The sequence below is a fragment of the Haliotis asinina genome, chromosome 8 (genome assembly GCF_037392515.1).
Source record: "Haliotis asinina isolate JCU_RB_2024 chromosome 8, JCU_Hal_asi_v2, whole genome shotgun sequence".
NCBI lineage: Eukaryota > Metazoa > Mollusca > Gastropoda > Lepetellida > Haliotidae > Haliotis > Haliotis asinina.
Genome location: NC_090287.1, coordinates 6,956,734 through 7,028,822, shown reverse-complemented (window position 1 = coordinate 7,028,822; position 72,089 = coordinate 6,956,734). Strand labels below are relative to the sequence as shown.

Genomic DNA, 72,089 nt, shown 5'->3' with positions numbered 1-72,089 from the left:
GCATATAAAAGTACATTAACCTGAAAGCATTTCGCTCAACCATTAGACATGAAAGTTACACTGTTTTTCGTTATTGTCAGCTCTGTTGTTGGTGAGTATATTGGTGAAATTGGTTAATTTGTACATTAGCTAAGATTTGAGGTTTTGGGTCAACATTATGTTTCCATGGCGTTGTTCTGCAACGAGTGGCTTGAGAGCATGAATGGATCATTCACTGAACCATGTTCTCAAGTTGACCTCAGCATCACGCAGCCAGATGGTACTGGTGGAAAGTTTGACTCTTTGGTGTGGGTTACGGGATTGTGTCTTGGGAGACATGAGGAGACGATCATTGGCCATTCTCAAACTGTCAGGGTTTTTACTTTCCCAGTGACCAGGAAGCCAATCGTGTACCTATCTGACTCTTCTGGGAACTCAATCATGTACCCACCTCACTCTTATTGCAAACCCAATCATGTACTCAACTCATTCTTACAGGAACCCAATCACGTACCCATCTCTTTCAAATGGAACCCAATCATGAACCCACCTCATTCAATGTACCCATCTCACTTTTACGGAAACCCTCATGTGTACCCACGTCACTCTCAGAACCCAGCCATGTACCCATCTCACTCACACGAGAACCCAGCCATGTACCTACCTCACTCGCACGAGAACCCAGTCATGTACCCACCTCATTCTCACGAGAACCCAGCCATGCAGGGAACAGTGCCTAAACTGAGTGAACCGAGGCATATTTTGAACAAAGGCACTTGTCGAGTGAAAAACTCCATTTTTCGTGAGGTTTGTGGAACAGGAACAAAATACCCTCTCCAGTCCAACCTGCCAAACAAGCTCATCCGTAGTACACAACACAATTTTGGTAAAAGGTGTGACTCACGTGCTCCACAGAAGATCACGTGGCACATATGGTTATATGTTGCTTCTTTGCATCAGCTGTGATCTACAGCGAGACCTGCAGCGATGACAGTCACTGTGCCCACGTGACCTGTAGCAGTGGCTCGACACTTGCCTGCTCTCGTGGACAATGCACCTGTCTGGTTGCGGCCAATGCTGGTACCTGCCTTTCGGGTATGTGAATTAACACATTACTGTTGAATGTATCATGTACATGAAAGATTGTCCTATATCAGAAAGGGCAAAGGAGTAACAACACGCATACACAATGCCTTATAGAAAGCTGTCAAAGTTAACGTGATATAGAGTGGATTCCACATTCTACGTAAAGTACAAAATTCCGGTACCGTTTTGTGAGGCATCAAACTCTTGCACAAAAAGAGCGATCTTACCAAGTCACTAGGTCTAGTGACTGTCCAAAAAACGGTCACTCCTCCAGGTCACTAACGTCCAATCTGGTGCTTCAGTAGCTTGATGAGATGAGTGTGGTTTGGGTGATTGTACGGATTCATTGGCCCAGCATAGGACATATATCACATGCCCTAGAACTATACTGAACATCATTGAAAACGCACCACCCCTAAATTTGTGGATTTCTAAGAGCAGAAGTGAGCAATCTATGTAAACTTTACATATTTAAGTAGACCAATGTTTGATAAAGAAAAGAAGCAAAAAACAATCAAGCAAAACAGTGAAGATTTAATGCAGCTGACAATGAAATAAAGATGGGGTCAAAATGGAAAGTCAGTAGCGTGTATGACCCCCGTTAGCAGCAACACAAGATGTGCAACGTCTCCTCATTGAACGGATAAGTCTCTGAATAAAGTCCTGAGGCACTGCATTCCACTCTTGCTGCAAGGCATTGTCGAGTTCCCCAAGGTTGTTGATCTGCGGACGACGTGCGAGGCGTTGGCCGATGTAATCCCACAAGTGTTCGATGGGTGACAAATCTGGTGACAATGCAGGCCAATGAAGTAGAGGAATGTTGTTGTTAACCAGATACTGTATCGAAACACGTGCAGTGTGGGCTCGTGCATTGTCATGTTGAAATGTGTGCAGATCTTGATGCTGGTGAAAGAAGGGAACGACGTTGTTCTGAAGAATGTTGTCACGGTAGTAAACGGCATTCACTCTGCCACGACAAACAATCAGAGCGGTTCTGTGGTGATAACTTATCCCTCCCCACACCATTATGCTGCCTCTACCCCACCGATCGGTTTTCACAACACAATCCTGATGATAACGTTCACCCCGTCGACGCCATACCCGTAGACGCCCGTCAGCATTTCGCAAGTGAAAACGCGACTCGTCGGAGAACACCACACCATGCCAACGTCGTAACAACCACACACGATGCTGTTCAGCCCATTGTCGGCGTTCACGGCGATGCCTGTCAGTCAGGATGGGTCCAACGTAAGGGCGTCGACAACGTAACCCTGCCGCACGGAGACGGCGTCGGACGGTGGAAGCGCTGATCAAACCACGTCGACCCTGGACAGCGTTGGCGGTTCTGGCAGCGGGCAAGGTTCGATCCCGAATATGGCGCCGTACAATGTCTCGATCTTGACGAGGGGTGGTAACACGTGCCTGACCTGGGCGTTGCCGGTCCCTGCTGGTTCCTGTTTGTTGGTATCTGTTAGCAAGCCTCAGAATGGTCGAATGATGACACCCAAATCGTCGTGCAATGTTTCTGCTTGAAGCGCCGACCTGCAACATACCCAAGGCCTGTTCTCGTTCCTCTGGTGACAATCTTGGCATGGTGAAAAAACTTTACTTACGAAAGTACTGCGAAAATGAGAACGGTTTTGTGCCGAAAGTCATTTATACCCCTGAACAGCATGCTTTCTGCATGCAATTTGTGCCCTTCGTGTGTGCTGTGCATGAATTTTGTTGTTTTCATGTGATGTGTTCGATGATGTGTTCGAACGATCCGTTTTTTACTGTAGAGCGTTATTTACGATCTAGTGTGTTATTATCAAAATTCCCACCATTAATTTTCCATTTCCAAAAGATTCTATTGCCTTATTTCAAAATTTACAGGTGGTGCGTTTTCAATGATGTTCAGTATATATTTGTACTGTGGTGATCAAGTGCGACGCTCATATTTCAGCCAGATGTTCCGACCGCTCGGAATGCATTAGCTGTCAGTGTAGAGACACTCATGCTGGCGGCCATGGAGAAAAACACTGCTTCGACGGCCACTGCCTATGTGGGCATGCTGCAGTAGGACCTGGTGGACCAGGAGTGTAAGTAACTATAGTCAGAACCAATGCTGACGGATCACCTGTCTGTGGAAGGTGTGGAACATGAATGTATCCTAACAAGCGTCATTACGATGAATACATGAAGCCAATTATATTGGGGTTACAGTTTCTGAGATAAATACAGATTCTAGTACTTGAGATTCGTGTTAGAGGGATTCGAACTCACACTCTTAGAACCAGGCACCTAATCGACAGCACATAAGGTCAGCCATCTAACCCGCTCAGACACCTAGGCTTATACAATGTGATCTGAATCGATGTCGCGATTATCACAATAGATGTAAAGGTAATATAAATAGATCACTAAAATCAGAGCTGTCACATGGAGTTTGTGGCTCTGTCGCTTATGAAGACGACCAGTGTCAAGCCTTGCCAGTGCTCAGTAAATAACACAACGGTTGATTCAAAATTGGATATGACTTTGTCAGCGTGAAAAGTTCATCAACCGCCGTCTTATAGCTGGAAAACACGTTCACCGTGACTTCCACTACACAAATGTGAGAATGGACAAGGTCAACGTGATTTTATGGAACAAGTCCATGCTGCAGGTTTTATAAAATGTTCAACTTCTCATTAAACAGGTTTGGACATGTCCACTGATCATTTACCTGTTTACTTTCAGAGGTAAATAGAGATGGAGAACGCCCATGGATATTATTCATACAAACTTGTACACTTAAAATATACCTATTCGTACGATTGGTTTGCTTGTTTTACTTTCTCCTATGCTTCTACGTATGGAAATATTGCGTATAGTGCATACACTTATGGAAGAAATTAATGCAAGGGTGGATCAGACAATCCAGTGGTCGACAGCATGATCACCGATCTACATGATCTATCTGGCTCAGGATTCACCATTTAAACTACATGTAATGTAGTGACAGTTGTGTCCATAAAGGACCAAATAAATTCATGGTCCATCCCAATTAATCAGTTGACCACGCTTGTTTCGTTTTGATTTGGAATGACGAAGCTTAGTCGCTTTTTAAAATTCTAAAAATTAAATGATCTTTATAAACTTGTCATTATTTGGTTTCTTGTTGTTGTTTTGTCTTTCTCAATCACCCGTGAAGGTCCGGGATAGAATAGGCCTTCAGCAACCCATTCTTGCCATAAAAGGCGACTATGCTTTCCGTAAGAGGCAACTAACGGGATCGGATGGTCAGTTAATCCTGTTGCACAAAGAAGCACATGTGATACATGTGGACTCACCTTAGGCAAGTGTGTTTGTTCAAAATTGTCTCTGCAGAAAATGGGTATCCGGCGGGATAAGATACGTGACTATAGCCTTCTCGCGCCTAACGGGCAGTTTGGTTTATCCGGTGTATAATGATGAGGTGTTTGTGCACGCTTTGAGCATGCCTATTTGTGGTGCGGAGTCCATTATCATTTTGTATTTGTTATTACCTAATGGTGAAACTAAACCTGCAGTTAATAAAATTAAATTAAATTAATTAATTTGCTAATTTGCTCGTGTGCTGAAATTACTTTCGAAATCCACAGAGTTGTGAGAGTAAGAATTGAAACTCTGGTGTAAAATGAAGTGTGCACACCCTTTTCTCAATAGTGTGCAAATGTCATTTGGAATTGTTTAAATTTTGGTCTGGCACCTTTGGTTTATAGAATATTATTTAACTTGAATTTTGTTTTGTTTGCCCAAAAGGCGGTGGCTCATGGGCCAATCTTGGGGTGCATATCTATAATGCTACTGCTTAAGTAAACTCAGCAAAAATAAAAACTTGACACTCATTATTTTTCAAATAGTGCTTTGAAACTTTTTTTGGAAGAGTTCTTGTTGTGATTATGGTTAAATGCATTGTCAAGGGTATTACGTCACACACTCATTCTACTGGTAGCAAGGGGGAGAGCACTACACGCTAAAATCATGTTTCCAAGTCACGTGACCTATTGATACACGTGCAATTGATCTCATGGTAGCAGAGTAGAGTGTCATCTCAGAAAAACACGGTTTTATGGTTAATTATCCGTTAATTTGCAATGCCACAACTGTCAAACATTCAGCGTGAACGTGCCATTGGCATGCCGAATGCGTAAATCATTTTCGTAATCAGTTTCTCACTGCCTCGTCCACTGGGAATGTCTTGTTTTGGAGGTTGAGTGATTGCCCAAAACATTCGAAATCGCCTGCGCTCTGCTCGTCTTCATGCACGGCGACCATATCGTGGACCAATACTAACCCGTTTCCATCGACGCCAACGTCTGGCAAGACGGCACCTGAGATGGACCCAGCGATATTGGAATAGGGTTGTGTTTAGTGATGAATCAAGGTTCACATTAACCTTTGCTGAAAGAAGGGGTGATGTTTGGGGTGCTATCAACGGTCATGCTCGATCTTGACTCATTGTCATCCAGGGAAACCTTAATGCGGCAGTATACAGTGATCAGGTGCTCCTTCCAGAGCTTTTGCCATTCATGGCAGCTCATGCCCCAGGTCTGACTTTCCAACAGGATAACGCCAGACCTCATATGGCCAATTTAAGAATGAATTTCCTAAGGAACGCTGGCATCAATATCATGGAGTGGCCCTCAAGATCTCCCGACCTCAACCACATAGAGCATGTGTGGCATGTGTTAGGCAGGCGGCTCCGTCTAGTGTGGAACCCTCCACAGAACATGCAGGAGCTTGGTGCCATGTTGGTATAAATATGGCGGCGCATTCCCCAAGCTGTGCTCAGACGCATCGTCCAATCCATGAGGAGACGTTGTATTGACACACCCGATATTGACATGATTTCATTAAGTTGTGACTCACAGTTTTTGATCATGGGCATTGTAGTCGCATTTCCCGTGGAACCGATTCCATGACAAACATGATCTGTATGCTATAGCATAAAACAAGCGAACTGAATACAATCGTTATTGTCCAAAATGTTCAAATCATTGACTTTGAAACGAGTGTAAAGCTGTTATTTGTGTTGAGTTTATATCCTCTTGGTATCCTTGGTGCCGCCTGTCCGAGGCCCACAGGCATTAGCCATCGTCATGTTGACACTCAATAGTAGGTGGGGAGCCAGGGTGTTGAAACACAAATCTATTACCATGGCAAATCACAACCCCAAAAAGCAAAAACGTTGTCACATTGATGATACTGAAAAGGATGAGTCATTACCAGACTCTGAACGTACCACATGGCCTGGATTCATTGTCGAAAAAAGATAACTTCCTGTTCCAGCTTTCTACTAGAAAAAGCAATTCAAGGAATTGCTGGGACTGTCAAGAATGTTACCAAAACTATATCGGGTTCAGTTCTCATAGAATGTCTAAAGACAGAGGCAAAGTCATTCGCAAATGTCTCTGCAAAATGCTATGCTCACAAGTCTTTACATTTTAGCAAAGGAATCATCCGAGGCCGAGATAAGAGTCTTGCTGACCTGTCAGCCGATGACAGTGTTAGTCCGTTATGTATGCAAGGAGTGGTCGAGGCTAAGTGGTTCACCTTTAAGAAGGATGGAATATATTCACCCTCGAAAACTTACTTGCTTTCGTTTGGTGTACCCAGGTTACCTCACTTAATTAAAGTAGGATGCTTGTCTGTGAAAATTGACATGAATGTTCCAAATCCACTGAGATGTTTTCACTGTCAGAAGTTTGGCCATGGGCAGAACACTGGTAAAATTCATGCTTCTTGTTCTCGCTGTGCTGTCAAAGATCACGACAGCAGCACATATTCATCGGAAATCAAATGTATACATTGTTCTGCCTCTCACATGTCGTCTTCTAAAGAGTGTAAGAGTGTTTGTAATTAGTGTCCAACGCATTAAAAGTGAAAAGCTTTTCAGAAGCAAGGAAGTTAGCACCTTCAGGTCCACTCTCTGGTAACACTTTATTGAGAGGTTAGTCAACACATGCAGAGGTGATGAGACCTTCCACTAAATATATCTGTTGACTGCCAAACAGACTTGACCTGGCTGACAGCTCAGACACCTGTGCCATGGTCCCTAGTGTGGTGATCTACCTTCAGTTGTTGGCAACCTATAGCCTATTTTTATACTGTCTTGTCTTCTATAGTTGAACTGTTGTAGATCTAAATACTGTTTTTACATTCTCTGTTATATTCTAGTTGGTTTTACTGTCATTCGTTAACAGGTTTTTGTAACGTGCCATTAATTAATATGTAGTTTTGTAATTAATCGTACTTGTCACGATATGGCTGGAATATGGCTGATGTGACCATAAATTTTAACTCACTCACTCACTCAGACACCTTTAAGTATTGGGGATCTTCCTTTTGTTTCTTCCCCACCAAATACATCACAATCCTCTAAAACTCAAACAGCACCTACACCGGTTATAAAAAAGAATGTAAAAAAGCAAAATACGAGTGACCGTCTTCCTGAAGGACGAAGAGGCCCTGTGCCCCTTTTAAACACATTCGATATTTTAGATGATGTGGAGTGAGTGAGTGAGTTAATATTTATCGTCACATCGGCAATATTGCAGCCATATCGTGACGAGAACAAGTAATAATGAGAAGTAATTATAGAATGAATGACTATAAGAAACTAAAAACATGTTGACGAAGAACCTTAAAACCACTAGTATAGATCACAGATATCCATTTAAGACTAGTAATTAAATATAAAACAGTTTAACTATAGAAGACAATACAATATAAAAATGGGCTATAGATTGTCAACAACTGAAGGTAGATCACCATACGAGGGACCATGGGGACTTACAGTACCTTTGCTACCTGCATGGACCCTAGTTGGATTTGCATCATCCCTTCAGCTGTGAGCAATTTAGACAAATCTAGCCACAAATTAAAAACACACATATGCTACGATTACGAACTGTGGAAAGTTTAAATTTAATGTTTTTGGATTTACGTACCCTCTCAAGAGGACAATAATTTTACAGTACTTTAATCCCCCTCGAGGAGACAGCCACTAACAATCTGAGTTACTAATTCGAACTTCCGATAATAAAATATTTATCTATTTACAAATCCGTTAGCAAATCGAATTCTTTCAAAAGTAAAATAACTAAATGATGACTATTATCGTTAAAAAGATCCTTCAAAGTTCGTGAGTTAAATTACTTATCCCTTGTGATGGAATATTCAACACAGTCAAGCAGGACATGCATTCTTTCATCACAAGGGATACAAAACCTTTCAATAGATATTCATGAGTATATCTTGTATGGCCAATGCAACATCGTCGTATAATGACCTCTTCAAATCTGGACTGACAACCCGAGTAAATATAACCGATATAGGGTTTTATTGCATGTAAGGCAAGAAAGAGAGTCTGAATAGATTATACATTGCTTATGTTTAGGATGTCTTTGATTATATTTAAGAGCTGTTAATATGGCGTTATATATAATTGATTATATTCTTGTTTATATAGCAGTTCATTAGTTTCTGAACTTTTAAATGTAGTTGATGTTAGGTTAACTTGTGGTCTAACCACCTGTAAAGGGGGAAGAAGAAAGAAGACGGGAAGGAGCTATGTTTACAGCTCAATACCGGCAGCAGAAATAAATGGTTTAATTCTGCCCCCTAGAGGCGGAACACGAGAAGATTTCTTAATGTATAAATCCTCATGAAGGGGATTGAACACACAATTATAGGCAGGGTTTAATTCATTAGCGTATAATTTGGTAGTATATTGTAAAGACAATTTTATACGGCGTTGTGTGAGAGACGGTTCGTCGGCTGTCAACAGCTGAGGTTCTGAAAGACCCAAGACAAAGTCTTACACCTTGGTAGTGGATAGTATCAAGAATTGTAAGATCGCTATTACAGACTCCACCATATACGATAATCGAGTTTGGAACGGACCAATTATCGATATAGGTGTAAGAGGGTAGTTTGATCCCCTCCCCACTTTGACTTGGAAACAACTTTCAACAAATCTAGTACCTTCAGGCATTTAGCTTTAAGGGATTTAATGTGCGGTAAGAAGGTTAAATGGGAATCGAACATTAAACCCAAGGATTTGGCCTCCTTGACAACTTTGATGGGAGTGCCATTTAAAGATAGTTCAGGGTCCTTATTGCGACTTCTTATTTTCTACAAAAATGAATACAATTAGTTTTGGACTTCCATATTTGATCAAATACATCTAAAAGTGCCATCAGACATGGTTCAGGCATGTGTTTCAGTAGCTGATAATGTTTGTTGTCATCACCCGCTGCAGTGTCATGAGCTCATGTAATGAAAACACTTTATTATAATCTTCGCCGTTATTTGAATCGAAATTAAGTTGTGTTTTTGTCCTGCTGTTTCTGATACCTCTGAAACTCGGGAACATAATTTGCTGATGATGAGTTTTTGTGCAAGAGTTACACCAATGTTATCTGCAATATTAGATGTGTCAGTTATTAACTTATCACCATCTTTAAGATGGTGAACGGCCGATTTGAACCTTTGCCTTTTATTCTCTGAATCATGTTCCACACCTTAGATATAGGCGTGCGTGAATTTATTTTGGAAATATAGTTCCTCCAAGATTGCCGTTTGTTTGGGTTGAAGATACGACGTGCCTTCGTATTTAATATTTTAAATGTATTTACGTTGTGGACAGCTGGGTGATGACGGAAATATTTCTCTGCCTTTTTCCTCGCTTTTCTAGCACGTTACAGTCTGCATTAAACCATGGCTTCCGTACATGTGGAGCTGTCGAGGACCTTAATATGCACTCATCAGCAATTTCAGCTAAAACTTCAGAAAACACGTGAATAGGATCAGCCATATCCAAAAAACATTCATGTCGTAGTTTTAATATGCATAAAGTTTGAAATAAGGAAAAATCTGATTTGGAAAAATTTCATCTTGTGTAAGATGGCGAATCAGGTGGAAATATTTCCAGATTAGTATCGTTGGCAAGTGATCACTTCCACAAAGGTCATTGTGGACTGACCATTCAAACTCATTGAACGCAGTAGAGTCTGCAAGAGATAAATCCAGAGAAGAGTAGGTACCGGTTGCAGGATGCAGAGAAGTGCGCGAACCATTATCGTATATACACAAATCATTATTGGACATATAATCTTCCAGCGTTTTACCCATAGTGTTAGTATTTGTACCACTCCAGAGTGGATTATGGCCATTAAGATCACCCATTATAATGCAGGGTTTCGGAAGCTGATCACAGAGAGCTTGAAGATCAGACAGATGAAGTGTGAAAGAAGGTGGATATACAGCGAACATGTTGTAAATTCAATGTGATAAGTGAGTCTCACTGCAACGGCTTTAAGATTAGTTTTTGTTTAACAAGATCCGCCAGTGGCCCTGTCACCTGTAGGTTCGAAAGAATGATCTCGAATTGACGTAAATTAAAATTATCTGTCTGTTTCAAATGAGTTTCCTGCAGACAAAATACTGATGGTGCCAGGTCTTGAACTAAAAGATGTAACTCATTAAATGTGCCTTTAATCCTCTACAGTTCTACAGTACTATATTTCTGGAATACATTATCGTTTGGGTGGGTTGATTGGGGATCTACCCCGCGCTTTCTTTGAGGGCGACAAGCTATGTGCCCTGGATGGATGTGATCCGATACATCCATTTCCTTAAGTGATCCAAACTTGTTAAACAGTTTGATTTTATTATATGACCCCATGTGCTCGATTTGATTTCGAAGTTTCTGGCCTTGTCTTGAATTTCCATGTTGTAGTTTGTTTATCGACTGTGAAGGAGTTGCAGTCGAAGGAGATACGATCTCTTACGTAGACTGAGCTGTATCTGTCTGAGTACACTATTCTGAGGTAGACTGTGGAACATCAGGAGAGACAGACTTAGGAATATCTGAATTCACCCATGTCAGGTCAGTCTGACATGAGCTTGACGAAGTTAGTACTGGCGTAGTTGTTCCTTTTTTCCTTTTGATAAGGTTTCAGATGTTTTTCGTGACAGAGGCGTACGTTTCAGTGTGCTCAGTTGATTGTAAATATTGTAAATCTTTCTTGCTTCAGCAAAACTGACGTTCCTGGAAAATTTGATTTTCTTAATTTCCATTTGCCTTTTCCGAATGGGACATTCTTTAGAAAAGGATGAATGATTTCCCGGACAGTTTGCATATTTTTTGTTATTGCTGTCACAATAACACTGTGTCAGCACAGTGAGCACATGTAACTGACAATGTGCAAGTATTAACACCATGTCCGTACTTTTATCACTTAAAGCAGCGCAGAATATTTGGAATATATAAGTCAACATTCAGATTGCAGTAACCTGCTTTGATTGACTTTGGGGGGAGTTGGAGCTGAAAATGCAAACAGATATGTATTGCTTTGGACAGTCTCATTATTTTTCCGTGTTGTGAAACGTTTGACGAAAGATACTCCTTGATCTTTCACATCGGACACTATATCGAGCCCAGTCATGTCTGTTAGAAGACGCTCGCCGTCTCGAACTATACCTTTGCTTGTATTCAGTGTTCTGTGAGCAGAAACCTATACTGGGCTCCGACAAACATATCAGTTGAGAACAGGTTGGTGGCTTGTTTTCTGCTACATTCAATCCGCAGCGATCCTGATCGCAAACGTTTGATATCTTTCACCTCACCTGCAATGATACCTTTTGAAATTGCACAGGGATTTAATTTTAAAGGAGTCTTGTCAAGGGTCTCGACAACCAAAAAGCGTGGCCAGTGATCAATTTGTATAGAGGGTCGTTGCAGATCATCATTTTCCAGTTGACGTTTGTTTTATTTGTTGGGGGTTTAGTAATCCATGATTATTGGTATGTTGGTTCGTCATCCAAGCTCCCCACCCACCGCGGAGTATCACGAGGACAATGCTAAAGCACCAAGGATACCCGGATACCCGGATATGATAAACTCCAGCAGAAGAATTGAAAGATTAATAATTCAACCAGATTGGCCCATGAGTCACCCCCTTCTGGGCATAGGACTCTAGGCAAAGTTCAGAACAACTTAATTCAAAATAAAAAATGTTTTAGACAATAAAGCCAAGACCAAAATTACACAATTCTAAATGATATTTGTGCAATGAAATCCATGCCAAGGGCTTGGCATGACCAGCCGATTGGTTGAACCGGGCCCATTCAAACTCCCGTCTAGGCGAAGTCAGGGCCAAAGTGGTGTATTGAGCAACAGGAACACAGTTACAGGCCCCTATTGCCCTCAACCACCAGGATCCCTCTCTTCGCCGACACAGGGCCGCAACCCACGGCAAACGGGTTGGTGGACCAAATATCCCCCGGGTCCACTACGGGGGTGAACGGCTCTCAGCGTTACCCAGCACCCACCACGAAGAGGTGGCCGTTCACGGGTGCCTAGATGACATGGAGGTGTCACTGCATCTGACAACCCACTCTCGGAGCCATTTTCCTAAGACAAATAGTCGGGAACTTTCACCAACAATACACCCTAAATGACTGATACACTAATATAGTGGAATTGCAGAGGACTTACGAAGAATTATATTAAGATTCTTTTATTGTTACAGGACTTTAAACCATACGCATTGCGTCTCCAGGAGACGTATCTTAAAAATACTGATGTTTGCAACTTACGACAATGCAATTGTTACCATTCGTTTCCTCCCCTGGTACGACAGGACATGATTCATAGTGCCGTTCCTCTGAATACTAATCTTCAAGCTGTTGCTATCCGACTTACCTTGCACATTGCTCTAACTTTGTGCTCTTTGTATGTACCATCTTCATCAGTTCTTTGTCAAACTGACCATCAAAGTTTGTATGATCAACTCCCAAAGCCCTGCATCATCATGGGCGACCTAAATGGGTACAACCCTCTATGGGGTAGTACAAATACAAACAGAAAAGGGAAAGTTATTGAAGATTTTATTTCCGATAATAATTTATGTGTTTTTAATGATGGTTCCAACACTTATTTGCATCCAGCCACTGAAACGTATTCTGCACTTGATCTAGCACTCACAGAGTAAAACATTCTCAATGAATTTGAATGGTCTGATGACGTTTGTGGAAGCGATCACTTCCCTACTCTTCTGAAGTCTATAAAATAGGTGACAATCCACCTTCATCACTATGGAATTTCACGAAGGTAAATTGGCCTGTATATGAAGAATTTTGTGTTGAAAAATTAACACCTGATCACTCCAGTAATGTACCAGATCCCATCAAGATGTTCTCAACACAACTGATGAAATTGCTGATCAAACCATTCGTAAGTCCTCTGCAACTCCTCACATTCGTAAACCATGGTTTACTGACGAATGCAAACACGGAAGAACACGTAGGAAGAAAGTTCATAACTTCAACAATGTTAACATTACTAGTGCTAAGGCATGACATACGTATAGGCAAAACAAGCGCCAATCTTGGAGGAACTATGCTTCAAAAATTAATTCACGTACACCCATGTCTAAGGTGTGGAACATGGGTCAGCGAATAAAAGGTAAAGGATCAAAATCTGCTGTTCACCATCTTAAAGATGGTGACAAATTAGTAACTAACAAAGCTGATATTGCAAATAAAATTGGCGAAAATCTTGCCAAAACTTCTTCCTCGGCAAATTATGTCCCTAAATTTCAGAGATACCAGCAACAACAGGAAAAGACAATTTAATTTCGATTCCAATAATGGTGAAGACTAATATAATGAAGTGTTTTTATTACATGAACCCAACACTGCTCTTGATCAAGCTCATGATACTGCAGCGGGTGATGACAATATTCATTACCAGCTATGGAAAGGCCTGAACCATGTCTGGTCACACTTTTAGATATATTTGACAAAATATGGATGTCTGGAATTTTTCCTCCTTCGTGGCGTAATTCCATTGTAGTGTCAATACCAAAACATGGCCGGGATCACACGGATCCATCAAATTACAGACCGATTTCTTTAACCAGCTGCGTCTGTAAAACCATGGAACGAATGGTAAATAACAGATTAATTTGGTATCTTGAAACCAATAACCTCATTACAAATATTCAATATGGTTTTTTCGGAAGAATAGAAGTACTACTGAGATCATTTAGTACCTTTAGAATCCGTTGTAAAAAATGCTATTATCACCAAACAACAGTATCTATATTTTTTTATCTTGAGAAAGTATACGACAGTACTTGAATGCATGGCATTTTAAAGGATTTACATGATTTTGTATTGCGAGGTCGTGGGTTTAACCATGTCTTCTCATTGTTTTCAGGATCAGGGTGTTCCACAAGGCAGTATTTTGTCGGTAACGCTATTTAGTATTAAAATAAATAGTCTTTCAAAGGTTGTAAGTGGTTCATAGTGCCGTAGTGATTCATAGACCGTTTTAATATTTCTTGCCGTGGTAAAAATATGCGAACTATTGAGAGACAGTTACAAATTTGTCTAACTAAAATTCAGAAATGGTGTCTGGGAAACGGGTTTAAATTTTCTAAAACTAAAACTGTTGAAAAGATGCAAATCCCATATAGATCCCGAATTATCATTAAATGGCAGATCCATCAAAGTTGTGAAGAAAGCTAAATTTTTTGGTTTCATCTTTGACTCGCAGCTAACCTTTTTGCCACATATCAAGTATCTCAAAGCCAAATGCCTTAAGGCACTCGATTTGTTAAAACTACCCTCCTTCACTTATATAGATCTCTGGTTCGATCGAAACTTGATTACGGTTCCATCGTGTATGGGGGAGCCTGCAAAAGCAACCTAAAGCTATTAGATTCTGTGCATCACCAAGATCTGAGGCTATGTCTTGGATCTTTCAGAATATCTGAGGCCGATGAGCCATCTTTGAAACTTCCCCGTATCAATTTGTCTTTACAATATAGTTCAAAGTTATATTCAAATGAATCCAATTCTGCTCACAACTGCGTTTTAATCCTCTTTGTGAGGATTTGTATAATAATAAAACTTCACTCATAATATAAACAAAAACATAATCAATTAAAAAGTACATAGTAACATAGTACTTACAAATCCTTACTTACATATAATTACTGATGGGTCCAAAGATGGTTGCATGTGCCACTGTCATTGGATCCAAAACACTATCTTCTAGAGTACTGGATAACAGCTCTATTTTTTCAGCAGAAGCAAACGCAATACTAACAGCTCTCAAATACATTCAAAGACATCCTACACATAAACAATATATAATCTTTTCTGACTCTTTTTCATGTCTTAAAGATATTAAAAAAATATCTTGTAAACAACCACTTTTAATTGAAATTATTGAGTTATATAATGATCGTGCTACTGGCCAATGTGACATCGTCTTTTGTTGGGTACCCAGTCACATAGGAATCTCTGGGAACACAATGGCCGATCTTGCTGCTAAGGCAGCACTCAACAAGTCTGTGACGCCTCTTCTGATTCCATATTCAGATTATAAAGCTACAATTAGATCTTATATCCGTGATCTGATGCAGAAGAAGTGGGACACCCAAGCAGGTAAAACCCTATATTGGTTACACCTACTTGGGTTGTCAGTCCAGATTTGAAGAGGTCGTTATGCGACGATGTCGCATTGGCCATACTAGACACACTCACGAATATTTACTTAAAGGTGAGCATCGTCCGTTTTGTATCCTTTGTGATGAAGGAAAGACGGTCAAACATGTCTTGCTGGATTGTGTTGATTTTGCAATCACAAGGGAGAAATATTTTAAGTGAGTGAGTTAATATTTACCGTCACATCGGCCATATTGCAGCCATATCGTGACGAGAACATACGTGACATAAAAACGAAATATATATGCATATTATGAAAAACATGTCGACAAAGGAAAGTAAAACCACTAGGCTATCACAGTTAGTATTTAAAACTAGCGTGGAAACTTAAAATATAATAGTATCACTATTTGGACAGGACAATATAAAGACAGGCCATAGATCGCCAATAACTGAAAGTAGATCACCATACTAGAGGCCATGGGGACTTACGGTACTTCTGCTACCTGCATGGTCCCTAGCTGGATTTACACCATCCCCTCAGCTGCTGGTGAATGTATGCAAGATTAGCCACAAATTAAAATGACGGAAATACTACGGCTAAAAAGAAGGAAGATTAAATTTGACTTCAAATGTTTTGGGACTTACGTACCCTCTCGGGAGGACAATGATTTTACGGTACTTCAACCCCCCTCGAGGATACAGCCACTAACAATCTCAGTTACTAATTTAACTTCCAATCATAAAATACTTATTTATTTACAAGTCACTCAATAAATCTAATTCTTTTAAAAAAGCAATAACAAAATGAGAACTTACGTTACTACAAAAGTCCTTCATAGTTCGTGATTTGAAATAATTATACCATGTAATTGAATATTCGACACAGTCAAGCAAGACATGCTTCACCGTGATTATTTCATCACAAGGGATGCAGAACGGAGGATCCTCACCTTCCAATAAGTATTCATGATTATATCTCGTATGGCCAATACATCGCCGCATGATGACCTCTTCAAATCTGTATTGACAGCCGAAGTAGGTGTAACCAATATACGGTTTTATTACATATAATTTATTTATACCTACTTGGGTGTCCCACTTCTTCTGCATCGGATCACGGGTGTAAGTTCTAATGTTAGCTTTGCATTCAGAGTATGGAATAAGAAGTGGTGTCACAGATTTATTGATTACTGGCCACGGTTTCTAGTTATTAAGACTATTGATGAAACGCCTTTGAAATTAAATCCTTTTGCGGTTTCTAAAGGCATTCAAGGCATTGCAGGAGACGTGAAAAACATTAGACGCTTACGTTTAGGTGCTTTGTTAATTGAATGTAGCAAACGGCAGGAAGCATCCAACCTCCTTTCCATTGAATCATTTGTTGGTACATCTGTGTCCGTTTCTGCACACCGAACCCTTAACACAAGTAAAGGTGTTGTAAGAGATCGGGATCGATTGTTCTCTGACATGACTGAACTGGAAATAGTCACCGAAATAAAAGACCAAGGTGTTACATTTGTCAAACGATTTGGCACCCGTACAAACTCAGAAATCCATCAAACAAATACCTATATCTTTTCGTTTTCTTCTCCAACTGCAATATCAGGGTTGAAACATACATTCCCAACCCTCTCAGACGTTTCAAATGTCAGAAGTTTGACCACGGTATGAACACCTGTACACTGTCTGTCACATGAGCTCACTGCATTGAGAAGACGCATGTGACGGAAGATTGTGACTGCAACTTCAAAAAGTGTGCCAACTGCTTTGGAGCACACTCGTCATTCTCCAAGGAGTGCCCGATGTGGAAAAAACAGATGGAGATTAACAAAATTACATTTACTAGAAACATCAGTTTTGCAGACGCTAAAAGACTTGCACAATCTCCAGAACTAACTGAAACGTATGCATCAGTAACTAGACCGCTATCAGACACAACCCTAAAACAGTCCAAAGTCAAAACTACATCAATAACTTGTCAAACAGACTTGACATGGGTGAAAACAAATACTCCTGAGAGGTTTTCACCAGAACAATCCACCCAAACAACAGTTTCAGCCCAAATCTCACTCAAATGCAAATGTCAAACAGGTCGTTAAAAGTAAACCCAAACCAAGGCCAGATCTTTCTAGAAAAATCAAAGTGGCACAGTATCTAAAGGATCAGAAAATCGAGCTCAACTTTATAATAAATATGGTTCGCTTGAGGACACTGAAGTGTCCGAACACACCCATCAAAAGGCACATAGCTTGTCGCCCACCAGAAAAGTGCGGGGTAGATCACCAGTCAACACCCCTAAAAGATAGTCCATTCGAAAACTATAGTACAGTGGAATTGTAGAGGGTCAAGGACCAATTTCAATGAGTTACAGCTACCAATCCAGGATTTTGTGCCATTAACCTTCTGTCTGCAGGAAACCTATTTGAAGCAGACAGATACTCTTGATTTACGTCAGTTCGTTTCATATAATTATTTTTCACCTCCGGGTGAGAGGGCCGCTGTAGGGTCTTCAATCCTTATAAAGCAGGATGTTATCCATAGTCATGTAACACTCACAACAAATCTCCAAGCTGTTGCAGTGAAACTTACTCTTCACGTTACACTATGCTCTCTGTATATTCCGCCTTCTACAACACTCCAGCAGTCTGATCTTCAAGCTCTCTATGATCAAAGTCCTAAACCTTGTACCATAATAGGTGATCTCAATAGCCATAACCCGATTTGGGGTGGTACTAACACTAAAGGTAAAATACTGGAAGATTTTATAGCTAATAATTACTTGTGTAGTACAATGATGATTCAAGCACCTATCTGCATCCTGCAACCGGCACCTACTCTTGTCTAGATGTGTCTCTTGCACACTCTAATCTAGTTAATGAATTTGATTGGTCAGTCCACAATGACCTCTGTGGAAGCGGCCACTTTCCAACTATCTTATCAGAAAATACTCCTTCTGACTCTCCATCATATACCAGATGGAATTTTGCCAAGGCTGACTGGTCCTTATTTCGAACTCTATGTGCATCTAAATTAAGACCCGGATGTTTCAGTGATATAACCGATCCCATTCAATGTTTTTCTGACGTTTTAAAAGAAATTGCTGATGAGTGTATACCAAAGTCCTCTACAACTCCAGATGTACGGAAACCATGGTTTAATACAGATTGTAGACAAGCCAGGAAAGCGAGGACAAAAGGCAGAAAAATATTTCCGCCATCACCCAACTGTCCATAATTTAAATAAATCTAAAATACTAAATTTTACGTCGTACTTTCAAAAAAAATAAACGGCAGTCTTGGAGAAACTGTTTCCAAAATTAACTCACGTACGCCAGTGTCTAAGCATACGTATGGAACATGGTTCAAAGAATTAAAGGCAAAGATTCAAAAGCTGCTGTTCACCATCTTAAAGGTGGTGACAATTTAATTACTGACATACCTAAAATTGCAAATAAACTTGGCGAAACACTTGCCAAAAATTCATCATCGATAAATTATGTTCCTGAATTTCAGATATATCAGAAACAACAGGAAAAGACAAAACTTAATTTCGATTCAAATAATGGTGAAGACTACAATGAAGTGTTTTCATTACATGAGTTACATACTGCTCTTGAGTAAGCTCAATACACTGCAACTGGCGACGATAATATACATTATCAGCTACTGAAACACTTACCTGAACCATATCAATGGCACTTTTAGATATATGCGATCAAATATGGACGTCTGGGGAATTTCCCCCTTCACGGCGTAATGCCATTGTAGTCCCAATACCCAAACCTGGCAGGAATCATACAGATCCGTCGAAATACAGACCGACATCTCTAACCAGCTGTGTCTGTAAAACCATGGAACGTATGGTAAATAATAGATTAACTTGGTATCTTCAAACCAATAACCTTCTCACAAATATTCAGTGTGGTTTCAGGAAAAATCGTAGTACCATTGATCATTTGGTACGTTTAGAATCCTTCGTTAAAAATGCTATAGTAAATAAACAACATGCTGTATCGATTTTCTTTGATCTCGAGAAAGCTTATGATACGACCTGGAAGCGTGGTATTTTGAAGGATTTACATAATTGTGAGTTGAGAGGCCGTTTGCCTCTTTTCATATCAGAGTTTTTAAAAGACAGGCAATTTCAAGTTCGAGTGGGTTCAACCCTGTCTGATCATTACAGTCAGGACCAGGGTGTCCCTCAAGGCAGTATTTTGTCTGTCACTCTATTTAGTATTAAGATCAACAGTTTATCCAAGGTTTTAAATTATAAATGATTCAATTGATGGATCACTTTTTGTGGATGATTTTAACATTTCCTGTCGCGGTAAAAATATGCATACTATTGAACAGCAATTACAGTTGTGTTTAAATAAAATAAATAAATGGTGTCTTGAAAACGGTTTTAAATTTTCTAAATCCAAAAGAAATTGTATACATTTTTGTAGACAATATAAGCCACATAGGGACCCTGAACTATGTTTAAATGACACTTCCATTAAAGTTTCTGTGTTTTTGTTTTTATTATTTGCACATTTGTTCAGGGTACAGGTCACATGTTATATGTTGTTATCGACAAAACGGAAGAGTATACAGGGCTGGATTCAAATATTGCTATCCTGCTTGCACCCGGCGGGTGTAGCCTATGACAAGATCTCAGCCGCACCATCCAAATTTCAAAACTGTATGCTTATAATGTTCGACTTAATACTGATGTATTTCTCAAAGATTGACTTGCACCTTGTGCAGGTTAGATTCATAAGTAGGTTCATCAGGTAAAATTAGTGCCAGTGCAAGCAACAAAGCATTAAATCCAGCCCACAGGTATATGTGATGGTGTTAATGTCATAAACATACAAGTATATTGCTCTACAGTCTTTGCTTAAGTTCAGTGTTAGATATGGACTATATCCAAGCAGGTAGTGCATTACTAGGCAAATACAATATGTAGTGATGGCCAAAATTTTGTAAACTTATCATTTGAACAAGCTGTAAATGCTATACATTTTGAAACATAATAGTACTGGCAGCAGATTCTAAAGATGTTCTTTTGGTCTGGTATTATTCCATATTTTCGGTTGCGAAAGATTGTTTGTTTAGTAAGAAGCAAAATTATATTCAAAGGATCATTTCGATTTTCATTTAATCCAAATAGTATGGTTTGTGGGGTAAGTTTAATTCTTATTCCAGCATCAGACATGAGCCACTCTTCAATTTTCTTCCAAAGTGTATTTATCACATTGCAGTCCAAAAAAAGGTGTAAAATAGTTTCATTGGAAATTTTACAATAGCTACACAGGGGTGAGTCACTGGCTTTTATTTTATGTTGATAATAGTCCGTGCCTAAGATATTGTTAATAATTTTCATTTGGAACCATCTTAATTCTGTACTTTGTGTACATCTAAATGGAATAATGTTGTAAGTTCTCCAATCTGATTCATCAATGTTAGATTCCAGTATGGTTTCCCATTTTAAATTTGAGGCTGATTTCTTGAATTTTGACGGGAGAAGAGTGATATAAAACAACTTGCTTCCCTCAGACTATAGCAGTTTATGAATGTAGTAAGGTGCTATAGGCAGTTCTAATGTTATGTGGTCTGAATTAAGGGTAGGAGGATTGTAATAGTTTTGCAGGTGTTTAACACAACTGATCATACTTTGATAAGATAAGAAATTGGCACTGCAATGAAATTTAGTTACAAATTCAGTAAAATCTAAATATTTTCCATCTTTATCCAGTAGATCTTTGACTGACCTTACTCCTTTCTTGTACCAATCTGGGAAGAAAGGTGTTTGATTACCAATCATTAGTTTGTTGATGAACAAAGGAAATGTCAGAAATTCCTCAACACATGGTGATTGTTCCAATAAGGTTTCAGTGTAATCTGCCCAAGCCAAAAGTACATCACTCCAAAATGGATTGTTGATGTTATCTGCATATTCTCTTAATTTGCTTGGACCGATTTCAAAGAAACTTACAGGTAGTGAGCAGAGATTTATGGAGAAAAGATTTTGCAGGTTTGAGTCTTTTAACAAGATTCTTTTTATCCAAGAAAGTTTTTGTGATTGGATTGTTCTAAAGATATGCGGTACTTTAATTCCTCCATCTTTATGTGTACAATAGATTTTTTTTCTCTCTTTATTTTGTCAGTCTTTCCACCCCAAATAAATTGAAAACATTTCCTTTGCAGTTCATCAACCACCCTCAGAGTTGGATTAGGTAGTGTTGAGAAGAGATGATACAGTTTAGGCAAGAGAAGTGATTTCAGTATTGTATTTCTTCCTAGTGGAGTTAATGTCCTGAGTGACCAGATTTTCATTAAATTTGATATGTTTGTACTTCATTATTATAGTTTTCTTCTACCATTACATCCAAGTCTACATCAAAGTCTATTCCTAGCGAATTAAAACTCTCTACCCATTCAAGGTTCTATTTATTACATAGTTTATGTTTTGATCTCTTTTTAGATCCGATCTATATAATTTTACTTTTTTCAATGTTAACTTTCAATCCCGAGAACCTAACAAAGAAAGTTAATTCATAAATTGTTGCATATAAGGATTTCTCAGTTCCATCGAGAGTAATAGTTGTATCATCTGCAAATTGTGAGAGAATATACTCAATATGTCCAGTTTTTACACCTTTAATATTTTTGTTATTTCTCAGCATAATGGCGAGGATTTCTACACACAATTTAAAAATGTATGGTGATAATGGGTCGCCTTGACGATAGCCACGAGATATTGGAAAGAAAGGTGTAGCTAATCCATTCACAAGAATACAAGATTTTATATCTTTGTAGAGTATATTTATCAATTTTTGTCTTACTGGGCCAAAATTGAAAAAACTTAGAACTTTGTCTCTATATTTCCAGTCAACTGTATCAAACGCTTTTTCAAAGTCTACTTGAAGAAGCAGTTCTGGGATTTGATAGGTTTCAGTGTAATGCATGATGTCATAAATAAGCGGGATGGCTTCGCCAATATAGCGACCTGACATAAATCCTTTTTGATCTTCATTGATCAAATGTGGCAAGACAGATTTTATTCTTTGAGCAATGACACCTGAAGCTAGCTTATAGGAAACATTAAGAAGTGAGACTGGTCTCCAGTTTTTAATAAATTGTTTAGGTCTATTTCCCTTTATATAAGTTATAAGTCCTTGTTTTTGAGTAATAGATAATTCGCCTGTATCAAAAGAGTAATTAATAGCATTTAAAAGGTATTTGTTGAGATCTTTCCAGAAAAATTTGTAAAATTCAGAAGTGAAACCATCAGTCCCAGGGCTCTTCTCATTTTGTGTTCATTTTAGGGCTTCTAGTAATTCTGTCATAGAGATTTCTTTCTAATAGTGATACTGGGTCATCATTTAAGATTGGAACAGTGATATCTTTAAAAACTTGGTTTAAGTCAACATCTGATATTTCCTGCTATTGATAAAGTTTATAATAGAACATTCTCACTTCTTCTTCAATTAATTTTCGATCTTTTATCATGTTTCCAGAGGTATCTTGGATTTCTGTGAAGCTTTTATTAAGGAAAATTCTTGATTCCAAATTCAGAAAATATTTTGTGGGTTTACTCCTTTTTTTCAACCCATCTTGCTTTAGCCCTTATGAGAATACCTTTAGTTTTTTCCCTACTTATATCATCAAGTTGTTGGTTTATTATTAAAATGTCTTCTGACAGTTTTTTCTTTAGTTCAATGTCTTTAGTCTCATCCAGTTTTACTTGAACAGATGCTTCTTCTAATAACAGGCCCTTCTCTAGTGTGTCTGTATTTCTCTTTTTCCTTGATGAGTACTGAATGGTTTCACCCCGTATTTCTAGAAAAAGAGTTTCCCAAAGGAGGCTGTCATCAACTGTATAATCATCTTGGTTATTTGTATCTGGTCGTCTATATTGTTCTACCGTTTGGTTGATTTTTTATTTTATTTTCATGAAATATTCTTTATCTCTTAAAAGACTGTTATTGAATTTCTAAAAACCTTTTCCCCTAGTTAGTTCTGTTAATTTAAATACCATTTCTACAGGTGAATGGTCTGATTTGAAGGCTTGGGTGATGTTACATGATTCTACTGATGCAATTAGATTATGTGAAATTAGAAAAAAATCGAGTCTTGATTGTTTGATAGGGTTTTTTTTGTCTCCATGTAAATCTTGTTTTATATGGATTAGCTTCACGCCAAGGATCTTTTAGGTCAAGCGTTTCCATAATCTTTAATACTGTCTTTTTAGCTGGAGCCCCATTCTTAACTTATTTTCTGTTCAATATCCCTTGTAAAGTGTGTATCCTGTAGACAACATATTGATGGGTTTCTATTCCTAAGATGTCTGAAAATTTGTCTTCTCTTAAATGAGTCATTGAGGCCTCTACAATTTGCAGTTATTATTTCAAACTTTTCAGCCATAATAATCTAAGCTATGATGTAAATCAATTCTCATAGATAAGAATAAAGCATGAGGTATTATAGTACATGTAACGATCGACTGAGCAAAGTAACTGACAAGAATATGTGCGCCTGTATCGTTTTCAGTGCGGCTTCTCGGTGGTTTTGCTATACACCAAAAATGTGAATAGAAGGTAAGAAAACATAAAATAAACCTTTACGAGAATAAATGATGTATGTCTGGTAGTAATAGTTACCATACTGACATCAACCAACTAAATACTTCCATTAAAGTTGTCAAGGAGGCTAAGTTCTTGGACTTAATTTTCGATTTTCATTTAACGTTTTTACCACACATTAACTCCCTTAAAGCTAAATGCCTGAAGGCGCTGGATTTGTTGAAAGTTGTTTCAAACTCAAGCTACCCTCCTTCACTTATACAGATGATTAGTACGATCTAAACTTGGTTATGGCTCCATCGTATATGGTGGAACCTGTAATAACAATCTTAAACTTTTTGATTCTGTTCACCACCAGGGTGTAAGACTTTGTCTTGGGTCTTTCAGAACCTCCCCTGTTGACAGTCGCTATGTTGAGGCTGATGAGCCATCTCTAACACAACGCCGTATTAAATTGTCTTTACAATATATTACCCAATTATATGCTAATGAATGTAACCCTGCCTATAACTGTGTGTTCAATCCCCTTCATGAGGATTTACACAACTGGAAATCGTCACTTGTTCCACCTCTCGGGCACCGAATTAATCCATTCATTTCTGCTTCCGGCATTGAGCTGGAAAATATAGCTCCTTCCCGTCTTCTTTCTTGGTTAGGCCACAAGTTGACCTAACGTTAACATCATTTGCAAAATCAGAAACTAATGAATTACAATATCAACAAGAATATAATTAATTAAAAACTAAATATAGCAATTATAAATCCTTATTTACAGATGGGGGTCCAAGGACGGTGGAACAGTGGCTTGTGCTACTGTCATTGGATCCAGGACAATGTCTACTAGAATACCAGATAACAGCTCTATATTTACTGCAGAAGCAAACGCATTATTATCAGCTCTTAAATATATTCAAAGACATCCCAAATATAAACAATATATCATGTTTTCAGAGTCCCTTTCTTGCCTTCAGGCAATTAAGGATCTTTCTTGTAAACATCCACTTTTAATAGAAATTATTGAATTAATGATCTTGCTACTGGCCAATACGATATCGTCTTTTGTTGGTTACCCAGCCACGTTGGCATTTCTGGCAACACAATGGCTGATCTTGCCTCAAAGGCAGCACTCAACAAATCTGTGACACCACTTCTTAGTCCATACACTGACTATAAAGCTACCACTAGATCTTATATTCGTGATATGATGCAGGAGAAGTGGGACACCCAAGTAGGCATCAATAAATTACATGCAATAAAACCCTATGTCGGTTATACCTACTTGGGTTGTCAGTCCAGATTTGCAGTGGTCATCAGAGGTTTTTTTAAAAGAAATTGATTTGTTTTGGTTGAGTTTTGAATGGTGTGTTCTGTAAATGTATACAGATAAATGTATTTTAATTATTGGTAGTTTAGATTAGTAACTTGAATTGTTAATGGCTTTACCCTCAAAGGGGGTTGAAGTATTGTAAAATTATTGTCTTCCTGAGAGGGGACGTAATTCCAGAAACACTCACAGTAAATTTAAACTTCCACTGTTCCAATCGTAGTATATGTGTGTTTTTAATTTGTGGCTAGATGTGACTAAATTGCTAACAGCTGAGGGGGATGATGTAAATCCAACTAGGGTCCATGGAGGTAGCAAAGGTACTGTAAGTCCCCATGGTCCCTAGTATGGTGATCTACTTTCAGTTGTTGGCAATCTATAGCCTGTTTTTATATTGTATTGTCCAAATAGTGATATTAGTTTTAACTTTCCATGCTAGTTTTAATTAAAATTGTGATATTCTAGTTGTTTTACTGTCCTTTGACGACAGGTGTTTATAATATATACATATTTTATTTCAGTATCAAAATGTTCTCGTCACGATATGGCTGAAATACTACCGATGTGACGTTAGATATTAACTCACTCACTCACTTAACTGTGTTGGATATTCCATCGCAAGGGATACCTACTTTAAATCACGTACTATGAGGATCTTTTTACGAATATCAGTCCTCATTTAATTATTGCATTTAAAAAAATGGATTTGTTAAATGAATTGTAAATAGGCATATATAGGCCTTTTACTCAACAAAAAAAGTTAAGGACCATGGATATCTTTCCTAATATTCACACATGTATATTGTATGTATGCAATTTTCAGTTACAAGCAGATAAAAGACATTGCCAGGAAAAAGGATAAACGCAAGAAGAACAGGAAAATGTGTTTATTCAAAGATAAACAGATTTTTTGAGAGGTGGTGGCTTATGAAGCGTTTCTACAGATGTCTCTGTGCGCCACGAAACTGGACAGAAACCATGTCAATATCGAGTATGCCCACCACGAGCATTGATCACGGCTTGACAGCCTCTGGTGAAGCTGAGGACAAGATTCTGAAGGAGTTAATGGGGAATCCGTTGCCATTCTTGAACAAGTGCGTCTGCAAGCTCGTTGAGAGTTGTTGGAGACACCGGAAGTTGCGAAATGCGTGCTTGAAGCATGTCCCAAGCATGTTCTATCGGATTACGGTCAGGTGAGTATGCCGGCCAATCCATACGGACGATAGATTCCCTTGCAAGGTAATCATTGATGATTCTTGCTCTGTGACGTCGAGCATTATCATCCATCAGTATGAAATCATTGCCAACAGCACCTGCATACGGTCTGACAATTGGATCCAAGATCTCATCCCGATATCACACAATCTCACAGCATTCAAACTGCCGTTCCTAATCACATACAGGTCTGTGGAACCGTCAAGAGAGATGCCCCCGCCCCCCAAACTATGATAGACCCACCTCCGAACCTGTCATGTTCCACCACATTACAGTTAGCAAATCTCTCATTTTTCATCCTCCAAACACGCCTCCTACCATCATGAAAATCCAGGCAAAAAACGGGATTCATCTGTGAACAAGATGTTCCTTAAAGAAGCCCTGTCCATATTGACGTGTATTCTTGAAAATTCTAGGCGATTTCTTCTGTGATGCACAGCCAAAGGTGAACGAACAGCTGGTCTACGAGCACGCAAGTTGTGATGGTGGAGCCTATTTTTAACGGTTTGATCAGACAATTGAATGCCAGTGATGTTTCTGAACTCGGAATTAATCGATTTGGCTGATTTTAATCGGTCTCTTTTGGCAATGACTGCCAATTGACTGTCCTGGCGTTTTGCAGGGACGACCACTCCTGGCTCTTTCCTTCACTGTTCCAGTCTGCTGATGCCGTTCACGTAATCTGCTGACCACGCTGTGGCTGACTCCACGTCTTCTGCCCACTTCTCTGTACGAAAGACCAGCATTCACAAGACCAATAGCTTCGGCTGCCTCTTCAATCGATAAATGTCTCCTGTTGGGCATTTTGGCTTGTCAAGAAACTCAAATTTTGTCAAGAGACGCTCAACCAATGTCATATGCGTACCCAATTGCATCTCACAAATGTGAAGACTGAAACTGAAATTGACTCAGTTGCCTTTATAATGAACATTCCACAATTTCACGTGCAACACGGACTTGGCAGTTAGTGGAGAGCCAGATACCTATGGGGGCTATTCGGGGCCAAAATTTCATAATTCAAACTCAAGAACATCATTACATTTTCTACAAAAATAGGAGTGGTCCTTAACTTTTTGTAGTTGAGTATATATATTTTTTTATTATTGGTAGTCTAGATTAATAACTGAGATCGTTAATGGATGTACCCTCAAAGGGGGTTGAAGTATTGTAAAATTATTGTCCTCCTGAGAGGGTACGTAAGTCCAAAAACATTTCATGTACGTTTAGACTTTCCACTGTTTTTAATCGTACTATATGTGTGTTTTTAATTTGTGGCTAGATGTGACTAAATTGCTAACATCAGAAGGAATGGTGTAAATCCAACTAGGGTCCATGCAGGTAGAAAAGGTACTGTAAGTCCCCATGGCCCCTAGTATGGTGATCTACCTTCAGTTGTTGGCAATCTATAGCCTAATTTTATATTGTATTGTCCAAATAGTGATATTAGTTTTAACTTTCCATGCTAGTTTTAATTCCATTTGTGATATTCTAGTTGTTTTACTGTCCTTCGTTAACAGGTTTTTTATGATATACATATATTCCATTTCAGTGTTAAACGTTCTCGTCACGATATGGCTGAAATATTGCCGATGTGACGTTAAATATCAACTCACTCACTCACTCAATTCTGTATTGTTTTTCTTTCTGTAAGTCGAATGAAAGCCGATTTTGACCCTCATCAAAATCATCTTGGTACGAATGGATGCCAGTATAGGTCCGCACAAAATGGGGATGTGGTCGGAGGAAAGGCATGATGAATTGCACGAAGAATTTCGAGTCGAGGGGTCATCTAAAAATATATTTCTAATCGACGCGCAGACTTTCGCAAAGTTTCGGCAGAGGCAGCGATCACGAGGGTGCACATCTAGAATCAGAGGCAGGCTGAATCTTTTGGCATCCATGATCTGATAGATCTCTGAATAAGTGTGGTGTATTATTTCATGTACATGTGCAACCATGCATTCATTAATTAATCCTGACCATATTTTTTTCAATATTTAGTGATTACTTCGTAAACATAATGACTTTTCCTGAACGTGACCAGCGACAGTTTCAAGCAGGTGACATCCGGTGGGGTTGGTGTGTTCACTTCACTGTGCTCTCTATGAAAGGCCTACTGGTTAACTAAAATATTTGTTCTTTATTGCTGCATTAAGGCCAGTCTGTATTCATACGTACACATAACAGTTTTTAACAGCATAGCTATTTCTACTTGGGAACCCTGTGGGGAAAACATTTACGAACAGGTAGCAGCCTGGTGTACAGGAGATAACTCTGTGCATTCTAGTCCAGTGAGAAACTTCCGGTTACTTCACATCCCAATTCCTAGTTCACACAATATCGTGTAAAACAACAACAGGGAGAGTTCATAACGATGTTTGCAGTTAAACGTCTCTTACATCAACATTAAAGAAGTAATTGTTGTATATCCACAGGCCTGCCCCGTTATACATCAACACAACTTCTACATGTCACTCAACTAATAAGTGACCATTATGTTTGGTTATCGACCTAATGTATGATTTGACCCTTCCACCCTCCGATGTGAAGGAAGTGAACAAAGTCATACTGCCATGGCGTGTACAAATCAAAGTAGGTTTAAAACTGGAAATCACATGTTTGACACCATCAAGCAACCTTTCACACAATAGCATCGTCTCTGAATAAAATGACCATACAAAAAGCAGTATTGTTACATGTTTTAATAAATGAAGAAAAAAGACCGACAAAAAACAACTGTATCAAATCTTCATTTAGTCTCCTATTTGCCACTGGAAGAGAAAAACACATTATCAGTATAACGTTTGTGAAAGACATGATTAACTCGTTGCTATATTTTATACCTTTGTTGCATTGATAAAATTTTCACAGTTTAAAACCGCACCCAGCAATATTCCAGCTACACTTCGGATATGTTTACAGAGTACAGAGCTCCAGATAATATTTTTAGGAGTATTTACTCCTATGTCTGTTTATGTATGATTAATTGCATTTTGGGGGGAGTAACCGGCATTTTGTATACTGCCACTAGTTAAAAGTGAGTACTTTTACACAGACCCTCGCATCCTTATTGAGTACTTAACTGTTCTAAATATATAAATGTAAATGCATCTCAATAGACTAAATGTCTTTAGTAATCGTTATATTGCCAAACATTTGGCAGCCATTTCTGAACATTCAACAAGGAAGTCATGTGACTATTCGAGTAAAATCCGGACAGTGGCTACAGCTATGATAGTATATGCAGGCATCGCCTGCCATTAGCTAATGCTGTTGTAGAGTTTGGGTGCCACGACGAATTAGACGCAAGTCAATTTAGTTAACTGAGTAAAGTACGCAAGGTATTATAGACCTATTGGGTTTTAAGTGATTCTGATTTTGTACTCCCAGATTTGTAATTAATTGAGTAAATCTGATTTTTGTTGAGTAAAATACGCAAATACGCGCCTTATGTCGAGCTGTGAGAATAATATCTTTATGTCGTCCCAGTGTGTCTGAAACATGTCAATTTCAATGCAACGTCAGGACTGAACTCTCTTTCCTTCACCTGTTGCACAAATGAGTGAGTGAGTGAGTGAGAGAGTGAGTGAGTTTTACTCCGCTTTTAACAACACTCGGCGAGTCGGCGAGGGACACCAGATATAGGCTTCACTCATTGTACCCATGCGGGTCTTCGGTGTGATCAGAGAAGGCTTTAACAGCTACCTCGCCGCCCCACTGCACAAATGACACCTGTACGACACTCTTAAACACTGCCGGAAGAATGGACTTATATATACATAATTTACGAGCAAGTGTGCCATACGACGTATACAAAGCGAGGGTGAAATTTTGTAGTGCCCGAGCGAGAGGGAGGGCCATACAAAACGTGGCATGTGTTTCGTATGATTCATATGGCACACTTGTTCAAGTGTATTATTATTATTATTTATTATCTATAATATTCATGTGCATTTGCATAGTTAAACACTTTAAACAAGGGTGGCGACCCTCTTCATAGACGCTACGCTCAACTGTGCGCGCGCTCGCGTGCGTGTGTATATATATGTATGTATTTGTATGTTTTTTCTTTTTTATGTGCGTGTGCGTGTGCGTGCGTGCGTGCGTGTGTGTGTGTGTGAGAGAGAATTATACTATGGTATTGGTTATGTTTGACTATACGGGTTATATATGAATTTATCAAACACACTGACAGTGTCCACCTTCGTCATCACGCCTGATATTTAGAGCTATGTTCAACTCATTAACACAATCATTCCTCAAAAGTAGTACAGTCTCGGTTACTTACATGCCAGGAATAAAACCACGTCCACAGAGGCAGTGGCCGTCGTAGCAATGGCGGCTCTCACGCTGGTCTCTACACAAACAGCTGCTGCAGTCAGTGCGGGCGGTGCATGTTGCTGAAATATAAACACCCCTCTTACCTTGAGCAATGTGTACAGCTACAGGAGAAAGGGTGTAAACCGCATATCTCATTTTGTCGAAATGTCTCTGGGGCATCGGCGCGTCACTTTTATTCGTGCGCGTAACAATTTTTTATTGCCATTTAAACAGAATACTTTTGATTTGTCCGCGTCCCGATCATCCATTAGTCGACTATAAGAATGAACGTCTATAAGACCGAGTGTGAATGAATCAACAATTCATTAACGCCTGCTAAACTTCCCAAGCTGTATTTCTGAGAGAAAAAAAAAATAAAAATGTGTTCCTCCCTTGTCACTTTTTTTTCTATCAAAATTTAAAAATATAGTCCTACAGCCCTCGACACTTTTCCCCCAGATATATCCGACAAACTGCTCTATTATTGGAATACAAGGCAACGTTAAACAACTGCCATACTAATTCTGACCTTACGCCCTTACTACTCGTTCAGGACTTACGGGTAAGTGTATGTGTGTACTCCTAACTCTAAGTGACTGGCACTTTAGGCACTTATAGTTAGGAGAACTGTCTGATAGCATATATCTGTACTAATGCTGTCAATGTAAAAGCCCTGACAAAATAACCTGAATCATGAATATGGGTTCATTGACAAATAATGTTCATACCTTGTGCGCAGGTTCCAGCGGTGGGAGAAGTCAGACAAGTACATTCTCCGTGGGAGCAGCCAAGCTTTGTGGCACTGTCACATGTCACATGGTCACAGTCTTTTTCATCCCTGCACACCTCACTGCTGATCAAAACTGAAACGAATATCGACAGATACTGAAAATGTTTCATTTCTTTCCGCAAATGCTCTTTCTGGTTTTGTTTGCCTGGGACTCTGTCACAGTCTGAGGTTTATTTAGAACAACATAGCCTCACTTACTTTCATGTGCTATTTGTTGCATAGATGATAGGATCTGTTCTGTTTAGAAGTCCAATTATTCATTCACATGGATTCGTTCTCATAATGACAAACAAGTGATTGATACTGTGAGTAAGAGACGCGTCCCCCAGCAAATGAGCAATACTTTGAGGAGCAAGCACAGTCGGGGGGTCATAGAATAGAAGTAACTGGAACTGTACAGACGAAGTACTGAACTCACCAACAGCAGCACAGGACACGGCGAGGAAGAGGATCAGCTTCATGGTCTCTAGAGTTGATGTATGTTCTGAAGAATGTATATTTTTTTGTCTTATATATCTTCCTTTATTATCTTATCAATATCTACCCTGTTTGTGATTCTTGACCTTATGGTCATTCCGAATCAATCTGTATTTGGAGGTCAAGAGGTCAGTCTTGTTGAGACAGAGGTGAGGACAAACGAAGTGAACTTGTCCTGATTACTGTACTTGTGTATTTTCGGAGCCACCCAGATCTTGTTCGCTTCCGTTAATGTCGAACAACTGGCGCAAACAGACCAACATCAATCTGAGTTTGACAAATATTGAATCACTAAGAAACGTTTGAAAGTTGTGTTATGCACTGCTTTCTTAACCGTTTAACTCGCCTCATTATTTGACATGTATTCATGGAATGGCGACAGATTTCAGACAAATGAAGCTCTAATTCATATTCTGAACCTTTGCGTCGGTGGAGGTAGGGATCCTGGTGGAGGTAGGGATCCACCACTTTGGACCTGACTTCACAGTATTTGATATTGCACAAATATGATTTTTGTAAATGATCCTGTTTTTGGTATTGGTACAACTACCTCTATGACTTTTAGTCTGTATTTGTATATTTGTATTTCTGCCAGTATATATATTTATATACATATTTTTTATTATTCCACTTTTTTTCTGTACATCACATCATACATCATATCTCATACATAGACACATTACACATCACTGATTACAACTGACTCAAACAATGTATATGACGAGTTGATGTGGCATGAAACATGAACGTTAGATCATTCATAAGCCTAAAAAAGTGAAATGTTTCTCGGGCATGGGCGCATTACTCTTACTTGTGCGCGTAACAATTTTATTGCCATTTTAAAAAAGAATAATTTTGACTTGGCTGCGTTCCGATCATCCATCTGTCGACTATACGAATGAGTGTCTATAGGAACGGGTGTGGTTGAATCTACAATTCATTAACGCCTGCTAAACTTTCCAAACTGTATTTCTGAGCGAAGATAAAATTGAAATGTGTTCCTCCCCCGATACTTTTTTATCAAAAATTAAAAATAAAAGTCCTACCGCCTTTGTCACTTCTGAAAAAATGTGCCCGAGAAACATTTAATATTTTTATGCAGCCTAAGCGGTGTCAAACAAATAATCGGTGATAAAACGAAACAAAACTTAGTAAACTTATTGTAATCACAAGTTGAATATACTGTTGCTCTAGTAATATTATAGTAGTTTGTCAACTGTTGCTGGATAATTTCAAGACTCAACTGTCTTTGTTTGAAAAATGATTAAAAAATAAGATCTTTTGTCACCAGAATTAGATCATTTAAAGAGACATTGTTTTTACCAGGAAGTCCCAAAATAACATTAGCTTTCGCGACATCGTTTACTCAATGTTGAATTTCAGTCCAGAAAGAGCTGACGTCTTTACAATTCCAGAATAAGTTACTGATATCACAGTCTAATTCTTTACCTTTAGTACTCACTGGGGACTGTTTATATTCAATCTTGAAAATATATTTTTCAACAGGAAAGACTCTATTTATTACTCTGTATTGGAGTCACCGTTAATGAGTACTACTTGTACATCTAAATGGTATTTCGTCAATATTTCTCCAGTTTAAGGCCTCGGGACCATCAGTAATATCTTTGTATCATTTAAAGTTTGCTGAAGTCGCAGTAAACTTAGAGTTAAATACATGTAATACATTATTAAAATGTTATAAAATTGAACCCTTTCCACCCGCTTTAACTTTACAGATATTATTAGGGAAAATCAACTGACTTAATGGCAAAGCACATTCTCCAACATGTTTGTTCAAATAAACCTTCAAAGCATTTCTAGGTCTATAAAATATAAGTGGGTAGCATTTAGTTTTGTATGTATTCCTCAACTCCAAAAAGATACAAATTTGCCTTGAGAGCTGACAAAGTCATTAATATATTTTATTCCCGCTTCAAGCCAATTCCTTAAGAATATTGACTAATCCATTTTTACCTTGTCGTACATAATCGGTAATATATACTGAATCCATTAAAACTTTTCCTGGGTATGACATTTGATTCATAGAGAAAAGTAACATAACTATTTTGTAAATTCCAAAGTCTTTTAACCCAGTAACGTTTTGGAGCGTATAAAAAATGTATCATACTTGGAACTTTAATACCACCGACTGGAATATTGCAAATAATTCTTTCCTTTTAACTTTGTCTGGTTTATCATTCCATATGAATTAGTATCGTTGCATAAAATGATTACGCTTTGGTATCAACAGGGATTGTAATTAGTATAAATAATAGAAATAGCATTTCGTCCCAGACGGGTTCCACTCTACCATGGTCTCATTAAGTTATCTATCTCTTTAAATTTCACTTCTTAATTATCTTTTTTTCCCTAAAGCTACATCAAAGTGAATACCTAGCAGTTTAAAGGATTCCGCCCAAATATCTTTGCAATTTTTTTGCATATTTTCATTCTATTACGGACCCGTGAAGGTCACGGGGTTGAATATGCCTTCAGCAACCCATGCTTGCCATAAAAGGCCACTATGCTTGTCGTAAGAGGCGACTAACGGGATAGGGTGGTCAGGCTCGCTGACTTGGTTGGCACATGTCATCGGTTCCCAATTGCGCAGATCAATGCTCATGTTGTTGTTCACTGGATTGTCTGGTCCAGACTCGGTTATTTACAGACCGCCGCCATATAGCTGGAATATTGCTGAGTGCGGTGTAAAACTAAACTCACTCACTCATTCTATTACGCTTTTCTAATCCAATCAGCTTTGTCTCATTGATATTTACTTTCAGTCCCGAGAACCAGCGAAAAATGGTGAGAATATTCGTAACTGCATATAAACATGTTTCGTGTTCCATCTAAGTTCAAAATGTATCGTCAGCAAATTGTGCCAGCTAATGTTCAATACTGCCTATTTTAACCATTTGATTGGAGTATTATTTTTAACCAATCGCGTTAACATGTCAGTACATAAAATAAATATGTTCGGAGAAATGGGATCCAGTTGCCTGTAATCCCGACCTACTCTAAAGAATGAACTGGCAGAACCACTGACCAAAGCACAGGATTCTGAATTTTGATAAGTTGAATCCATTTCCGAAAAGTAGCGCCGAAGTTAAAATATAGAACTTCCTGAATAAAGTTCCAGTATACGGAGTCAAACGCCTTTTGAAAATCTATCACTAGACCTCTTTTAACGTATCTAAATAATCTATTACATCTTACACGTGTCCTGAAACTTCCCCAGTAAATCTCCCTGGGATATAGCCTTTCTGTTCTTCATGTGTAAATCCTGTAAGTAATTGTTTAACGCGTAGTGCTATAGCTGCAGATGCAAGTTTATAAAAAAAACATTTAAAAGGGATAGCGGTCGCTATTGTTTAGTACTAACCATTTAGGCTTATTTTCTTTTGGTAGACCTGCTGTAATACCTTGGCATTAACTGAGTCATTTCTGTAACCATATTTAATAGACGGTATTTATGGAAGTTGTGCCAAAAGAATTTGAAAACCTCATCAGTATCCGTCGGGTCCGAGTCTTTTCAGATCTTTTCCATACTCGTCAAAGCATTTGGTAGTTCTTCATATACACTGAACAAAAATGAAAACTAGACACTCAGTATTCTGGGGACCATAATTGTAATACTTACTTTAAGACAATTATGCTAGTTGTATGCTGTGCACAGAACACCTGGACATCAACAGAAAACAGAAACACGTCTCCCCGTTTGTCCTTAACGTTGATAACATTTATGATATCGGACTCCCTCCAAAATGAAGTTCACAGAATGGAGAACAATGGAACTGAGTTGTTCAGTAACGATTGTGTCCACCTCTGATGTCTCGTACAGCCACACAACATCTCCTCGTGGATCTCAGAACGCTAGTGAACGCTGCCTGAGGAAGACGTCACCATTGCTCAACAAGGACACGTTGAAGATATGTGGTGGATTTACTTGTTTACGAGCACGTCGACCCAGTTCGTCCCACATGTGTTCAATCGGCTCGAGGTCAATCCAGGATTTGAACACCGGCATTTCTTAGAAACTTGTGTGTAAGAACTGCTGTATTGTCTTGTGTTGTCTTGCTGGAACGTTAGTACAGAGACGTGTCTCTGCATGAACGAAAGCAGCACAGGTTGCAAAATCTGATCCTTATATTGGACAGCAGTTACGTTCTCATTGAACAACAACAAGAAGAGAACGTCCGTGTGCGCAAAGAGATCCCCAAACTATGACTCTGTTGCCACCGAATCGGTCAACTTCACGGACGCCGACTTGAGCGTGACGTTCACTTCGTCTGCGGTACACACGGTCCCTGCCGTCGGCAAATCTTAATTTTGGAATCGAGATTCGTCACTGAAGACATCGAATTCCACTGCCTTTGAGTAAACCTAATATGTCTTGTTGCCCACGCAAGTCGGTTGCGGCGATGAGGAGGCATTTAGATTGGTCCGTTATGGGCACGCAATCGATTTCTGACAGTTTGTGGGGTTATCCTTCCACGAAACATCTCTACTTGTGGAAGTTGCAGTGACAAATCTGTGCTTATTCAGTTCAGGCAAACATTTACCACTTGACCTGATGATTTTGTGTTTGCACGTGCACAGTTTTTCATTTTTCTAGGCTACAAAGTCAACGAACGCACGTGACTTTACAATTTCATGAAATTAAAGGATTCACGATGCTTACTTTTACTACAGATACTGTTTGAAATAGTCCAATGAATAGAAACAAAACAAATCAAAGTTACCTGTGTCAAGGTTTCATTTTTGCTCAGTATATTATCTCTCCTTCTATATTTTCTACCTCTTCATTACTAAGTTTCTTTCCAGAATTTGGGAATAGTATATACTACCGACAGAAAATATGGGAACCTAGAAATTGAATGTAGATGACTTTGACTGTGACAGGGTCCGTTATCGTGGCGTATCTCCTAAACGCAACATCCAATGACAATGGAATTTCGCATAATGCATGCCCAGCACGTGCTACACGTGCAGACAGAAGTTAACTCCTGTAAATGTACTGGAGAAGTCGCAATCACTAATGCAATAGAGATTGACACTTACTGACAGAAATGCCTCCGAGGCAGTATCTCGGTGAAGCAACAAATTGTGGGGATGATAGAGGGGGAGGGACATCATTATGTGAAGTTGCCCGGCAGATGGGTAAATCAAAAAGTGTAATTTCACGCCTATGGGATAAGTACCGTCAAACGGGTGGGGTTGCAACGAGACCTGGGCGTGGTAGACCAAAATCAACGACACCACGACAGGATCGTCTCATTACGTTAATTGCTCTACGCGATAGGTTTAAATCGGCACCTGCCATCAATAGAGAATTCCGCACATTCACTGGAAGACGCGTTTCAACCTCAACCGTTAAAAACCGACTCTATCAAGCTCGTCTGAAAGCAAGACGGCCGTTTAAGGGTGTCACCCTTTCAGCTCACCATAAGCGCCAAAGATTGACATGGGCTAGGCAGCATCAGGGACGGGCTATGCGCCACTGGCGTTACACCATGTTCTCTGATGAGTCAAGGTTTTGCCTACGAATCACAGATGGCAGAAAAAGTTGTTGGCGTCGGAGCGGGGAGCGATATGCCAGAGCAGAAATTCTTGACCATGATCGATATGGAGGTGGTAGTGTCATGGTTTGGGGTGGGATTACACATGACAGACGATCAGATTTGGTCATCATTAACGGAGCCATGACTGGTCAGCGATACGTTGACCAAATATTGCGTCTTGTTGTGGCTTCATTGGCTAGAGTTATCGGCCGAAATTTTGTATTCCAAGATGATAATGCCAGACCACATCGGGCCCGAATTGTCTCCGCTTATCTCCGACAAGAAGGTATCCAGACATTGGACTGGCCCTCTAAGTCCCCAGACCTGTCCCCAATTGAACATCTCTGGGACGTTCTTGGTCGAAGGGTGTACGCCAGGGACCCAGGACCCGCCAACCTGGCCCAGCTTGGTGCAGCTCTCCAAGAGGAATGGCGGGCAATACCACGGGCAACCATCCGGAAATTGATTAACAGCATGCCATCAAGGTGCCGTGAATGTGTTGCCCAACATGGTGGACACACCAGATATTGAACTTGACGCCTAAATTTGATTTAGTGGATATTTAAAGCAGTTTCAAATTCACTATTATTTCATTAGTTCCCTTATTTCTTGTCGGTAGTATGTATCTGAGACAAGTCAAAGACAAGGGTTCCAGATCCAGGAGTACATGTATTCAGCTTCTCAAAGATGATAATAACATACTAACAGAAAAATCTGATATTGCAAACAAGTTGGCTGAAATTTTGGCTAAATATTGCTCCTCCTCAAATTACCATCCAAAATATTGCCTTATCAATCATAACAAGAAAAGAAAAAAGTAAATTTTAAATCTGATAATGGTGAATTTCAGGAGATAATGGAGGTATTTTCATTACATGAACGTCACACTGCTTTATCGCGAGCTCTTACATCACTTGCCTGAATCTTGTCTCGAAACCTTACTTCACATTTTTGACCATACATGTACTTGGATAACTGAACATTTTCCCTCTTCATGGCGAAACGCCACAGTTGTTCCTATTGCAAAGCCTGGCAGGGATCATGCAGATCCAATCAATTATCGACCTGTTTCTTAACTATCTGTGTTTGTAAATCCATGGAGCGAATGGTAAATAACTACTTAATTTGTTTTTTAGAAACCAACAATCTAATCACTGATATACAGTGTGGTTTCCGTAAATACCGAAGCACGACTGACCACTTGGTTCGTTTTGAATCATTTGTTAAAGATTCTTTATAAAAAATCCCCAAAACAACATGCTGTATCAGTATTTTTTTATCTTGAAAAAAGCTTATGATACCATTTGGCAAAGATGACAAGTCCTACATCAGCGACTCTTCATCCTTTGTCAACCAGCTGAAACAATCCAACCTCACAGGCACCATGGTCAGCTACGACGTCGTGGACCTCTTTACCAACATCCCACTAGAAGAAGCCCTGGACATCCTTCGCAGCAAGTCAGCCAACAGGACAGATGACTTGGACACTCACCTCACCATAGACAGCATCATCAACCTCGTCCGCAGCTGCTTTGACACCTCCTACTTCACATTTAATGGTAAGATATACAAGCAGATCCACGGTCTCCCCATGGGCTCACCTCTTTCTCCTCTCATTACAGAAATCTTCATGACATCCTTCGAGGAAGCAGCCGTCTCCACAAACCGTTCCACCATCTCTGTTGGTCGACGACACCTTCACCACCATCGCCAGTGACAACGACCCCAGCGAGTTCCTCTACCACCTCAACGACCAACATCCAAGAATCAAGTTCACCATGGAGACTGAGACCAACCAACACCTGTCATTCCTTGATGTATCCCTCCACACCACAGACGATGGACTTAGAATCTCAGTATACCGCAAGCCGACGCACACCGACCAGTACATCCACTACAACTCCTGCCATCATCCTCAGATCAAGCAAGCTATCATCGCCACCCTTACCAGACGTGCCAAAGCCCTCTGCCATCCTGATGCCCTAAACAATGAACTGGACCACCTCAGAAAGACATTCACCACACTCAACGGTTACCCTCCCCAACTCGTCACAGCCACCATCAACAAGACCCTCAAGGACAGAGAACCCCGCCTCAAGCCTTCTCCATCACCCATCAGAGTAACCATACCCTACCTTGTCCCCATCAGTCATCAGATATCACGCCTCATCAAGACCAAAACCAGCATCGATGTCACCTTCTCCAGTGGCAAGACCATCAAGACCTACCTAAAAGCCAACGGTAAAGGACCCAGCTGTGAACACCCTAACCCGAGAGGATGCATCTACCAGATGCCTTGCAACTGTGGCGACCTATACATTGGAGAAACGCTGAGACCAATCAACACCAGAGTGAAGGAACACCAGACCTCCGTCAGCAAACTCGGCCAGAAATCGGCCATCTCTGAACACATTCATTCTCAAGAACCCTGGACATTCAATTCGATGGGAGGACACTAGGATACTATCTACCAACAACAACTGGCGCCAAAGGAAACCACAAGAGGCCATCGAGATCCGGAGACAGAAACCAGCAATCAACCGTGACCAAGGAGTGTACCTACCAAGTGTCTGGGACTTATAGATAAATTAATCTCATCTAATTGTGTACATTCTATCTATGTAATTCATGTATAGCCAATCTACTTGTGTTTGTACATCATCAACCCTCATGTAATCATGTACTTCATCCTTAATCCCGCAATCATGTGTTATGTAAACATCACCCAATCATGCGTAATGTATCACCATTGGCTTCCATCCTTATCCCCAATCATGTACATAGTCCTTATCCCCTATCTGTGTTATGTAAACATTTCCTATCATCTGCAATGTATTACCATTGGCTTCCATCATTGTTATCATAACTGTCGGCTTCCTATCAGTGCTTGTTTATACTGGCTTCCAGCTTTCGTTAATTCATTCCACTTGTTACTTTGTTATTGTTTTACCTGTACATATAAATATAGCTCTGCACCCCATTCTCAATCACCTGATCAAGGAGTAAACATTAACTCCGAAACGTTGTGTTCCCATATGAAGAAGTTGATATCCATAAAAATCTTCATTCTTATGTATTTCACTTCTAAATGCCCTTCAAAGACTCAATTTATATATCATTCACCCAGCAGAAAATGGCTATAACCTTGTAGCGCCTAACACGCAGCTTGGGTTATCTAGGGTAATAATATGCTTGCTTTGACTGTTAGCGCTATGAGCATTCACCTCGCGAGTGGAGTTTATATAAATGCACATATTATTATTATTATTATTATTATATCTATCTTTTTAATCGGCAGACAGATATAAGTCCGAAGAGGATCAGCATTGTCAGACTACGTTGATCAAGACCAATGTGCACCACAGGGCAGTATTTTGTCCGTGACTTTATTTAGCATTAAAATCAATAGTTTTTCAAAGGTTTTAAGTGATTCAGTTGATGGATCACTATTTTGGATGATTGTGATGTTTCTTATAGAGGTAGAAATATGTATACAATACAGAGGCAAGTTGTCTCAGTAAAACTGAAAAACGGTACCTTGAAAACGGGTTTTAAATTTATGCAGAAAGTACAAACAGCAAAAAGACTTATTTTAAACGGCACCGCATCAAAGTAGTAAAGAATGCCAAGTACCTGGGTCTTATTTTCGACTTACGTTTAACTTTTCCGCCACATATAAAATCACTTCAAGATAAATGCCTGAAGTCACTTGATTTGTTAAAAGTCGTTTCAAATTATAAGTAGGGAGGGGACAAAACAACCGGAATACACCTAAACAGATCTCTCATGCGTTAGAAACTTGATTACGGCTCCATCGTATATGATGGAGCCTGCAAAATCAATCTCAAAATGCTTGATTCTATCCGCCACAAAGGTCTAAGACTTTGTCTTAGGTCTTTTAGAACTTTTCCTATCGACAGTCTCCGTGTCGAGGCTGATGGGCCAATTTCGGCTAGCATTCTTATAATCGCCAGCAGTTGAACGAGTAGTGTAAATCCACCTAGGGTCCATGCAGGTAGCAAAGGTACTGTAAATTCCGATGGTTCCTAGTTCAGTGATCTACCTTCCGTTGTTGGCGATATATAGCCTGATTGTACATTGTATTGTTCAAATGGTACTATTAGTTTTAACTTTCAACGCTAGGACCCGTAAAGGTCCCGGGGTAGAATAGGCCTTCAGCAACCCATGCTTGCCATAAAAGGTGACTATGCTTGTCGTAAGAGGCGACTAACGGGATCGGGTGGTCAGACTAGCTGACGTGGTTGACACATGTCATCGGTTCCCCATTGCGCAGATCGATGCTCATGTTGTTGATCACTGGATTGTCTGGTCCAGACTCGATTATTTACAGACCGTCTCCATATAGCTGGAATATTGCTAAGTGCGACGTAAAACTAAACTCACCCATCTCACCATTTCAACGCTAGTATTAATTCTAAATGCGATATTCTAGTTGTTTTACTGTCCTTTGACAAATTTATATAATATCAAAATGCTCCATTTCAGTGTCAAATTTGTTACCTCCACGATATGGATGAAATATTGACGATGTGACGTTAAATATTGACTCTCACTCACTTACTCATATTCTGAATATATCTTCACACTAATTTGATTCACTCAAACCCTATCTTGCGTATATCACGTGACTGGCATTTCAATCAATTAACACACCCATCCCGGACACACGAACTCTCTGAACGTGTCACCTGTATAAATCGACTAAGATCGTGAGTACAGCAACCTGATAATACACATAGTTTCACATGGCATACAAACAATCGTGACGACATTATCTCTCCTCGCCTATTTCTGCAAAATGATAACTTTGCTGGTTTTGTACTTTACGTCAACGTTTGTTCTCAAAGATGGGTCAGCATGAGCTTTACTCTTGGTTTTGTCGTAGGCATTGTGTGCATTCTCTGGTCCTTTAGATTCTTCGTGTATGTGTGTACAGGGAGATGGGATTAGAGAGGGTTTGTTTTCTTTTAACCCATTTTATTCTATTGGAAGGGGTTGGGTACAAGTTACACACCTTAGAACACGTTGCCCTTTGTATTTACATATTATTGATATTGTTTAATTCATTATACAGATGGAAAGACAAGAGCAGAAAGATGGAAAAACAGTGGAATAATTGCAATATGAAAACCTTTTTAATTGACAAATATGTATTTGAAAAATTGTATAACTTTTTCATTTAGCGATAATCAGATCTCCATAACCATTTAATGGTAAATCACGGTTTATATTCACTGTGGTAACACTGAGTAAATTAGTCATCATGGCAGTTCTCTGTACAGTATATAACTGACACTCAATGAGGTATTGATAAGAATTTTCACAAACATTTCCACAAGAATAACTTGGTTATCCTCTTAATAGATCATAATTCAATTTACTACACGTGTAACGTAGTTTTGTAAGGATCAGCTCAGTCCGAAATCCAAGTATTAAAGAGCAGTCTTATATCAATAATACATTCCAAAGAAATCAGTGAAGTGACAAGAGACGGTTCGTATTACAGCGTCTGGGTATATGGGAGCATTTTGTTTCACTTAATTACCACCGCATGTAATTGCCAGCACACAGGAAGGAACTAGGTATAACCCAGACCTCTGGAAGTAGCGGTGGCTGAGCGGGATAGGCGGCTAACTTAGTGTGCTGGGCATTAGGTGCTTGAATCTGAGGGTGCGGGTCGAATCCAGGATGAGACGCAACTCAAAAAGTACTAAAATTTTCACTTTACTATGGAATGTAATCGAAAATATAACATCTGTCAGACTAGATTGTTTACAAATCACGTTTGTTATTATGGAAATTTGAAATAAAAGCGACAAAACTCTTTCCACATTCACAAGAATTCTACTAAAAGCGGAGTTGATGCTACATTTGTGACGATATCATAAATTTGTTTCAGAAACTACGATGCTGTTTGTAAAGAAATCGATTGTGGACCAGACAATTCAGTGCGATACGATGACAGGGCATGTGTTTATGAATTAATAGTGATGATAACAGGTGTTCGCCAGGTGAAGAAGCAAGGCATTGCCCAGGAACGCTGTAACATACAATAAAAAAGAAGTTGTCATCCATAATATTTGCCTTTCACTTGATCAAAGAACAGCCGAACAAGAGTGGTATGACACACTTTGAAATCTTGGTAACAGAGCCTGCTCAATTGTATCTCAAAAGTTGTGAATTGCAAACACCAAAGGCTGAGGGTATTGAAGGTGATGTGAAATGGTGTTTAACGTCGCTCATGACAACGTACATCCGTGTGTATGTGTGGCTGCTTGTACTCGCCCAGACTTAAGCTTGTTTTATAGTGTTAGCTCACCGAGATAGCATGCCAAATTTGAGCATGAATACCCCAGTCAGTCATTTTACTAACCCCTTGCCGACCAGTCCTTGTTTTACCCATTAATGCCGAGCACCAGGCACGTAACAACAGATACCATCTTTCAGCGTAATTGGTATGATGCGGCCGAGGATCGAACACGCAACCTCCCGCTCTCCGACCGGATGCTCTAACCACTACATCACGGAGGCGTTGGAGCTGTTGGGATGTTGCTTGACATGAAAGGAAAGGTGACTGTTGGAATACTGCTTGACATGAAAGGAAAGGTGACTGTTGGGAAGTTGCTTGACATGAAAGGAAAGGTGACTGTTGGAATACTGCTGGACATGAAAGGAAAGGTGACTGTTGGAATGTTGCTTGACATGAAAGGAAAGGTGACTGTTGGGATGTTGCGTGACATGAAAGGAAAGGTGACTGTTGGGAAGTTGCAAGACATGAAAGGAAAGGTGACTCTTGGAATACTACTGGACATGAAAGGAAAGGTGACTGTTGGGATGTTGCTTGACATGAAAGGAAAGGTGACTGTTGGGAAGTTGCTTGACATGAAAGGAAAGGTGACTGTTGGAATGTTGCTTAACATGAAAGGAAAGGTGACTGTTGGGATGTTGCGTGACATGAAAGGAAAGGTGACTGTTGGGAAGTTACTTGACATGAAAGGAAAGGTGACTGTTGGAATACTGCTGGACATGAAAGGAAAGGTGACTGTTGGAATGTTGCTTGACATGAAAGGAAAGGGGACTGTTGGGATGTTGCTTGACATGAAAGGAAAGGTGACTGTTGGGAAGTTGCTTGACATGAAAGGAAAGGTGACTGTTGGAATACTGCTTGACATGAAAGGAAAGGTGACTGTTGGATTACTACTGGACATGAAAGGAAAGGTGACTGTTGGAATACTGCTTGACATGAAAGGAAAGGTGACTGTTGGAATACTGCTTGACATGAAAGGAAAGGTGACTGTTGGAATACTGCTGGACATGAAAGGAAAGGTGACTGTTGGAATACTGCTGGACATGAAAGGAAAGGTGACTGTTGGAATACTACTGGACATGAAAGGAAAGGTGACTGTTGGAATGTTGCTTGACATGAAAGGAAAGGTGACTGTTGGAATACTGCTGGACATGAAAGGAAAGGTGACTGTTGGAATGTTGCTTGACATGAATGGAAAGGTGACTGTTGGAATACTGCTGGACATGAAAGGAAAGGTGACTGTTGGAAAGTTGCTTGACATGAAAGGAAAGGTGACTGTTGGAATACTGCTTAGCATGAAAGGAAAGGTGACTGTTGGGATGTTGCTTGACATGAAAGGGAAGGTGACTGTTGGAATACTGCTGGACATGAAAGGAAAGGTGACTGTTGGAATTTTGCTTGACATGAAAGGAAAGGTGACTGTTGGAATGATGCTTGACATGAAAGGAAAGATGATTGTTGGAATACTGCTGGACATGAAAGGAAAGGTGACTGTTGGAATTTTGCTTGACATGAAAGGAAATGTGACTGTTGGGATGTTGCGTGACATGAAAGTAAAGGTGACTGTTGGGAAGTTGCTTGACATGAAAGGAAAGGTGACTGTTGGAATACTGCTGGACATGAAAGGAAAGGTGACTGTTGGAATGTTGCTTGACATGAAAGGAAAGGTGACTGTTGGAATACTGCTGGACATGAAAGGAAAGGTGACTGTTGGAATGTTGCTTGACATGAAAGGAAAGGTGACTGTTGGAATACTGCTGGACATGAATGGAAAGGTGACTGTTGGAATGTTGCGTGACATGAAAGGAAAAGTGACTGTTGAGAAGTTGCTTGACATGAAAGGAAAGGTGACTGTTGGGAAGTTGCTTGGCATGAAAGAAAAGGTGACTGTTGGAATGTTGCTTGACATGAAAGGAAAGGTGACTGTTGGAACACTACTGGACATGAAAGGAAAGGTGACTGTTGGAATGTTGCTTGACATGAAAGGAAAGGTGACTGTTGGAATACTGCTGGACATGAAAGGAAAGGTGACTGTTGGAATGTTGCGTGACATGAAAGGAAAAGTGACTGTTGGGAAGTTGCTTGACATGAAAGGAAAGGTGACTGTAGGGAAGTTGCTTGACATGAAAGGAAAGGTGACTGTAGGGATGTTGCTTGACATGAAAGGAAAGGTGACTGTTGGGAAGTTGTTTGACATGAAAGGAAAGGTGACTGTAGGGATGTTGCTTGACATGAAAGGAAAGGTGACTGTTGGAAAGTTGCTTGACATGAAAGGAAAGGTGACTGTTGGGAAGTTGCTTGACATGAAAGGAAAGGTGACTGTAGGGATGTTGCTTGACATGAAAGGAAAGGTGACTGTCGGGAAGTTGTTTGACATGAAAGGAAAGGTGACTGTAGGGATGTTGCTTGACATGAAAGGAAAGGTGACTGTTGGGAAGTTGCTTGACATGAAAGGAAAGGTGACTGTAGGGATGTTGCTTGACATGAAAGGAAAGGTGACTGTTGGGAAGTTGTTTGACATGAAAGGAAAGGTGACTGTAGGGATGTTGCTTGACATGAAAGGAAAGGTGAGTGTTGGGAAGTTGCTTGGTGTGAAAGGAAAGGTGGCTGTAGGGATGTTGCTTGACATGAAAGGAAAGGTGACTGTTGGGATGTTGCTTGACATGAAAGGAAAGGTGACTGTTGGAATGTTGCTTGACATGAAAGGAAAGGTGACTGTTGGAATACTGCTGGACATGAAAGGAAAGGTGACTGTTGGAATGTTGCTTGACATGAAAGGAAAGGTGACTGTTGGAATACTGCTGGACATGAATGGAAAGGTGACTGTTGGAATGTTGCGTGACATGAAAGGAAAAGTGACTGTTGGGAAGTTGCTTGACATGAAAGGAAAGGTGACTGTAGGGATGTTGCTTGACATGAAAGGAAAGGTGACTGTTAGATTGCTACTGGACATGAAAGGAAAGGTGACTGTTGGGAAGTTGCTTGACATGAAAGAAAAGGTGACTGTTGGAATGTTGCTTGACATGAAAGGAAAGGTGACTGTTGGGAAGTTGCTTGACATGAAAGAAAAGGTGACTGTTGGAATGTTGCTTGACATGAAAGGAAAGGTGACTGTTGGGAAGTTGCTTGGCATTGAAGGAAAGGTGACTGTAGGGATGTTGCTTGACATGAAAGGAAAGGTGACTGTTGGGAAGTTGCTTGACATGAAAGGAAAGGTGACTGTTGGATTACTACTGGACATGAAAGGAAAGGTGACTGTTGGGAAGTTGCTTGACATGAAAGGAAAGGTGACTGTATGGATGTTGCTTGACATGAAAGGAAAGGTGAGTGTCGGGAAGTTGCTTGACATGAAAGGAAAGGTGACTGTAGGGATGTTGCTTGACATAAAAGGAAAGGTGACTGTTGGGAAGTTGCTTGACATGAAAGGAAAGGTGACTGTTGGGAAGTTGTTTGACATGAAAGGAAAGGTGACTGTTGGGATGTTACTTGACATGAAAGGAAAGGTGGCTGTTGGAAAGTTGCTTGACATGAAAGGAAAGGTGACTGTAGGGATGTTGCTTGACATGAAAGGAAAGGTGACTGTTGGGAAGTTGCTTGACATGAAAGGAAAGGTGACTGTAGGGATGTTGCTTGGTATGAAAGGAAAGGTGACTGTAGGGATGTTGCTTGACATGAAAGGAAAGGTGACTGTTGGGAAGTTGCTTGACATGAAAGGAAAGGTGACTGTAGGGATGTTGGTTGACATGAAAGGAAAGGTGACTGTAGGAATGTTGCTTGACATGAAAGGAAAGGTGACTGTTGGGAAGTTGCGTGGCATGAAAGGAAAGGTGACTCTAGGGATGTTGCTTGACATGAAAGGAAGGTGACTGTTGGGAAGTTGCTTGAGATGAAAGGAAAGGTGACTGTTGGGAAGTTGCTTGGCATGAAAGGAAAGGTGACTGTTGGAAAACTGCTGGACATGAAAGGAAAGGTGACTGTTGGAATACTGCTTGACATGAAAGGAAAGGTGACTGTTGGATTGCTACTGGACATGAAAGGAAAGGTGACTGTTGGGAAGTTGCTTGACATGAGAGAAAAGGTGACTGTTGGAATGTTGCTTGACATGAAAGAAAGGTGACTGTTGGGAAGTTGCTTGACATGAAAGGAAAGGTGACTGTTGGAATGTTGCTTGACATGAAAGGAAAGGTGACTGTTGGGAAGTTGCTTGGCATTGAAGGAAAGGTGACTGTAGGGATGTTGCTTGACATGAAAGGAAAGGTGACTGTTGGGAAGTTGCTTGACATGAAAGGAAAGGTGACTGTTGGATTACTACTGGACATGAAAGGAAAGGTGACTGTTGGGAAGTTGCTTGAGATGAAAGGAAAGGTGACTGTAGGGATGTTGCTTGACATGAAAGGAAAGGTGACTGTTGGGAAGTTGCTTGACATGAAAGGAAAGGTGACTGTTGGGATGTTGCTTGACATGAAAGGAAAGGTGACTGTTGGGAAGTTGCTTGGCATGAAAGGAAAGGTGACTGTATGGATGTTGCTTGACATGAAAGGAAAGGTGACTGTAGGGATGTTGCTTGACATGAAAGGAAAGGTGACTGTAGGGATGTTGCTTGACATGAAAGGAAAGGTGACTGTTGGGAAGTTGCTTGACATGAAAGGAAAGGTGACTGTTGGGATGTTGCTTGACATGAAAGGAAAGGTGACTGTTGGGATGTTGCTTGACATGAAAGGAAAGGTGACTGTTGGGAAGTTGCTTGGCATGAAAGGAAAGGTGACTGTAGGGATGTTTCTTGACATGAAAGGAAAGGTGACTGTTGGGAAGTTGCTTGACATGAAAGGAAAGGTGACTGTTGGGAGGTTGCTTGGCATGAAAGGAAAGGTGACTGTAGGGATGTTACTTGACATGAAAGGAAAGGTGACTGTTGCGAAGTTGCTTGACATGAAAGGAAAGGTGACTGTAGGGATGTTGCTTGACATGAAAGGAAAGGTGACTGTTGGATTACTACTGGACATGAAAGGAAAGGTGACTGTTGGGAAGTTGCTTGACATGAAAGAAAAGGTGACTGTTGGAATGTTGCTTGACATGAAAGGAAAGGTGACTGCTGGGAAGTTGCTTGGCATGAAAGAAAAGTTGACTGTTGGAATGTTGCTTGACATGAAAGGAAAGGTGACTGTTGGGAAGTTGCTTGGCATGAAAGGAAAGGTGACTGTAGGGATGTTTCTTGACATGTAAGGAAAGGTGACTGTTGGGATGTTGCTTGACATGAAAGGAAAGGTGACTGTTGGGAAGTTGCTTCGCATGAAAGGAAAGGGGACTGTAGGGATGTTGCTTGACATGAAAGGAAAGGTGACTGTTGGGAAGTTGCTTGACATGAAAGGAAAGGTGACTGTTGGGAAGCTGCTTGGCATGAAAGGAAAGGTGACTGTTGGGAAGTTGCTTGGCATGAAAGGAAAGGTGACTGTAGGGATGTTGCTTGACATGAAAGGAAAGGTGACTGTTGGGAAGTTGCTTGACATGTAAGGAAAGGTGACTGTTGGGATGTTGCTTGACATGAAAGGAAAGGTGACTGTAGGGATGTTGCTTGACGTGAAAGGAAAGGTGACTGTTGGGATGTTGCTTGACATGAAAGGAAAGGTGACTGTAGGGATGTTGCTTGACATGAAAGGAAAGGTGACTGTTGGATTACTACTGGACATGAAAGGAAAGGTGACTGTTGGGAAGTTGCTTGACATGAAAGAAAAGGTGACTGTTGGAATGTTGCTTGACATGAAAGGAAAGGTGACTGTTGGGATGTTGCTTGACATGAAAGGAAAGGTGACTGTTGGGAAGTTGCTTGACATGAAAGAAAAGGTGACTGTTGGAATGTTGCTTGACATGAAGGTAAAGGTGACTGTTGGGATGTTGCTTGACATGAAAGGAAAGGTGACTGTTGGGATGTTGCGTGACATGAAAGGAAAGGTGACTGTTGGAATGTTGCTTGATATGAAAGGAAAGGTGACTGTTGGAATACTACTGGACATGAAAGGAAAGGTGACTGTTGGAATGTTGCTTGACATGAAAGGAAAGGTGACTGTTGGAATACTGGTGGACATGAAAGGAAAGGTGATTGTTGGAATGTTGCTTGACATGAAAGGAAAGGTGACTGTTGGGATGTTGTTTGACATGAAAGGAAAGGTGACTGTTGGGATGTTGCGTGACATGAAAGGAAAGGTGACTGTTGGAATACTACTGGACATGAAAGGAAAGGTGACTGTTGGAATTTTGCTTGACATGAAAGGAAAGGTGACTGTTGGAATACTGCTTGACATGAAAGGAAAGGTGACTGTTGGAATACTGCTGGACATGAAAGGAAAGGTGACTGTTGGAATACTGCTTGACATGAAAGGAAAGGTGACTGTTGGAATACTGCTGGACATGAAAGGAAAGGTGACTGTTGGAATACTGCTTGACATGAAAGGAAAGGTGACTGTTGGAATGTTGCTTGACATGAAAGGATAGGTGACTGTTGGGATGTTGCGTGACATGAAAGGAAAGGTGACTGTTGGAATACTGCTTAGCATGAAAGGAAAGGTGACTGTTGGGATGTTGCGTGACATGAAAGGAAAGGTGACTGTTTGGATGTTGCGTGACATGAAAGGAAAGGTGACTGTTGGAATACTGCTTGACATGAAAGGAAAGGTGACTGTAGGGAAGTTGCTTGACATGAAAGGAAAGGTGACTGTTGGGATACTGCTTAGCATGAAAGGAAAGGTGACTGTTGGAATACTGCGTGACATGAAAGGAAAGGTGACTGTTGGGACGTTGCTTGACATGAAAGGAAAGGTGACTGTTGGGAAGTTGAAATCATCCCTTTAGCTGGAATATTGCTGAGTGTGAAAAGTAAACTCACACACTCACTGAACATAGGGAACACAGAGCATGCCGTGTGTAAATGCTGTGCAATACAGTGCTATGCGCTTCTTCTACTATGACCCAAGGATGTTTTGCACCCAACGCAGCTGTCAGTGAAAACAGGGCGTAGACCATGCCTCTACTGCGTCAGTGGGCCATGACTGAAAGGTTTTATAAACGTATTTGTAATCTAAACCAGTAGCGACTTACTGGTAAGTTATTTCACGGGTGTAACTTGTGGGCTTCCAGAAGAAAAGGAAACCATAATTGAAGAATTCACAAAACAATTAACAAATACTGGTTTAGAACATTGTGTAACTGTGATAATTGTTTTGATGCTACCTTTATTGCACAGGTAATTACCCTAAAATGTTTGAATGCTTCCAAATGGAAAGAAACTATGTAACGCACGTGATGTTTCCAAGTAAGGAACAAGAAGCTTAGACTTTATTGCACTTTTGAAAATGCTTACCATATTGAGAATTAATAAATCGCCATGTGCCACTCCTGTGTAGCCCCAACTTTATATATAGGGCCGCTGCATTAACAATGTACCACTTAATGAAAAAAGGTGTTTGATTGTCCGAATTCATTTAAGGGCGGAATGTATGTATTAATCAACTTGGATGTACACAATGCTGAGCATTGTAACCTTTTACAAATGTGATTTTACACGTGATACTTTTATCCAACACTTCAATATGCAGTTTAGATACCAAAACCCCATCATTCTGTCTTAAGAAAGAGGAGAATAGTTTTATACAATTCATGGTATGTGTTATGTTTTAAGCTATATTCTATTTTCAATCTATTTTAAATCTATTCTATAGTAACAGTTGAGTAAAACTGAGTCTCTCGTAATTCCGTACGGACTGATAGTATATACATTTTTTATGAACTGTGTGTATCTATGTGTTTTAGTTATTGTATGAGAGGTGAGAATCAAATAAACAATATCTCTCTGTACGTTTGACCTACAACAGTTTGCCAGTTAATATGGCCGTTCCACATTGTCAAGGGGTGATGTAAACGCAGACCGTACACTCGCTTGGTCCGTGAGGGGTCGAACCAGGATTCCCAACTAACCACGGTGGATTCATGTACTGGCGCACATTCATACAAAAATTAAATCAACATCCGATTCAGTGGTCATATACTATTACACAATCCCTCCCTTCGTGACAAGGTGATGGGACTGAACTGAACAGAAAAGGACAGGACCATATAGGGCAAGCTCTTTACCAAACGTAGAAATGGAACGATTGCGAATAGGCTGACTTTGAAACCCACAACGTCTCGCTGGTCTCTTTAAGGTGTTCACTTAAGGTGTCTAATTACTAAGTCTTTGAGAACCCGTGAAGGTCCCGGGGTAGAATAGGCCTTCAGCAACCCATGCTTGTCGTAAGAGGCGACTAACGGGATCGGGTGGTCAGGCTCGCTGGCTTGGTTGACACATGTCATCGGTTTCTAGTTCGGCAGATCGATGCTCATGTTGTTGGTCACTGGATTGTCTGGTCCAGACTCGATGATTTACAGACCGCCGCCATATAGCTGGAATACTGCTAAGTGCGGCGTAAAACTAAACTCACTCACTCACTAAGTCTTTGAGATTCTGTTACACCAAGTCATTATGTTCTACATCCCTTGATTAATTATCAGGTAGTGGGTGTCAGCATCAGTTCTATCATGAAATAACCGCAATTCTCAATGATGGGTTTTGTTATTCTTTTCATGTTTAAAAGACGCATTTTAACTTTATATTATTTGCAAGAATGACATTTCAGTTTGAGTTGTTCACAACTTTACGATCAGATTGTAAACGTCTTGCTGGTAAAACGTATTGAAAACTAACATGTCTATTCGTTGTGAGGTGTATCAAGGCTTGTTTCTGGTCAGTATTCGTCTATCTTGCTGGTAAAACGTATTGAAAACTGACATGTCTATTCTTTGTGAGGTGTATCAAGGGCTTGTTTCTGGTCAGTATTCGTCTATCCTGTTGGTAAAACGTATTGAAAACTGACATGTCTGTCCGTTGGGAGGTGTATCAAGGGCTTGTTTCAGGTCAGTATTCGTCTATCTTGGTGTCAAAACGTATTGAAAACTGACATATTTGTCCGATGTGAGCCTAAACATAGCGTATATGTTTCGGGACTTTAGGACGACATTGTGCATCTCGACCCATCCAACTTCCGATGTGAAGGAAGTGAACATGCTGTCGTGGCGAGTTGAAATCGCAGTTGCTATAGCGATTAGCAGTCGGCGTCTCGGAACGTAATAACCAAACACAAAGTGGTATTGTTACATGTTGATTTAATAGATAAAAATAGAAAAAAATGTTGTATGAAATCTTCCCTTTGTCATCTATTTGCCACTAAAAAAGAAAGCGGTATTTTCAGTATTCAGTTTTTCTCTTAGATATGATTTACTTATTGCAATAATGTAAACCTTTAATGTCTTGCTAACACGTTTGCAGATTAAGAACCTTTAATGTCTTGCTAACATGTTTGCAGATTAAGAACCTTTAATGTCTTGCTAACATGTTTGCAGATTAAGAACCTTTAATGTCTTGCTAACATGTTTGCAGATTAAGAACTTGATTTGAATGTGACTGAAACTATGATAGTGAAACGCTGAGACTGAACTGACTTTGAAGATTTTTATGGATATCAACTTCTTTATGAGAGAACACAACGTTTCGGAGTTAATGCTTACTCCTTCATCAGGTCATCAGGTGATGAAGGAGTAAGCATTAACTCCGAAACGTTGTGTTCTCTCATAAAGAAGTTGATATCCATAAAAATCTTCATTCATATGTATTTTCACTTCTAAATGACATTCAAAGACCTGAACTGACTTTCTTTCCTCCACAGCACATACGTCCCAAGTATGACAGTTTAACCACAGCAGACGGGAAAGAAAGAACCGAGACAGCCCTGAGAGATTATATGGTAAGACAATAGGATTTACTAAACGGAGCAACACGGTTCATACAACATGACGTGTTTCTTCAAGATCCAGATTGCCATACCTGTTACATATTCGCAACCTAACTAGATATCTTTGTAACAAGTACAACACATTCGGCCAGTTACAGGTCGGTATTTAGCAATATATGAATTTACAGAGTTCACATTCATCACCGATACTTAGAGTTATGCCCCTTTGACCGGAAACGAGTGTCGTATACCGTTAGAGTAGTTTTGGGAAGACCTAGTAACTTCCTTTTCCGTGTAGTTTGTTCTTTGCACAACTCATTAACTAATCATTTCTTAAAAGGTAGGACCGTCTCAGTTACTTACACGTCTGCTCCAAAGTTACACCCACAGAAACAGTGGCCGTCGAAGCAATGGTGGTGCGCAGGTTGGACTCCACACCTGCAGCTGTCGCAGTCGGCGCGGGCGGTGCATGTTTCTGAAATACAAACATCCCTCTTACCTCGAGCAACGTGTACAGCTATAAGAGTGAGTCATATACGATCACCCATTGCAATCCAATATATACCACACATCTCATGTGCATGTGCACCTTACCTGCTTTGCATTCTATCGCTGGAAGTATGGATGAGATATGTGTAGGAAAGGAGAAATGAACGTGAATCACCCAAGTGAGTGAGGTAGTCCTTTACTATATGAATGGTCCAGACAATACAGTGATTGGAGAGGCAAACAACACCACAGAAAACCAAGTCACTGTGCTTGACCACCCGATCCTTTGAGCCACCTCTTACAACAAACATAGGATGCTGGGGCTATGAACCCATATGACCAATCTTTGTTTGATCCACACTGAAACTGAATCCGGGTTGAAGACGTCCTGTATCCTCAAGACTACGCAACCGTCAATATGTGGCTAAAATGGCACTGTCACAAGTCACGTGTTTACAGTCATTTTCATCCCTACAACCCTCACTGCTGATCAAAGTTGATAAAATATGTGTAGGTAGACACTGAAAATGTATTTCTAATTTCATTCCTGAAATACCCTTTCTGAGTTTGTTTACATATGGTTGTTTGGCACTTTGTCACAAGCTGATTGTTTATTTTAATCAACATTATGTGATATTTGATGATTAGATGAGAAGGTGTTAGAAGTTTATTTAATTTATTTAATCAGCAAACACGTATCTAAAACATTATGAACAATGCTAGTTTTAGTAATCTCCAATTTAAACACGCACATAGTTTTTGACAACAATGCGATTACATACTTAGCATACTAATCTGATAACACGGTATCTGTACAGAAAACCAACGCAAAGACCAATCTAGCCACATGGTTACTACACTAATTCTTGTAACGAACGTGCACCTTATATGGATGTGACAAACTTTCTGACAAAAGGCACGCGTTTCACTGTATGAAAAAGTAACACTAAACAAGTAACATCTTGTTTCGGGAAGCTTATGATCAGATTGACCAAGTTTGACATGTTGCAAACAATTGTATTTTAAAGATCCAGATATTACTCAATAATCCCAAGGGGCCTAAGTGTGGAAGTCCAGGTCCAGGTCGAAGCATCATTTCTCTCACTCACTCACTCACTCACTCACTCACTCACTCACTCACTCACTCACTCACTCACTCACTCACTCACTCACTCCATCTCATGTTATGGTTGGTTGGTTGGTTTGTTGTTTAACTCAGCACTCGGCAATATTTCAGCTATAGAGAGGCGGTCTGTAAATATTCGCGTCTGGACCAGATAATTAAGTGATTTATAGTATGAACATCAACCTACGCAAGTGGGATACGATGACACGCGTCAACAAAGTCGGCAAGCCTGACCATACGATCCCGTTAGTCGCCTCTTGGGCATGGGTTACTCAACATTAATTCTAACCCGGATTTTCAAGGGCATCGGTGATATTAAGTTGATAACTCGGGGCAATAACCGTGCAATATCACGAGAGGCAACTTCAATGTGTTCACGAACGCCATATAGCTGAAATGCGGCGAGTGCGGCGTGAAACCGAGGTAATAACACCTTCATATGGCCCCTAGCTATTTAAACATATGAGCACAAATCTCGCTGAGCAAAGCAGCAGTGGAACCATATTATCCGACATAACTAGTGGTTGTGGCATGAGTTATCTCCCCTACCAGTGACACACTTAGAGAAGACACGTAAAATCTGACAAAAGCCACCCTTTGAGTTGGAAGAGAACAGTTAATAATCAGATTTCCGTAAACGTCCGTGTGTGCGAGTATGTCTGTGTGGTATCTCTCTCTCTCTCGCTCTCTGTCTGTCTCTCTCTGTGTGTGTGTGTGACAGAGAGATCGTTAGGGGTTTGCGCGAGAGTGTGGTAAGTGTATATGAGTGCGCGATGTGACTGAATGTGTGTGTGAATGTCTTGTGCATATATGAGTGTGTTAGTGGTTTGTGGTTTGCGTGTGTGGTAGGTGTATATGAGTGTGTTAGTGGTTTGTGGTTTGCGTGTGTGGTAGGTGTATGTGAGTGTGTTAGTGGTTTGTGGTTTGCGTGTGTGGTAGGTGTATATGAGTGTGTTAGTGGTTTGTGGTTTGCGTGTGTGGTAGGTGTATATGAGTGTGTTAGTGGTTTGTGGTTTGCGTGTGTGGTAGGTGTATATGAGTGTGTTAGTGGTTTGTGGTTTGCGTGTGTGGTAGGTGTATATGAGTGTAGGGCGCATGTGAATGTGTGAGTAAATATATATTTGTGTGTGTAAGAGTGTTAGTGTTATGCGTGTGTGATAAGTGTATGTGTGTGTGTGTGTGTGTGTGTGTGTGTGTGTGAGAGAGAGAGAGAAGGTGTGTGGCGCGTCTGAGTGTATTTTTAAAACTTTTGAACTGCTCCTTAGCATTTGACGGCGCATCTAAACATCCATCCATTAATCTGCTCCATACATGGTAAAGTGTATATTTTGTGTTGTTGTTTTTGTTTTTACAGAAACAATCTTGCTGATGAAGGAGTTGACGGTGTGCTGATGCGATGTGCTGTTTTAACTCGCCCATTCACACACATTCACCCTACATTCATTGCAGTGAACACACTATTTCCATAAACAAGAGTTATCTCCCTTCCACCAAATGCTAAACCTCAAATGGGGTTTTCAAGACAAAATGGCTGTGATCTCTTGAGTTCCCTTGCAAAATCCCATAACTTTCTTAAATATTTGTTCCATTGAGACTCTCCAACACTTTCGGAGACGTGCTTTCCGAGCCCAGACTAGCTATAGCGCTTTGTCACTGAATACATATAATATTGACAGAAATAAACATTTCGTATCCAAATGAGAAGGGGACCCATTGAAAACGGAGATTCAGAAATCTCAACTTCCTTCATTTAGAGCTTTAGCAATGCAGAAAGGTTTGGGCGGATGGGAAAATAATGCGGTTCAGGGACTGTAAAGACAAACTATGTAACAAGGATGAAAGTATGGGGGGGGGGGGGGGGTGTCACAAAAAGAGTTATCTCCCCTCCATTGCAGACAAATGACGAACGACCCGGGACCTTCTGTCGACAATCACGCCACACTATTTATGCAAATCAAGTTATTGTCATCCGTATGAATCACCTCTATTTCAAAGTCTGAAGAATTGAATTTTTAATCTCTGTTAAAGGCCCCCTCCAAAATTTATTTTAACGCTGTAAATTGTTTTAATTTATTCACTATAAATTATCCTATTACATGAGTTCCGAGATCTTGCAAGAGCACAGAGCGTGAATGATGCACATTTTTTTCAAAAATAAATTTTCATCTAAAATTTAAATTTGGCAGAAAATAATTACAAAAAAAGAATTAATATCATGATAATGACAGATTTGGTGCGAATACATGTGCAAACTTTAGTCATTTGCGATACAGAATCGAAAAAATGAGACACCTTCTGTCAATGTCTAGAAAGCAAATTATATTTTCGAAAGGTACCTCATGATATTGCAAGTAAAACATTAAGTAATAATGATTTTAAGAATGGTTAACATATTAATATGATTGTGTACAAATTAGTGTTTGAACGAATAGCAAAATACCTCGACCAGCGATGCCGTTTTTTGTAAATCATTGCATGACTAGACGCAAAACGAATTCTCTCTAAACATGTAAGTTTTCGACCCAGTTTTTTTACTTGCAAGGGTGTAAACATGCCGAGGTACATCAGGGAGAGTTAAATTAATACCGAAGGCTTTGATACATCATTGAGATGACGTTAAACTTGCTATTGAATTCTTGTTTAATTGAGCATAAATGTTACAGAAGTCCCTTCTACGTGCGTTCAATCACACTTTTATACCTACTGCCCCGCTGTGCTTTTAAGGGAATTTTCAAAAGCTTTCCTAATGTGAAAAGTGGCAGCTGTATGAAAGTTGACTAAAAACCAAGCTGCAATTTTAATTCTATTACATCTGTTGAACAATCCACGGTAATTCTAAGCCATATACTTAACGTTTCCTAGAACAGCTGTTTCAAGATTACCACATTTCGATGTAAGGCACAATGCTATGAAAAATTGCCATTTCGTTCAGCTGCTTGAGATTAAATTCGTTCAACCGAAGAAATTGGAAATCGGGAATTGTTGAATAGAGGTGAAATAACAAAAGATGTCCAAACATCCACGCGCGCTTTGCTATTTTTAGTTTATTCTGGATGTTTCATCGTTCTCTGTTGAAATGCAGCCTGATGAAGCGGTTTGTTCTGGTGCATTATGATAGGGGCAGGTGCGCGGTGTTAATAGGGCGAACAGGGTAGCAGATGACCACATACGCTTTGTGTACCTTTGACCCCATCAGGACAAGCACTGTGGGCGACAATGCAGTGGACAAAACAAGGAATGATTCCCACAGAGATGGGAAGCAGTCAACACAAGGTGCACAATGAACAATGAATATATATCACCAATTTGCCTCACGTAAAGGATGCCTGTACAATTACGGTCACAAGTTAAGGCTAAATATGTTTCGTTTGATCTTTTATCGTACGTCGCTTGTTCTGAGATGGTGTTGGTGAGTGAGTTGGGATTAGGGTCGGTGTTTCGTATTTGGTGTCGAATTAAGGAAAAAAGGCTTGATGTCACTCTGTCCCAATCCATACCTTGGCACACTCCCATACTATATGCAGATATACAATGGTTGGTGATTGCACAATAGTTAATATATTTATGCTTGCAGAACATACATTTCAAACATTAGTTGATTGTTTGAATGATTTCTTTTTCACAATGAGCTGAGCAGAGAATAAGAGATATCAGTACATGTGTAATGATGTGTGATGCATCTTCTTATAGAATACCGGAGCATTGTGGGAATGACAGGATGATGGTGATGATGATGTTGTTGATGATGGTGATGATGATGATGTTAATAATAAAGAGTGTATCAGTAATCCACACATACAATCTCGCCTCCACCCCGACTGCTTCTAGATCTGTCAGCGGCTATGGGGTAGCCCAGTGGTTAAAGCGTTCACTCGTCACGCCAAACATCCGGGTTCGATTCCCCACATGGGTACAAAGTGTGAAGCCCATTTCTGGTGTTCCCCACAGTGATATTGCTGGAATATTGCTAAAAGTGGTGTAAACCTAAACACAGCCTCTCAGACGAAGCGACAGGTTATTACACATCGTTATAACAATGAGTCAAGGGACACTCGGATTAATGCCTGGGATTAACACAACCTAAGATCCCTGCGAGGCACTGGCTGACTTACTGTCACCTTCACCAGCTCATCATCCCTGACATACAGACTCGGTCATACAGATCCTGTCGTACAGACTCTGGCACAAATACACACAGTACAACCCAGGCACGTCAAGATATACGTGGCAATATAGAAGACGTCTCTGTGTCCCGTTTTATTATACTTAATGAATATAGTCAGTGGACTGTCTTTTTCTATAAAATATGTTTTATGCATGTCAGTCCACATCTCACCCTACAGGATACACTTACTGGGTGAACAAAGTCACAAGCATAAGCGGACACTACTTCATGTGCTTTTGTGGTGAGCAGGACCGGACCTTTCAGAAACTCTCAGCAGCTTCATCCCATGTCACCAGAACACACCACTGTAACGGAACACATCAAAGTACAAGTGTTCCTTTATTCTTTTCCAGGTTTCTTCACAAGGTACCCATTGCACTGTGAGTGAAAGTCTGGAAATAAATATAGGAACCTCTGTGCTGTCATGTGTTCCCATATTTTGTGTCATGAATAAATCAAGGAATATGTTATGATATTTTCTTTCAACCTTATGTACAACTTCAGATACGCGTGTCGTTACAAACTGATACATAGATTTCTGGAATCCGGATCGTGCGCCGAAATCATAAAAAAATATAACAAATGGTCTTCTAATACACTTCAACTGCGTGGACGCCTTGTGAGGCAGACAACAGCAGATAAGGGTCCGTATCACTCCTCGTCACCTAGGAACTATTTGTTCAGGTGGAGGCGCACGTGTTGACGTAATTAAGCGTCCAGCAACATCACTTTAGTCTCCTTCCTACGTAAGTTGCAGGTAGCCCATCACTTCACTATCTCTGAGAGGTGCTGGAGGAGAAATGAATCCCCGTATCGTAGTATTATGTTAAATAAAGCCGTGTCACTTCTCCAATGGATGCTATGGTCCCATCTTCGTCTAGACATCGTCACCTTTACCATGAAACTTGAATATTGTCCCGTACAATTAAGATGAAATCGGTATGCACTCATAACAGACTTAAGGAATCATTAGGGGAGACAGTCGCAAGCCGAATAGGGTCCATAAGCGACAGTGACCACTCTTTGGCTAAAATATTGCCCACTGCAGCGTTAAGGATTATCCAAGCCCCGCGAAAACAATCCGGGTGTTATGAACTAAGTTGTGAGGATGTGTTTTAAGCAGGAAGCGGTTATGCCCTGTTAACGTTCTTTCTGCTTCCCGTTTGGGAAATACAATAATCACTGACGTCCCGAGATACGGATGTCATCCCATGGCTAGCTCGATCTATCCTCATATCACATTATCTATAGTGAGGAAGTAATGTCAACAATGACGTCATTATTGATGGGACATTATCAAACTGTCGTCACGTCATACCACGTCAAGTGGTATTACGTCACAGTTTCACCTTTGGTTGGTTGGGTTGTTGTTTAACGTTGATTTCAGTAATATTCTGGTTATATGGCGGCGGTCTGTAAATAATCGAGACTGAATCAGACAAGCCAGGAATCAACAGCGATTGCATCGATCGACACTAAACAGTATTGGGATACGATGACATTTGACAACCAAATCAACGAGCCTGACCACCCGATCTCCTTAGTCGTATTTTACTAGAAGCATGAGGGCATGCTGAGGGCCATTTCTAAACGGTATCTTCATTGCATCAGCATTGAACTAGCGCACTTGAGGTGAGGACTTTCGTAGAAGCATTCATGATTAAACTATGAATAATGGTAAAACGTTCATTTATTTATTTATTTATTTATTTATTTATTTATTTATTTATTTATTTATTTATTTATTTATTTATTTATGTATTTATGTATTTATTTATTTATTTATTTATTTATTTATTTTACCAACAACGAATTTCGAATTTCAATTAAGATTAGTAGAAGGATGCTGCTTCTAAATATTACCCCCCTCTCATTAAAATCCGGATACGAACAGTCTCGTGTGTTTTCCCTAGGAACCGAGGAAACTGACGAAATTGCAATTACGACCAGGTTCCTCAAAACGATCGTAACACTATGGCCGTAGCTCCCATACTTAAATATACGACTGTCGTGGCACTGCGATCGCTTTGAGGAACGAGATCCAGGATTGTTGTAACAGGTAAGACATTCGTCAAATTATCATTGTTGATTTGATCCCAGGCTGTAACTGCACGTTATACGTTTAGACAGAAGCCGCAGCTTCCTGCAGTTTGTGTGGTACCATTGTCACGGACCTAACTGAGTGAAGTTTACGAAAGGTGGTCATAGACCACTCGTTTAAAACGTTGATTATAACATGAACTAGGCTGTTATGTACACATATACTATTGAGGTGCCAAGTTGGTTTGCTATGTATTGTGATATAACTTAAAGCATGATGAAGTTGTGACAGGGAATTCAACTGTGTCACGTATTTATGTCACGTGGTTGTTATACATATTGAGGCATATGCACTTTAGCTTCCAATTTATGCAATAAAAGACTTACAACCTCTTACGACATGGCTGAAATCGATAGTTGGAACTTCGAAGAGTACAGCTTCCAAACAAAGAACACTTGTCATATATGGAATACAAACAATTGCTCCGTACATTTGTACGATAAATGTATAAAATTGTACGATAAATGTATAAAATTGTTGTCGGTGTATATTCGTAAAGAGCGCACCAAGGGATATCACTCTATGGGATTTGCTTGAAATTATGTTCGGCCGGTAGAGGGGGTGTGGATCGATTTAACGTGGCATGAATTTAATAGAATATTTTTATTTAAGCTTGTTATCTAAATACGTAATTTTCTATAACAAAATACATTATATGGTAGCTACCTTGCGGGCCGATAGTTTGTATTATTGAGAGAATTGCATTATTTATTTTTTGAGAATTGTGACGCGATATAGTGCCTTTAAGACAATGGCTTATGTATGCCCTAGGTTTAAGCAGACATTACTTATCCCATTGGTTAAAAGTTGAAACTGTCTGTTGTTCATCTTTACACACAATAAAATAAACTTTGATAACAAAATTAATAACACACAAAATATCATGAAAAAGCTATTAAAATGCTCATTGTGTTATAAATGAATCACCTTATGACAGAAATACCACAACTTAAAATTTCTTCTTGATTTAGTACAACTGTCAACTTTGTCGACATATGTTGTCGATGAGGGTAGTATATTTGTTCCCCTGTCCGTCTAGTTTAGGAACAAATTGATTAATCTAGATAAAAAGGTAAAAAAAATATTTTTCAACATTCAATTTGTTCCCAAATGATGCCTGTATTCTTCAGCATGACCTCACATACTCACGGGACGCTGCGTAACGGATTTACATTGTTGATTAATCAAGGCATATAATCAATGGGAACTAATTACACAGATAATAAATCGGCTCGACAAAGCTAGAAATAAGAGGTTACACTACTGTGCACACGGGGAAAGAAAGATAGTCACAATGATTAGAGCTTTTAGGGAACCTCTGTCTGTAGAACGAATAATCATAGTTATCGGAACTGAACTGTTGAAACGATTCTTTTGCACAGACAACTGGACAGCCACAATGCATCGGCGAGGTGGAACATTGATTCCGTGTACAATGCGACCCCTCCCACCCTTGTCGTGTATGGGGACGCTTATTTATTACCATAGGCAGGTGCTTGTTCGGGTGGGTTGGTTGGGGGTGGGGTTCGGAATGCATTGGTTCGGAAGCTTTCATTGTATATATTCCGATGATCAAACACAACGTGGGGACAATGCAATGTTGAAACTTTCAACGAAATTGTGCACTTGTTAATGGCTGTTGTCTTGCAGAAAGGACAATAAAGCACAGTGAAACGGGCGAGAAGCTTCGAGGGGAGGTGGAGACTGTAATTGCTAATAATTACGGGTACAAGGCATAGAAAATCACTGAATAATAAAAACACTAAACAATTCGGTATGCGGGATTTAGTTTAAGCGGATGTGATTGTGATGTATATCGATTGACATGTGAACTACATATCTGACCCCTGACCTGACACAAGCTTTCCCTGAAATTATCCTCTACAAGTTGGCCCTGCACAAGTTACATCGACAGGTGTGTAAATGAATGTAATGTTATCACTTTCTACTTGTAATACACTTCCTAACCTTGCGGGTGTTTCCGGGTCACAGCAGGTGCCCAGTTTCTCTTGTTTCTCGTTACAGCCACCCTGGGGATACTGTGTGTTAACAGCGACCAAATGAGTTCACACTCGGAGACGTAGTGGTATGATTTCTCCATCATTACAACCTGGACTGTATGAAGCGGGAGTCACAATATGAGTCACTAGATTATCTGGTTGATTCTTGTAATTAAATTCAGACTGAAATAGTGTCAAATGCAGCCCTAATCAGCACACTGTCCATGAGACTGAGCGAGTTTACTTTTACTCATCTTTCAGCAATGTTCAAGCAATATCACACATGCACGCCTAACCATTGAATTCGCAGTTACTTGCATTGGTGAGGGACACAAGGAACCAGACTAAAGAATGGTTCCCTGTTGGCGTTAATCACTGGATCATGAAATTCCAACTGACTGCGCTGGTTGTTCATGTCGCAGTCACACAGCCTCTGCGATGCTGTGGTTGTCGTTGAAGTTGTACATATTTCACGCACTCATAGACCTTCTTCGATGTGACGAGTATGCGACGATTTCAAGATTTATTCAGAATATCTTTTATTCGCCTTTGATATTTAGTGAAATAAGAAATTATCATATCTCTGGGAATAAAAGTGAATATTTCGACCTTACCGTTTATTACTCGTTACGGCAAAATGTTAAATTAGGGTTCCTCCACTTTTTGTTTTTCTATTTCCTTCAAGACAGGACATTTTTCGAGGAGAAAATGACATAGCTAAATATTGTCAGGTGAATACAATCACGAGATTCCGACGAAGGCACAATAGATATTTTAACTGCAAACATCTGGCACGGCAGTTATATCTTCAATCTGCTCTCAATACCAATATGATACGTTGGCACTGTAAATATCTCGACTTATTAAACGTAAAATTATTTGAATATGAAACATCTTTATTGTATTGTCATAACAGTCTCACCAATCCACTGAGAACTAATTCCCTAGCATTCCGTTTATGTTCACAATCAGATATAACACAAAGGCTTAATAATGAGGCCCATAAACAAGATGACTTCACGGCAACGTGTATGCACCCATCTGGTCCCAGTGCAATCACATGATACGTATCTCAATACGGACGTATCGCCCCAGGACAAGCCATGCAATTTTAGAGACAATCAGATAGAACAGAGCCAAACCATTTTACTAGCGCAATGTGGAAATATGAACGCCCCGAGAAATGCACAGATATTTCGCTGATACTGATTTGCTACCAAGGTATTTCTGCAGCTGGCGCATGACTGAGATAACTATCTTAAACACAGGGCGAAATTTAGGTTACATTTGGTCTCTGGAATACAAAGAACTATCGTAGACGTTGTGTGTGTTTTGAGTGAGTTCGGTTTTGTGCTAGTGTTATGTATATTACGGTAAAATCAGAACGTAGATGTGAGTGGTGTTTTAGCAATATTCTAGTAACGTCATGGTGGGGAAACCGGGAATTCGCTCCACACATCTCACCATGGGTGGAATCGATCCTGGGTATTCAGCGAGACAAATACAACGCTTAAGCCATCAGGCTAGACATCCAAATATCCCAGAGTTCTGAAGGCTCAAAATGGGGCGTGTACATGTTTGGCTGCTTCTGTTTGAAGGACGGTGCCACCTCACTTTGACATCATGTCACAGTATCACACTGACACGAAGCTCAGACAAAGTCAGTGGTATCTGAGTCAACCAGGTTTTGGCCTTTAAATATACATTGTTTTATACTTTCATGCCTAAAGTGTAGCAAGTATCATATTTCAGACTCCTTTCCTGTTAAGAGATCAAAGCACCGATATTCTGCCTTTCGGACAGGAGATTTCACAAGAACATGACTACCACATTTCCATACTTGCACACTGAATGATTGTTAGTACTGTTAGTACTGATTGTTAGTGCTGTTAGTACTGATTGTTAGTGCTGTTAGTACTGATTGTTAGTGCTGTTAGATACATATCTGTTTCATTTAAGGAGACATTAGTACATACCAATGTCCCGTTATTCCGGACATGGCTAATCTGGACGATTGTACTTGCAAAACAGTCCGGAATGTCGAGGTTTCCCTATACAAAGGAAACTGTCAGAACCGGCATTTGTCCAATCCGGCAAGTTGCCAACACCGGTAGAAACTCCCAGTCCCATTTGTGGCTTGTACATCTGTCATCAGCCCTATAATCCGGCACATTGTCTAAGCCAGATTATTTATCAAGGTTTCATACTTCTAAGTCATTTTTAGACGGGTCGTGTGAAAGTGTCAAGCCATTTTAAGATGAAAAATGTCAAGCATATCAAGGCACTTTGTCCATGATCGGTTGCGAACATGTGGTTGACGGCATGACCAACGATTGCATGCAACTCTATATATCCGTCGTACAACCTTTGTGGTACAAGGGAAAGGATGAACTAACTGGAAGATATATTATACAACGATTTATTTCTAAGAGGTAGGCACTAACTACATATGTTTTCGTTTATTTCCCATTTAACGAAACTGAGGGTCAAGAGAAAGTGCACAGAATTCAAACTACAAAGAACTATTGTTAATTGTGAGTAATTCGTTTTAAGCACCTCTCCTTCCTCCAACATTTTACTGGAGGGAGTAATTTTGTGAAGACTGAAGATGAAGACTGGGATATGAAGTACAGTTTCTACCACATATACACAACCAAGTGTTTGAAATGCAAATTTGTGCATAGAAAGGCAAATCTTTTGTTTTTTAAACAGAAGATTCTAGGATTTCCATTATGAGTTGTGTATACGATTTTGAAAACAATTTTTTTTATCAAATATATTTCTTTGAAATACAACCATGTTGAAGCGGTCTTTGAGTGTTGTTAAAGTGTAAAGTCAATATTCGTTATCAGAATTGTTATCTTTATTGATATTTTCATGACATATGAAACATATGATAAAAGCCAGGTGGTTACTTTGTTTTTCTCATCTGTTCATTATTGCTGTTGTTATCAAAACCAATATGAATGCATGATCTTTCTTATTACTTTGATTTAATTTTTGGCAATGTCATCATTGCACACACCTGCATGATTGTAATCTTGTTGTTAATTGTTATTTGATCAGTTTTAGTAATATTTGAATCATGACAGTATTGATGATTCAGTATTGTACGTTTCACTGTTATCAATTTCCTGCATAATTAGCAAACTTTCTGTAACAGGAAATGCTAGTCTTCCATAATCTTAACAGTTAATATGGAAAACATGATCACACAAAATATCATCGGGCAAGTTTGAATTTTGATCCTAAACTTTCATATATCATTTGAAATACCTCTATACGAGTGCGTGAGTGAGTTTAGTTTCACGCCAGTATTCCAGTTATATGGTGGCGGTCTGTAAATAATCGAGTCTGGACCTGTGATCAAGAGCATGAACATCGATCTGTGAAATTGGGAACCAATGACAGGTGTCAACTACATCAGTGAGTCTGACCACTCGATCCCGTTAGTCGCCTCTTACGACAAGCATAGTCGTCTTTGGGGGCAAGCGTGGGGTGTTGCTCTATATGATATCAGTATTCGTATCATTGACAAGGATGTCCACCATATCTGCTGAGAGAATGATATATGCTCCCGAAGCACGCAAAAAATGACTCACATCTTCTTCACACGAGGGGGCGTTGGGGTAGCCTAGTGGTTAAAGCTTTCGCTCGTCACGATGAAGACCGGGGTTCGATTCTCCACATACAGTGTGTCAAACCCATTCCTAGTGTTCCACGCCCTGATGCTAAAAGCAGCGTAAAGCCAAACTCATTCATGCATTCGCCACATGAGACATAACAAACTACAAGGTAATAACAAATGACATGGAACGCTTACACAAGCGGCCATTAGATTATCGATTTCGTTTTTATTTGTTATCGATGGATTCATTCATTCATTCACATCGGTATGTGACTTTGAATACATGTACGACAGTGTTTGGTAAAATAAAACAAAAAACATCAACTAAATCAAAATTAAATGGGAAATACTTCTAAGGAATGAACATTTCATGTTGAGATACAGTTGAACCACACAACCGGAGTGTCATTTCAAAAGTAAAACATTTTCAAACCAGAAAGTCTATCCAAACGGTTAAGCGACACAGTATATTTACATGAACCCAGGAATAATGGTGATTCTCCACAAGCCACTCACAACGACACACAAACATATGCCATAATGATACTTGGTAACTCAACACAATACATAAGTCATCTTTAACATTAATCCCGCCAGACCTTCCCGCCATGCTGTTTAAGCCTCACAGGCAAAACGCGGCTTGGCCAATATTTAAGTCAACTCTATTGATTCGCATGTCAATGGGCAATTCCAATCCTCACAAGATACCTAACAAGTGCAGAGAAATATATCATGGCTGACAGATAACGGTTGAAGACATAATGTAGATCCATCCGTGGTCAGTAATGAATCCCTACCAGACAACGTGTGCCATCTTGAATGTTAAAAGGCGTTTTTCAAATCTTGGAGCTCATTCTTGTATCGATATTTTATTATCAGAACGATTGGGAGTAAACCTGACGCCGTTTCGGGATCATTTATTTGTATCCTCTGGTCAAATCGATATTTTTGAAGTAATTGTGGAGATGGATTTGGTATAATTATGTGTCTAACTACTTCACCTACTAAAAACGAAGGAAAATTGGTGACACCATTAATCGATGCATATGTACCAGGATGTGGAGACTGTTTAGTGATAACACATTAATGGTATTGATTCCGGTGGGGAAACACATAAAAAGCATACTTTGAGTTTGTTTTTAAATTATTATCAATTGATCTTATGTGTTTCATTCACAAGTGTGAAAATATATGAATAAACCCTATAAAATTACAGTACAATCATCATAAACAGTTATTGTCACAGCAGCTGAAGACACCCAGTTAAATTTTCTTCGGCTGTCTAGATTTTGAAGATTTTTAATCCAGAGGTTTCATGTGTTCATTTCACAAAATATGAAAAGAAATAATAACTTTTCAAAATGTTGATCAAATAGTACAGTAATTATGAACAGTTTCGCCACTGTGAACAGGTTGGATATAGAGCACGTTTTATGGATAACAACTATCTTTTATTCTGAAAACAACGTTCGTCATGGCCAAAATTCAATTTTCAAATGGCTTTTATTTGTTATCTTGTCATGAAACATACCATTGAGTACGGATTCTAATTGTTTATTCCGTTTGCAAGTATGGAAAACGCCTCACCAATGTATGTTTTCAGCAACACAACATGCATGACAAAACCTTGTTATGGTCTGTGAAGTCTTGGCTGACATATGACAAAGTATTCCAAGTGCGTAGATCGATGCTCATGATGTTGATCATTGCATTGTCTGAACCCGACTGGATTGTTTACAGACGGCCGCCATATAGCTGGAATGTTGCTGAGTGTGGCATAGAAGTAAACTCACTCTCACTCACTCACTCACTCACTCACTCACTCACTCACTCAATGTGAAATCCAAAATGACGTGTGGTCCACCAATGCAAGGACCACATTAAAAACGGACCTGTGATTCCGAACTCACCACAGGGTTGAACACCCAATGAAATCACGCCAATCGATCTGACAGAGATATTCTCTATTTCAGAGCCTCGTTCAGTCGGTGACCACGCTATAGCAGCATTGTCCTAAACCAGTCTATCCAAGGTCGTTCAAAGGTATGGAATTTCAACAGGCAGGAGACAAAATATAAGGAGAATTTAAAACCCGATAGATTGAGTATCTTTCAACTATTCCTATCTCTCTAAATTTTATGACTATGTAATCGATAATTGTCAGCTGAACTAGCTTCCTAAAGAAACGCCAACAAAATATAAACGAATGTAAATTGTCAAAATAATTGTAAATCTGCTTGAAAATAGCTAAAATTCTCTCGAACACAACACATGTCTATTGTTGTGAACACTTACATTTGCATTTCAAATTTTGTGAAAAAAAAACCCACCGAATTTACACGAGAATTAAATTAGGGGATAAAAGCTGACAAGGTACATTCTCTTGAATCACGTTAATGGATTGACAACCAGGAACGTGCCTGTTTGATCACAGAGCAGAAGGAGACAGCAAACGGTATGCTACAGATGGGAGCAACACAAGAGTTTGTGGTTAGGACCATGGGATGCTGCAAGTCCACCATCGCCAGACTTATCACGTCAACGACAGACTAGCAGTACTGCAGACAGGCCATGGAGTAGTAGACCAATGGCCACAAGCCAACAAGAAGACCTGTATTTACGGGTGTTTCACAAAAGGAACCGATACATCACTGTGGCTTAATCAGGCGCCAACAACCTTTGACATCCAGTCATCCCAACTGTGGCTAGACGTATCCGCCACCATCAACCTTTCAAGCTATAACGTTGACGTGCCAACACCGACGTGCCAGATTGAAAAGGACCAAGACTGTGCTTCACTGGCAGCAGCGAAACTGACGAAGAATGATCTTTAGTGACGAAAGCAAGTTCCAGCTCCTCAACATTTGTCCAAATGTCCCCATTTGAGCACCAGGACCAACTATGACGTCGTATTCGGAAACGCCAAATTCAGCCATCGACGAGGAACGCTTTGGCAGCTGCCCTGCAAGAGGAATGGTGTCGGATCCTTAATCAAGACGTCTGAAGACTCACCTACTCAGTTCGACGCCGGGTTGAGGCCTGCATCATTGCTAGGGATGGCCACATCAGGTATTGAACAATATGTGCTGCCCGGAAAGTTGTGAAGGATCTCAGTCGATTCTAGTTTACTAGTACTAGTGTCCAATACAAATAGCACATAAACTTTCATAAAAGTGAAGCAAATAATCTACCGTAGTTTGAGCGACAATCTGAACATACCTGAACAAAACAATTGGTAGTGATAATAAACAAAATAACTGCAACTGTTCATAATTACTGTGCTGTAATTTAAAAGAGATTGCTTCATTTCAAACTTTTGTGAAACCTCTGGCATAAAACGTAGATAACAAAAAAAATTCCTAAAGTATGATTTTTGTGTTTTTCCCCACCGGAATCAATACCATTAATGTGTTATCACTAAACTGTCTGCACATCCTGGTACATATGCATCGATTAATGGTGTCACCAACTTACCTTCCTTGTTTAGTAGGTGAAGTAGTTAGACACATGATTATAACAAATCCATCTCCACAATTACTTCAAGAATATCGATTTGACCAGAGAATACAAATAAATGATCCCGAAACGGCGTCAGGTTTACTCCCAATCGTTCTGATAATAAAATATCGATACAAGAATGAGCTCCAAGATTTGAAAAACGCCTTTTAACATTCAAGATGGCACACGTTGTCTGGTAGGGATTCATTACTGACCACGGATGGATCTACATTATGTCTTCAACCGTTATCTGTCAGCCATGATATATTTCTCTGCACTTGTTAGGTATCTTGTGAGGATTGGAATTGTCCACTGACATGCGAATCAATAGAGTTGTCTTAAATATTGGCCAAGCCGCGTTTTGCCTGTGAGGCTTAAACAGCATGGCGGGAAGGTCTGGCGAGATTAATGTTAAAGATGACTTATGTATTGTGTTGAGTTATCAAGTATCATTATGGCATATGTTTGTGTGTCGTTGTGAGTGGCTTGTGGAGAATCACCATTATTCCTGGGTTCATGTGAATATACTGTGTCGGTTAACCGTTTGGATAGACTTTCAAAGGGGAGGATTGCATTTACTCTCCTTTTCGACACTACTGGAATATTTTAGGCAATACGTACAATTTTACAGCGGTAAAGATGTTCTCATAATACACGACATCTCTAAGTAGGGATAGCAGATATGAATTCAAAGCTGTTTTCAATGGTCTCTAGGCCACCCTTGACATACAATGTAATTACCGATTGCTCTCGTCACGATATGGCTGCAATATTGCCGATCTCACGATAAATATCACTCACTCACTCACTCACGTCAAGCCACCCAGTGTGTAGCCGGGCACAAATTCAACTGTAACGTACCGATAAATCACTATTGAATCTTAACACGTTTGACGACTGTTCTGTGTCTAAATGAAGGCAAGTAATAAGGGTTGAACATAGTTTACAAATACGATGTGCACCTTTTTCGGGATTGTTTTCATTTAACCGAACGCTGTCACACCATATTTGCTGATACGCATAAAGCCAAAACACTGATTATCAAAGTTTGTTAGTCATTAGTGGGCTTTAGTTAGGTCATCGATCGGACTCTCTGTTTGCTAACTGTTGATGTTCGCCATGCATCGTGGATTGTGGCTTGAC

At 39.9% G+C, this 72,089-nt stretch overlaps 3 protein-coding genes across 3 annotated transcripts; 2 read left to right on the top strand and 1 right to left on the bottom strand.

The window, feature by feature from the left end:
• The first annotated feature begins 48 nt into the window (after positions 1–48).
• LOC137294372 (serine protease inhibitor Cvsi-2-like) lies at positions 49–3,796 on the top strand. Its single transcript, XM_067825375.1, has 4 exons — positions 49–91; positions 940–1,074; positions 3,011–3,146; positions 3,787–3,796. Exons 1-4 carry the CDS (start codon positions 49–51, stop codon positions 3,794–3,796), a joined length of 324 nt encoding a protein of 107 aa, XP_067681476.1.
• A 25,610-nt stretch (positions 3,797–29,406) lies between these two features.
• On the bottom strand, positions 29,407–32,216 carry LOC137294370 (serine protease inhibitor Cvsi-2-like). The gene is made up of 4 exons (XM_067825374.1): positions 32,174–32,216; positions 31,694–31,828; positions 30,934–31,045; positions 29,407–29,416 (listed from the first exon to the last, which is right to left on the bottom strand). The coding sequence occupies exons 1-4, from the start codon at positions 32,214–32,216 to the stop codon at positions 29,407–29,409; spliced, it is 300 nt and encodes a 99-aa protein (XP_067681475.1).
• A 12,264-nt stretch (positions 32,217–44,480) lies between these two features.
• On the top strand, positions 44,481–47,987 carry LOC137294369 (uncharacterized). The gene is made up of 4 exons (XM_067825373.1): positions 44,481–45,068; positions 45,825–46,328; positions 46,416–46,796; positions 47,172–47,987. Exons 1-4 carry the CDS (start codon positions 44,481–44,483, stop codon positions 47,985–47,987), a joined length of 2,289 nt encoding a protein of 762 aa, XP_067681474.1.
• The last annotated feature ends 24,102 nt before the right edge of the window (positions 47,988–72,089 follow it).

What these genes read in the sequence shown, in the direction of transcription:
- LOC137294372 (XM_067825375.1), top strand. Translation starts at nt 49, where the DNA reads ATGAAAGTTACACTGTTTTTCGTTATTGTCAGCTCTGTTGTTG. An exon ending in TATTGTCAGCTCTGTTGTTG is followed by an intron (nt 92 to 939) that starts GTGAGTATATTG and finishes TCTTTGCATCAG; the next exon opens with CTGTGATCTACAGCGAGACC. An exon ending in TGCTGGTACCTGCCTTTCGG is followed by an intron (nt 1,075 to 3,010) that starts GTATGTGAATTA and finishes CTCATATTTCAG; the next exon opens with CCAGATGTTCCGACCGCTCG.
- LOC137294370 (XM_067825374.1), bottom strand. Translation starts at nt 32,216, where the DNA reads ATGAAGCTGATCCTCTTCCTCGCCGTGTCCTGTGCTGCTGTTG. An exon ending in CGTGTCCTGTGCTGCTGTTG is followed by an intron (nt 31,829 to 32,173) that starts GTGAGTTCAGTA and finishes TATTCGTTTCAG; the next exon opens with TTTTGATCAGCAGTGAGGTG. An exon ending in CGCTGGAACCTGCGCACAAG is followed by an intron (nt 31,046 to 31,693) that starts GTATGAACATTA and finishes TTTATATTTCAG; the next exon opens with CAACATGCACCGCCCGCACT.
- LOC137294369 (XM_067825373.1), top strand. Translation starts at nt 44,481, where the DNA reads ATGAAAGGAAAGGTGACTGTTGGAATGTTGCTTGACATGAAAGGAAAG. An exon ending in TGTTTGACATGAAAGGAAAG is followed by an intron (nt 46,329 to 46,415) that starts GTGACTGTAGGG and finishes ACTGTTGGGAAG; the next exon opens with TTGCTTGACATGAAAGGAAA. An exon ending in TGCTTGACATGAAAGGAAAG is followed by an intron (nt 46,797 to 47,171) that starts GTGACTGTTGGA and finishes ACTGTTGGGAAG; the next exon opens with TTGCTTGACATGAAAGAAAA.